Here is a 72,089-nt window from a genome sequence, read left to right as displayed (position 1 = left end):
CCGGTCACTAAATGGATTGTACTGCGGCTCTCACTAAACTCACAGTGAAAATGAAATAGGTTTAAGAAGACCTTACCGATATCTACAATTTTACAGGTTGATCGACTCACAATTTTCATTTTAAAGCTAGTTATCTCAAGGCCCGCTCATGGCCCGGTTGCAAGTATGCTGAACCGTAAAATTCAATATAATTACCGCGACAGCTGTCCTAGTAGCCAAATCTTTTAAAAAATACAAAATGCATTCTTAATGAAACAGTAAATTTTCAAAGTCTGTCCAATGGGGTCTTTATTTCCTACGCGTACCTAGGATGTGCGCTTAAATAATAAATAATGAAGTTACTGTTTCAGGAAAATAGTAAAAATGACATATGTAATGTTGAGATAATATGATAATCCTATCATTCTTTCACAATAAGCCACACTTTCCCTTAACTCGTATTGATTAAATTTTCATGATTAAGTTGAATTATTTATTTTTTCAAACTGTAGCAATTAACAGTTGGAACATAGAAAAGTTAATGCATCTTTAGAAACCCAGGGTAAAAACTTGAAACTCTTCTATGTACAGAAAGAAGGGATTCAGATATGATAAGATTACCTCGTGTACAATTGAAATTCTCATCTGATATTGGAGTTTCCCAGTTAGCTTTTCAGGAGAATGTGAATCAAAACGATATTCTTACAGAAATTTTACTATTTCTCATGATTATTATTATCAACCAATACTTGAAAACAATTCATATTTGGAATGAATATACTTTTTCTTGATCATTTGTGTATAGGGAAATTTGAAGTATTAGAAAACAGACGAATTTAATTCATTATAATAATTAATGCAGTGGGTCATTGGCATATGTATAGGAAGTTCCAGAAAAACTATTTTACCAAAATGACACTATTTCGAAATAGTTAGAATCCAAAAGTGCAGGTTGTGTAACAGTATGAATATTTTTGACTAGTGGAACTTGTAAAAAGATGAATCCATTTACATCAATAAGATAAAGAAAACAAGTAATGAAATCCTTTGAGACCCCGGATGTCATCGAGAATAACTCGCCTAGTAATGTTTCAAAACCTAGAGAAACAGAAATTTTTAACACGAATTTTTAATACAGCTTCTTTAAGTTTATTGACAAAGAGAATTTCCCAAATAGTACCACGCTACTATCTGTACCAGTCTCATAAAGCTGGCCTGTTTGCCGAAAGTTTCAAAAACATTTCTAAAACTACATATATATACAGTTTCAAAAAGATGAAGAAGATTTGTTTGCGGTAAACTGTTATTCATTTTTTAAGTTTCAACTGCATCACATAGTTTTCAAAATGTATGCAACAGAGTTGCTGTTGATTTTAACCGATTTCAACAACCAAAGAAAATTGAGTAACAATTTTTTAAAGTTGTTGAGAAGGCCATTCACATTACATGTCATCTGAACATATTAGGAAATATTTCGGTTTCATAAACTGCAGAAACTTGTGAATGCGCTCTTGAATCTGATGTTTTCCATATTTTCATTTTCTGCAAATCGTGATAACTTAAAAAAAATTCCCAATCATCAAAAATCATTATTACTGTTCTCTTCAGTTCAGTTCCAATGGGTTCCAATTCACTACATAGGTTAGTCTTTCACACTAATCGAACTATTCTTCAGCACCACGTGAACATAGAAACGTAAAATAGAGTAAAGAGTAATGCGTTGGATAGACGCCGCTTATTGATTTTTGAAATAAAAAATGTATTTGTCCTTTCGTAGATACAGTTTAAATTTTCTGCTCGCACTGCTTAACTATTCGAGCCCACTAAAACTAAATTTGACTTCCATTTGGGGTTGTTGGATTTGAGCAATTAATGGAATCTAAAGTTGTTGTCACCTATCGTACATACATGCTGCTAATGCTATCCAACTATTGAAAATCCGAAACACAATTAGTTTTGAACAAACAGGCACGAAATCGCCGATTTTGGGAATCAAAGATTGAGATATTTGTGAAAATAAATGGTTACAAGTCGAAACAGAAGTTTGTGTGTCGTCTAATAAATACAAATGAAATTACAATTGTCTTTTTAAATTTCTTTTTCAAGGGTTATGATTGTCATTTGATCCAACATCCACTCCCAGTATATTATTTCTGTTTCAGAATATTTTTGAAACTGATGTTTTTTTGACTCATAGTTTCTGCAAAGATTACTAATTTTAATACATCAAAAAAAAACATTTTGAAACTGAGACTAGTGAAAACTTTATTTATTTAAAACAATAACAAAGGAAATTAGAGCATTTCTATAAAAATAGGTCAAAAAAACAATAAATTGAGCTTGAAAACCGAGATAAATAAAAATAATATGTAACACGAATTATTTATAAGTTAATGAGCACAATATTATTATTTTACGATTACTATTTAAATTATAAAACGGTTTATTGATTTATCAAAACATTAAATTGTGCATACACTGTTACAATCAGTTCCTAAATACTGAAAACAAGAATAAAAGAACATTCTAGAAAATCCCCATATAGATCCTAATTTTTTTCTCTATTCTATTCTTATTCCCATCCCAATCTGACTGTACATATGTACATATATTTACTTATTTATTAAAAAAATAATGCTAAATATTTCCGTTTCATGGAACAAGGAAATGCTCAAAACATCTCAAACTAATGATATGATTGTACGGTAAGAGTGTAATTTCTCAGCATTTTAGTTTCCTGTTTTTTAGTATCATAATTTTATTATTAAGCGACTTTTGCTTCTATAAAAATAGAAACTGTTCCAGAAATTAAGTTTTTCAAAAACACAGTTCGGCAAAAAAAATCTCAATCAAAACCATAAAAACTGGAATAGGGTTCCCAAAATTCTGACAGAACTTCTATTTGATGAGAATGAATGTTAGTATTTAAGGATATATGACGCACTCTCCGAGTCGATCGAGCATCGATCAACAGACCATGTTCACCCGAAAAAAGTTGACCATCTCCGATTTGTCAATCCTTTTGATCAAAGATAGTATCAAGTGTTCTCAGCAGAATGGGGCACTTTTTGGCCAGGTCTGTCACCTGGGTACCAAGAAAAATAAAAAAATCGATACTTTTCGAAAAATTTTCCTGAAGTAGTTAGCTATGAAATCTCAACGAGAAATTAATGTAGACACTATTTGAAGCATTTTTTGTGTTCAGAAGAAAATTCCAGCTCAACACCTTCATAGTGAAAATTTTGAAAATTCATGATTTTTTTAGGTTTTTTTCATGAAATCGTTTTTATCTCGGTAGCGACACAAGAAGACAGCGTTTTTTATTTAAAATTCAAAATCTACATAAAATTTGGTATCGGAAACATGTTGTCCCTACTTGTAACTCGGGGACCAAAGAACGGTTTTTTGGGGAAGTATAAGAAAAACACGGGTTTTAATTTTCGAGGCCTTCCGGTAAATCATTTTTGATGTTCCAAAACAAAGATTTTTTGAATTTTTTTATTTAGTTATGTCATTTTATTACATTCCCAACACGATTTTCGATCATACCACAAAAAAATTTTCGAAAAAATTCAATTTTTTGAATTTTTGAAATTTTTTCTTGATATGAATCATTTGAACAGAAATATGAAGGATATCAGTATAAAATTAGGAGAACGTGACTGGAACATAATTTAAGTTTATGAAAAAACTGATTTCCACTATCGGGTCATCTGCAATTTACGTTTTCAAGATAAAATTAACCAAAATGTTCAACTAGGGTAATTGATGCAAAGGAACTTTGTACTTGCAACGTTTTTTGGCAAAGGACGGTGTTGAAAGTGACAATAAACATAAGAAAACTGCAAAAATTGATTGATATAGCAAAGTTTTCAACAAAAAAAATGAAAAAAACTCTTTTCGGACTTCCAAAAAAAGGTCAGAACATTAAACATGTATGAGTCTCTTTTTTTCATTTTTTTTTGAAAATTTTGCTATATCAATTAATTTTTGCAGTTTTCTTATGTTTACTGTTATTTTCAACACAGTCCTCTGTCAAATAAAGATGCAAGTATGACGTACCATAGCACCAACTTTCCTAGTTGAACATTTTGGTTAATTTTATCTTGAAAACGTAAATTGCAGATGACCCGATAGTGGAAATCAGTTTTTTCATAAACTTAAATTATGTTCCAGTCACGTTCTCCTAATTTTGTACTGATATCCTTCATATTTCTGTTCAAATGATTCATATCAAGAAAAAATTTCAAAAATTCAAAAAATTGAATTTTTTCGAAAATTTTTTTGTGGTATGATCGAAAATCGTGTTGGGAATGTAATAAAATGACATAACTAAATAAAAAAATTCAAAAAAATCTTTGTTTTGGAACATCAAAAATGATTTACCGGAAGGCCTCGAAAATTAAAACCCGTGTTTTTCTTATACTTCCCCAAAAAACCGTTCTTTGGTCCCCGAGTTACAAGTAGGGACAACATGTTTCCGATACCAAATTTTATGTAGATTTTGAATTTTAAATAAAAAACGCTGTCTTCTTGTGTCGCTACCGAGATAAAAACGATTTCATGAAAAAAACCTAAAAAAATCATGAATTTTCAAAATTTTCACTATGAAGGTGTTGAGCTGGAATTTTCTTCTGAACACAAAAAATGCTTCAAATAGTGTCTACATTAATTTCTCGTTGAGATTTCATAGCTAACTACTTCAGGAAAATTTTTCGAAAAGTATCGATTTTTTGATTTTTCTTGGTACCCAGGTGACAGACCTGGCCAAAAAGTACCCCATTCTGCTGAGAACACTTGATAGTGTCTTTGATCAAAAGGATTGACAAATCGGAGATGGTCAACTTTTTTCGGGTGAACATGGGTGATCGAACGAGTCAGAGAGTGCGTCATATTCAGTTTTTACACAATCTCATTTCGATTGGCTGTGTAACTGTTTCACAAACTTCAGAAATTTTGAAAATTCGGAACCGAGTGCTTGATAGAAACACCATTTTCAAATGTATCAACAGAATTTTGATGTAGAGTTTTTATTGTTCATCTTTTCTCCAGTTATTGTCATCAGACATAGTTTCCGTAGATGTATTTCATAAAATGTTTGAATAAACAAGTAAAAATAAATAATAAGAAATTTGCCAACTCAAATCCTTTCAAAAACTGATTTGGTATTAACTTTATGTTTGTGGTTTAAGTTGACACGGTTATTGAGCCCTTTCGTGACGACCTAAATCAGGTTTGTTTCTGGAAATAAAATTTACTCGTGCAACATTGGAACATCACTATCGATTCTTATAACTCATTTATACAATTCTTTTCAATGTTTTCTGTTAATTTTTAGTTGGGTACATACATGTACGCTCATCAGTAATCATATGTATTCTGTTGTCAGTTTGACACCTCTAAAATTCAACCTGCCAACTTAACGGCCCCATAATTCCGGGTCACACCGATTTTCCCAGCAAAATCCCCCGAAATTATAGTTCCAACTCTTCTAGGCATTTATCTCTGCTCCTCTACTTCATATTCCCTTTCTGTTCTACTTAAAAACGGTCGCACGGCCTCCCACAGAGACCCTCTCAAAGTACTGTTCGCAGTACTTTGAGAGGGTTTCTGTGGGAGGCCGTGCGGTCGATTCTACCGAATTCTACTAATTTATTGCCGCGCCTCATTATTTAAACGGCGCGCGCATTTATCTACAGTACCCCGTTCGTCGCGGAATTGGATGTGCAGGCGGCGCGCGGCATTTTTGCCCAATGCTGGCCTCTTCTCGCAACGGCACTTCCCTACGTTTTTTTTTCTCCTTCCCCTCTTTTCTCCCTCTCAAAAATATACATAAATCATGTTGCACCGAGACCATATGTACTTACCTGCACCTAATTTCTTCGTTTGACGGCGTAAAAACAACTTGACAGCTGCTTATTATTATGCAAATCGGTGCTAAATCCAAAACATCTCAAATCACAACCTTCCAAAAAACTGACTTCATTCAATCGTTAAACTCAGCGGTTTCTCAGCATTAGGTCCATTTACTTTTAGTTTCTGAATTGATGACACAGGTGAGATTAGCGAAAATGGACATCATAGTACCCATTCTAAGTGAAACTGTAAAATTTCAAGTCTGGCTAAGGGGTCTTCATTTTTCACTTCTCACTGGGACGTGCTCTCAAATAGTTGGAATTAAGTTACTGTTTCAGAAACCTAGTGAATACTACATCTGAAATATTGGGATAGTAATGAGATTGTTGTTTTCAAGTACAGTAATTTTGAAATTTAAAAAAAACAGATTATGCGAGTTCCAAGCTGCAGGGACCGGGCTGCCGACACCATCCGATTTTCTGTGCCGATCAAAAAAACCTGTTTCATATCTACAACAAGAAATCTATGTTGTTCTCAGGAAACTTAATCAGAGTATTGAATACATATAAAAAACTTTGCAATTTCATTAACCCGAGAATATATAACTTGTTTTAAATACTCCGGTAGTTTTTGGCATAATAAGCTTTCAAATAAAGTAAAATGCCTATTTTAATCTTGGCTATACGAAAATGAGTGACGTATCGCAATTACAATAAATAAACTTACGGTTTCAGGAAATTCATTTTTATAAACTTTTGATTTTTTTTTATTCATCTTTCTAGTCCTCTCTTTCCTACTCTTTTCTAGTTGGTCAACTAAATTCTGTGACATTTGATGGTTACTGTTCATATTGTCGACCTAAAGTTTGTTTGCAAAGTATTCAGGTTTGGATTCGATGGACTAGTACAGACACATTTTTTTATTAAAGACATAAAGAAACTGAAACTGTGTAGAAAATTCATTGTTCATAAGAGTTCGGTTCATATTACACTTCATTTTGGTTTTTGGGGCATTTTCTGCAAAAATTCGACTGAATTGATGATTTTTATTAGTTCTTTAGTGATTTAAAAAAAAATTTAGTGATAAAGAAGCACTTATTTCTTCATCTTCAGATTTACCATGACAGAATAAAAATACTGTTTCACTCAAAGGACTCATTACAAGTTTTGCTCAAATATTCATTGGTTTCATTAATAAAATGAATTTGAACAGTAATTTTCGATTATTCAAAATAGGATCGTATTAACAACTTTCGCTATCACATTGTGAATTCTCACTTGTTACAGTTTCAAAATCATTGTAAATATTTTGACCACATGTCTCGATCAATGGGTACTTAATAGATAGACACTGAAAATTTTCTGATACAAGTTTGTTTCATAACACAAGTGGTTTTTGAATATCCACTGTCATTATGTGAAACGATAAAAAATCATAAAAAAGAAAACCAAGTACAACCGAGTATAATTCGGAATGCTTTTGGATAACTACAGTTTCATGGTAATGAGTTGACCCTAGAGGAATGCTGGTAATATAAAATTCTAGCTTATGAAAATGAGATTTATGGTTCCTACATGTAGTATAGGTAAGGAAGAATGGACCGGGATAGTAAATCAATTAAAAACAACTTTTGTGCGCTATTTGTGAAAAAAAAAACATTTTCCTTCTTCTGGTTTTACACTTCGTCCAGATGAATTTTGCTTTGTTTTGAGTCTTATTGTTTCATAAAATTATATCAAATTAGCAACTTTCATAATTTTTGAAGACAAGCAAGTTATGAAACTGTATTTTTTCTGTTTCTAATAGTACCTATAGATTTTGTGATCTTCTTTCTAAAATTATCATTTGAAATAATTAAACAAAAGTTTATTCTCTTCTCAAAAATTTCAGCAAAAATTCATGAAAATAATTTCAAATATTTCGGGTCACAGAATATTCAATAACCCACGAGACTTCAAATATTCTTGTGATTCTTTAATTCGTCTTATATGCTCGGCTACTTCTTCATCCAATACGGTCCGTGGGACACCGAAGATTTCAGAGAATAGGCGAGGAACAGAAAAGCAGATGAGGTTTTTTTTAATCAAATCAAGGGTTTGATTGTGGAGATTATCTGAACAAAAAATTAAATTTTTTTTGGAATATGGTAATAGAACTCACTAATAGTGTTAACCTGCTCGAGGAGTCCCTGAATCCTGTCGAACAATCGTTCTTCCTGATCTCGAGTTGACAATTTATAATACAAGGTTCTGGAGATTAGAGCGTAATTTTCAATCAGCATAAACACATTATCGAATCCCGTCTTCACGACGTCTTTCATTAAAATCGGTTGGAGCATGATAAGCATCAAGAACACTCCGAGTTCGGCCTCGCTAAAGTGCATCAATTCAATTGCAGTCGCAAATGACTTCATTTTTATGCCCAACCCCCCGTAGAAGAGTTTGTGGAACTTCTCCCAGGCAATGATGCCACCATTCCTGAGAAGGAATCCGCAGTCAGTGAAAGCTGGTGCGGATCGAACAAGATAAATGGAGAATGCGTGTCTCTTCAGGAGAATGATTTTGTCTTCGGAGGATATGTCGTTGAGAATTGGAACGTTTCTGGTGAAGGGGATGAAGGATTTGATGTCGGAGTCGATTTCGTTGATAAAGTGTTGAAGAGTTTCCGTGTTGGTCTTCTGAAAAAAAGCGACTTTTGTTTGTATTAAGATACTGTTTCACAAGTATGTTGTCAAATTGAGGAGCTCAAAAAAAGTAGTGATACATTCTCATTTTTAATGTTAAAACTTCCAACTGAATTTTTTCATACCTTCAAATCTAGGTCTACTGACTTTAGTATAACGTTTAAACATCTTTTAGTCGATTATGGTTTGCGCTTGTTCTATTTTGGGATCAGACTTGCAACGGGCCGGGCCGGGCCGGTTTTTTTTTGAAAAATTTTTCTTAAAAACAATTTTTTGTAGGTTTCGAAGGTTTTTGAAAAATATACTTGAGGAAAAATATGAAAAATTTTCAGAAAATAAATTTTTGGACAAAAAATTGTAGTGAAAAAAATTCAAAAATTCAAATCCGGGCCGGCCGGGCCGGGCCAGGCCGGGCCGGCGGGCTTGCAAGTCTGTTTGGGATAGGTTGGTTAGTGGGCAAGCTAAACTTTGTCGAGGCAGTGAAGCAGTCAACCAGAAGGCAGCTGAACCGTTAGACATGAACCGCATATACTGTTTCGCTACCGTATCAAGTTGTAGAGTTTAGAAATCTATGAGCTACCGTATTAGCAGACCAAGGTTCGCAATTGTGTGTGAAGTGTTTGCGTATTTATCGACGGAAGTTTAAATTTTTTTTTACAAATTTCAGAATTTTCCAAAATGCAATTTCTGTCCACTACCAATGATGTCAAAACATAATTCACTCTGAAAAATTTAACGAATTTCGAGTAATTTTTGAAAATCGAAATAATAAACCTGTGCTCATTAAAAACTTCGCAATAACCAAAATTCGGATTCAAAATTGGATTAGGTACTAATTCTATTCAAATTATTCCCAATTTATTTCTTTTTTGTCAATCTCATTCGGAAAAATGTCAGTTTCCAGCGGATTTCTTTTTCAAAGATTGTCGTCGAATATAGCGCATGCAGACCGAAAAATTACGTGGGACGGCGGTCGCTCCCTCTGTGGGTGACCGTTTCAACAGTACTGTATAATAGAATTTCTTAACAAAAGATTATTATCTTATTGATATTTTTAATGGCCTAGATCACGCTGGTTAAGGATCGAGCTGAACATGCTAACGTAGACAAATTTGAGGCCATTGCCTCCCTTGACGTGTTTCAAAAATCCAGTGAGCCAGAAGACAGCTAGTCCGCTAAACCTGTGACAGCTCTGGGTATGGTATCATCACTAACATTTCTTGCTTCCAGAAAATACTGTATCTACAATGACAATCATAGCAATTTTTCCCACAGGGCCTATTCCCTAACCTTCCCAGGTCGCCCTTCTGCCAAAAATCAATAACTCACCAGTTCAACATCCTTGATCGTCATCATCATCATTCTCTCATTCGAGTAGCCATAAGTCGGCAAATGAAATTGATGAATATGTTGGGTGATCTGAAATTCTCATTCAAAATTTTTCTTAAACCATGTCTATTATAGTCAGCATACCCATGCGAATTCTAACTTTTCCTTTTGAGTAGGATTGAATGGTTGTTGGCCGTTGATGGCTGGTTCTAGAGGTTCTGAAATTTATTTTTTTGTGGAAACTTTTTTTGAAGGTTTACCCAGAGTACTCACGTTGAATGGGGTCGATTGGTTGCTGGCTGTTGTTGGCTGGTTGCAGAGATACGTTGTTGATGGCTGGGAGCAGAGATTCTGAAAATTCTTTTTTTGTGAAAACTTTTTTGAAGGCTTGTCCAGAATGCTCACGTTGAATGGTGTCGATTGGTTGTTGGCGGTTGTTGGCTGGTTTCGGAGGCTCTGAAATTTCTTTTTCGAAGAAAACTTTTTTTCCAGAATACTCACGAGACTGTTTATGCATTCCCACTTCTCTACACTTTTTGAGTCGACACGCTTTACAGTCGTTTCGAGTTTTCGGGGTGATCGCACATGGTGTCTTGTATCTGCATTGATACTCCTTGTCGTACGCACGGCAGAAGAATTTCTGAAATTTTATGTGTTTGATATTCAGAATCAGAGAAAAATCGATACCTTGCATCCTTCACAGGTCAAAACGCCATAGTGACATCCAGACGATTTGTCGCCGCAAATCAGACAATACCGTACTGGCTTTTCTACGGGTGGTTTCGGGGATACCACGGAATCGATAACGTTATCCAAAAGTTGTGCCGGGGATACCACGGAGTTGATAACTTTATCCGACAGTTGTAACGGGGATGCTACGGAGCTGATAACGTTATCCGACAGTTGTGCCTGGGATGCTACGGAGTTGATAACGAGGTCGAGCGGATCCATAGGGAGAAAAGTGCACAAGAAAAGAAAAGAAGGGATGACTGACTGACCTGGGCCAAAGAGAGGAGGAGGAGGGTGGGTCGAACGGAGAGATGGACGGTGAGAGAGCGCGCGTTAGATAGAGACGACGGGCGGTCGTGGTGTTGAGAGGCCATGATGACGTCATTTGTATGTATGTGAGAATTGCTTATGAGACTGTGCGCCTTTGGTTCTGTGGGAAACAATTTACCCTATAGCAAGGTTGTCAGAAATCGTGGCCGGCCGAGGTCGCGGCTTTTTAGAATAAAAACTGAAAACATGACTTGATATCCTTTTGACTTTTTGGTACCAATCTGACAACCAGAGTTCGACTCCACCGAAAAACATTTTAAATCTGTTCTAGATTACAAGTGTCTCTTCTCAGAACTGCCCCTTTCCGAAAAAGATCTACATCGAAGAAAACAAAAAGTTTGGGCACCAGTGGGGTTCGAACCCTGGTTGTCAGATTAGTATCAAAAAATAAATAAGCCAACAAAATTTTCTTCAAAAATGACCAAGTTTTGCAACATTGAAAAAAAAACCGCTGCTTTTTTATTGTTTCGACCGCGGCCGACCGCGGTGATGCTGTGGATTCTATGTTTGCAATTAAAAACGGCACATTTCTAGAGAAGATGTTACACATTAGTAGCACAGCAATGGGAGGAGTATGTCCGCGCTCCGTCGCACTATGGTTGGCACGGTGCCAAATTCAAATTTGACGTTTATTTGTCGTATCTTCCAATTTTAACCGCGACGCGCACGCAACGCGGCTCGTAAAAACTCAAATCTTTTAGTTGCGGACCTTACCATTGTGTGGGGTAGCCAACTAACACTGAAACAAGACGCAGAAGAGAAATTGGTCCTGTTTCAAGTTAATGATTACTGTCACCGTGTTGGAAAGTTTTTATTCATACTACTATTTCATTGATCACTTGACACATCCACTCCCTTCCGCCATATTATGTTCCCCTTTTTGCTCTATAAATTTTACTCAACTCCCTATCTCGTATTCGTGTCATATCTCTTTAATTCTGGTGTAGCATGAGTGGCATGGCCGTTGTATATTTGCATCTTATATTGATAAACAAAAAACGTTTCGCCCAAAAAATTACAATGTGAAACAGTACATTTATGTGGAGAGGACGGACGATCATGGTGTAGAGATGGTTTGAGAAAGTCTCGGGGGGAATGCAGTTTTTGTTGAAAAATGAATCATATTCCATTTCAACTCTGTAGATTCCTTTTCTTCCATTGAAATCGCTACACTTTCAACAGCAAGACGTTGTGGCTTCAAGAACAATGTAAAAAAATAATGACCCGTTTCAAGTTGATGATTATTGTCGGCGTGTTCGTAAAGTTGTAATAACGCTCATTTAAATTCAGTTAGAATTTCATCTGCGACTAACATCTGTAGATTCAGACTCTTGTCAGAAGTTTTCGATTCCATATTCTTTAGGATCTCGTCGCTCATTTTCAAAAAACGCAAATTTCCAATTCGCGAAAAACAATTCTGTTTCGAATTGATGATGAGCACCAAGGGCAGTATTTGCGAAAATCGGTTATTGATTTTTTTTTCAATTTATCTGCGAGCGACAAGCATGGTTTCAAACTATTGTCAGCGTGGTAGAAACAAAAAATACATATTTTTGAACACCGAAAAAACATTTTGAACGTGAATGAATACATAGATCCTGAAGAATATTGGGTTGAACACTACTGACAACAGTTTGAAGCTACAGATGTTAGTCGCAGATGGAATTATAATACGTTGGAATAGTATGATTAAACCTTTCGAAAACGCCGACAATAATAATCAACTTGAAACAGATTCTCCTTTCTTCTGAGCATCGTTTTCATGGTTAGTTCCTACAACTATGTTCCTTGTTCGAATGTAGCAATTTCAATAGCAGAAATGGAATCTACAGAGTTTTAATGGATAGTATATGATTCATTTTTCAACAAAAACTGGGGCTTGAAGAGTCGTTGAACATTGAAAAGAGGGTAACGAACACAAATTCTAGGTGCACATAGACACACTAGTTAAACTTTACCAAAAAATCATATCTATATGTCTGAGTCAGATGGATGACTATTTCAGAAACAGTTGAAAACGTTTGTCGCACCAATGAAGCAGAAAAAAATTTGTATCTTAAAATAACCAGTCGGTTCACGTCGCCTTTTTTGAATCCGATGTTATCAAAAAATCCTTAACGTCATCACTTTTAAGAAAACGGCCCATAACTTTTTATGACGTGTACCAATCCGGAAACGGACAACACGTTTGGAATCATCTACTTTTTTCTGAATCCGACGATATCAAAAATCCTTCACGTCCTGACATGGGTTCAAACCAACTAACTGTAGTCAACGTTGCTTAACTTGCCAGATCGAACGCTGCGACGCATCCACCTGATCCATGCGGCGGCCCAAGCGAAACGGCGACAGGGGCGAGGAAAGGAGAGACGACGCTTTGCCTACCGTCTCTCCCCTTTTTTTTGTCGATTCCCATATGCTTTATCTGTGTTTCTATCTTAGAAGACGTCATTTTGAGAATTTTGAAAAAAGAAAAAGATGGACACCATTTAGAGAAAATTTCTGATATTTTGGTCCAAACCTGATGAAAATCGGTTCTGTTGGAAGGGCGGTAGGATCGGCGACAGACAAACAAACATACAGCCGTTTGCGTTTGTTAATAGTAAAGATGTCAATCATAAATATCTTAATAATTTATCTCAGTGAATGATTTTTCAGCATATACAGGAAAATAATATTATTTGGAAACCGAAAAAATTATGGCATTGTTTCAAAAACATGAGAAAAATGAATACTTAAATGTGAAAAGAGCAGATTGAAAAGACACAAATAAAACAGTTGATTGAAAAAAAGTCCATCGAAGGTTGATTTCAACAACTATTTATTGTGTTTATTTTCCGACCATTACTAGTTTTACTGTTTCGTTAGCAACTTGAATTTTTATTGTGTTTCTTTATATAATGGATCAGCATATATGTACGGAAAATAATAACATTAACAAATCGAAAAATTTATGGAATTGTTTCAAAAACAAAAGAGAAAATCGAATACTCAATTATAAAATGAGCAAATTGAAAAAATAAAAATGAAACAGTTAACTGAAAGAAGTTAAGAAACAGTTAAAATTGAAAGTTTCAACAACGATTTTTGTGGGTGTTTTGTTTTCCGACCATCAATAACTTTACAGTTTCGTTAGCTATTTTAAATTCTACTCATATATTTCCCCGGTTGTGTACATTTTGCTCTAGCCTAGTGCATTATAAAAATGCGTAAACGTAGAAATGTTTTAAGCTATCATCACGGGTTTATCAATCTGTTTACCGCATACTTGTCATTTGACGGGCCGGGCCGAGGAAAAATTTTGCCGGTCGGCCCGGGTGGAATTTTTTTTAAAATTTTTGCATCCCAAAAATAATTTTCAAGTGCTTTTTTATCACTAAATTCACTGTAGAACTAATGAAAATAATCAATTTAGTCGAATTTTTGAAGAAAATGCCCCAAAAACCACCTTTTCAAAAATTAACGCTGAAAAAAAACATGTTTTTCGAAAAAAAGTCGCTCCACCCGGGCCGACCGGGCCGGGCCGGTGAAAATTTGGAAATCGGCCCGGCCCGGCACGTGACAAGTATGGTTTACCGCACACTGCAAAACGTTTTTCTTGTTTCAAGAACTCAAGTTCATCACTTCAAGTTTTTTGAGAACATTGAAAGTCTTCTTTTACCCAAAATTGAAAATTGTCAGATAACAGTAAACTTACTTTTAACTTGAACAATTGAAAGAAAAAACACAAAGAAGCCTCAGAAATGCTTGTACAAGTTAAACCTGTTATACAGATAAGATTAAAAAAACTGTTACTCAGTTTAAATGTCACTGAATGGGAAGAAATAGTTATAATTTCTTTTTATCAACTTTTATTTGCAAGTAGAAATATAGAGTGAGCCCAGTGGACTTCATGAATATTCTGTTGCACAAAACCAAGAAACTGCTTCTGTTTTGAGCATGTTTTATTGCTCTTGTGAAATCGGACTATTTTAAAATTGTAGATTGTAGTGCTTTTGTTGAAGGTTCACCAATAATCTATTGAGATGTCGCCGCAAAGAAAATGTATGAAAGTCTCAAACAATTTTGAAATTATAAATAAGAAACTATCTTTGAAAAGAATCTTCAGGGGCTTTTTTGAAATACAGTTTCTATGGTGGCATTTAATGTCTGCAGCCTTCAACCCTTTAGTTCGAAAGCTCTCTGATGTTTAATAAATAGTAATAAATAACAATATTTATGTTTTCATGACTCCACAAATTTTTAATGAAGTAATAATGAATCAGTATACAAAAGCGATGTTAATGAAAGATTACGTTTCATGGATATTAAAAAACGTATCTTGTGATCTACTCTTCAATGGTTCGCACTTTTCAATCGAACAACAACTTTTCCAGTCCGAAGAGCATTTTTAAAGGCCCTTTTAGAAAAATCAAATTGTTTATGTACGTTGCACAATTCGTTTACATCACTTCCTTTTTTCTTATTTCAAAAATCTAAGTTAACTGACTCCGGTGTTCCAAAAAACATTATTTGTTATAGTCTACTTTCCATTAATTTTTCAATTTTACTGATTAGACAGACATGGTGTCATTTTTATTTCAAAACTGAAGTTTGTGTGTATGAGAACACATGTGCCCGCTTCAAACTCTTGTTGAATATTCATTTGCAAAAGTTGGTCGATAAATCTGACGGTAAAGGACTCCCTTTAAAAAATTTGTTTTTTGATACCAATTTCATTTCGATTCAGAACACAAGCACACTTGACTTTTCATCTACTCTTCATTATGTTTCTTTCTTGTTTCTGAAGATGCTGCTTACTTTTTCCTTTCAATGCGCCGAGATCTTTGAGAATATGGCTCCGCCCACACAGATGTATGAAATACGGTGGCAACGACTGATCAATATTCAAACTTCAATTACCTGTTTCTCAATATTTTTGAAAGATTAGAAAGTGTCTGTTGAATTTACTATCAATCGAATATCCTGACGCTCTAAAGTAGATTTTTCAAAAAAAAGTAGGAACTTCAAAAGTTATAATACAAGTTTACATATTTTGACCATTTCAGCTTGTAACACAAGAACAGTATTAATTCAAAGTCTGCAATAAACAAAATCAATGAGACGAAAGTTTTAAAGTCTCTAAGGTGAAACATTATATTTTCAACCAAAATATAGACAACCGGTAGACTCTGGACTGATTCCAATTTTTTGGGAAGAATAATCAGTGTTTTTTACAAAAAACCTACTAAACAAGCCTCGTAGAACCAGTGAAGTTAAGTTTTCAGAACTGACATTGAACAGAACATAAAATATCTTCTATCAAAACTATAACTTGCGGTTTCTTTGGTTTCATATGAAATGAAGTTTTTAATTCATTATACTGCAAATTCCACCCACTCATTTTAATTTTTAATTTATATAATTTTGAAATATCACAATTTTTTTTAGAGAAAACGGAAACTAGAGAAAATGAGAGTTTTGTTTCAAAGAAAAAAACTTATTTTTGTTTCAAATTTAGGGTAAAATATATGAGCGCTTATCTATCGTATTGTTATGCTCTCTTCAGTTAAGTTCTTTATTAGTAATTTGTAGATACGCTTATGCTAATATTTAGAAAGATTTATTGGGTACGAATTGTTTTTTTGTCATTTTTCTGGTTGATAAAAAATATTTCCTCAGAATAACATTACCGACTTTACAAAAAATTCACAAACAAAAATTTCGAAAAGAACTCGCTCAAAGTTCTGTTTCGCTGAGAACATGTAAGTGGTTCGGGCAACATAAAATAATTGGAAATTGTGGTATGAAGGTAGCAGAATTTTTGCATACTCCAAACTGTACTTCTTTCTAAAAATCATCAGTCGTAATAATGTTTGCAGACTAATGTACCTTACGGATGGTGTGAAACAGAATATGTACATAGAAAACTTCAGAAAACAGCATGTGCTACTAAATAATCGTGTTTCACCATTTTTCTTCAGCGAGTCGTAATAAGATATTACAATCCTTCCTATAACGACGACGGAAAGCACGAACAGTTTGAAAAACTTTCTAAGATTTCTTGCTTAAGATGTTTTTTGATTACTGTTTGTATGATATCTCCTATCCTAGTAAATTATCATACCCTTGTTTAACTAGGAGTCCCCGCCCCCTGTTATTGTTTCTTATGTCTGCGTCTCAGAGTCCCTCGGGCAGAAGCCTGTCCGAGGGGACAGGGGGCACTTGGAACAAGAGAGACCTTTACTCTCCAAATTCTCCCCCATTCGTACTATTTCGCCCATATATATTTAAGTTTATATTCTTTCTTCTTTATAATAAATAGGTATAATATTGACTGTTTATTATCCGCTGCAAGTCAAGGAAGAGAGAAATTATTATATGGTGCATACGACCAAATTCTGAAAGCCCGCGTGGCAGGAACAACGAGGATCGCTTTTTTTGAGAAAGGTACGAGTTTATTTTGATAATATTCTTGTCCGTCCTTTCTTGACTAACTGATACTAACCACCAAATTCGCTCGAGTTTTACTCTAACGCTGAGTAAAATCTCAAAATTTTCGAATTTTTTCGCTCTCCAATCACTTCGGATCGCTAATTCGGTGAAGAACCATGAGTCTTCAATTATACTTCTTGAGTACCACGAGCCAATCGACCGCATTGTCGACATTCGTGAAGAAGTATCAGAATGAGCTCAGCAAACTGAAGAACGCGACGTTGCCAATCCCAAAACAAGACATTGGACAAATTGTAGAAGTGATCGACCTCCTGGATTCAAAAATCCAAACGCTTGAAGCAACCACGATCAAATTGTCAGAGCAAATCGAACAAATTGGAGATGAAGAAGATGCCAATGTGAAAAATTATGAAGAAAAACTCCCGCTATTGATTCAGCTCAACCAGGACGCCATTAATCTCAGGGATTCGTACCACGCAGTACTGAAAAGAATCCGATCAGAGAATGTCGAGCCTGTGGATAACAAGCAGAATATCAAGGAGTTTTCGCAAAGACGACTAAGCATGGAAATGGAACGTCAGGTTTCCAACCTCCCACCAGTCAAACTCCCAGTCTTCTCTGGGAAAAGATGGGAATTCCAAAAATTCTGGTCGCTCTACGAAGAGATAATCCACAAAGCGGAAATCTCAAATATCCTAAAATTCACTCATCTTCTCAATCATCTTCAAGGAGGAGCGAAAGAACTACTGGATCAATTCCAGATCACGCCAGAGAATTATGACATCGCCGTCAAACTTCTCAAAAACAAATACGCGGACACTGAGACTACCATTCTGGAACTGAATGAAAAAGTTCGCAAAGATTGTGCCAAAGACAGCAGCACCCGAGAGCAAAGACTCCTATTCGAAAGATTGATGGTCGCGATAAAGCAACTGGAACGCCTTCAAGAACCCGTAGACAATCGGATGATGAAGGAACTCATCATGGAAAAGTTCAACGACAAGATCAGAAGAGCCACCTTCAAGAAGAAAATTGCTTCTACGGAGGACTGGACAATCAGCAAAATGTTCACTGACATTGAAGAGAACATAACGCTAGAAGAAGATCTGGAACTATTGATGAAGGGCAAAAACGAGCCAAAGGAGAAAGCCGATAATCCAAAGAAGGACAGAAACCAGTCCAATAAGTCGGATCGCTCTGAAAAACAGAAGAAAACCAGATTGTGTCTGTTTTGTAAGGACTCCGAGCACCATTCCAGCAAATGCACAAAATTCGGTTCAATCAAGGATCGCAAAGATTTTTTGAATCGCGAAGGACGCTGTTTAAACTGTCATAGTAATGCACACAAAACTGCAGAATTTTACAGTACCAGGCCGTGCTACTTCTGTAAAGGTCGACATTCAAGTGTCCTTTGCACAAATCGAGGTGAATCATCTTCGCCATCTTCTGCTAACTCATTGAGAGATAGCAAACACAATCAGCAAGCCAAGACAAAGGTCAAGACGGCGACTACCAACGTGACTCACACCGAAGAAGTAGAAGAAGCTGTCCAGTGTGAGACGCAGACAACAGAGAGAGCGCCGACGACCACTTCAAAAGCCTTCGTGCCGACAATTCAAGCAAAAGCGAGAAACAAGGTGTCGGGAGAATGGACAACAATTTCGATGATGATTGATACGGGGGCCGACAGAAGTTTTATAAAAGAATCTGTGGCAAAAACCCTCAATCTCGAAACACCGGATGGACCCACTCTACGACTGAAAACCTTTGGATCGCCTACAGCGAAGGGACCAGAGAAGTACAAAGAAGCCTCCATAGTCGTCTTCACAGAAAAAGAGTCAGCTGAAATCGATGTTCTACTGAGATCATGTGTGGTAGGAAACATCCCGAAAGCTGAAATGTCAAGAGAAGACATACGATTCATCCAGCGCAACAAGATCGACGTCAATACGGACGCGTTCGAGGATGAAGTAGAACCTGATGTTTTGATCGGAATGGATCAGATGTCCACAATCTGGATTGGTGACACGATCACCTTACCATCCGGCATCCTACTTCTGAACACAAAGTTCGGATACACAACAATGGGACGCAAAAAGACATCGCGGGATCGCTCAAACGTCAACTCTGTCATGATCATCAACTCAATCCAAGAAGATGAGCCATTCGAATATCTCCAAAAACAAGACGTGCTCAAATGCAATGGAGACGAATTCGCTGGATCTTCTGCTGAAGAAAGAAAGGAAAAAGACAAACAAATCCTCCAGTTTTTTCGAGACACAGTTCAAAAACGGATCGAAGGATATTTTGTCAAACTCCCCCTCAAGACGAATAAGATCGCCACTCTTCCAGACAATTACCGTCTTACCTTGAAAAGATTAATAGGTATAGTGAAAACGACACCGCTGGAAGTGAAGAAAATGATCCAAGAAATTTTCGAGGATCAGGTCAAAAAGAACATTCTGGAGATTGTCACTGCTCAAACTCCAAAAGGAGAATGGACACACTATAGTCCGATTCAGCCAGTCCTGACTCCACACAAGGCCACCACAAAATGCCGTGTCGTCGTGGACGCATCCGCTCATTACAAAGGGAACGACTCCCTCAATGATGCAATCGAGCAAGGCCCGACATTGCTGCCGGACATTTTGGACATCCTGATTCGCTTCAGATCAGGAGAAACAGTCATCTTGGCAGATGTGGAGAAAGCTTTTCTTCAAGTCAGACTGAACGAAGAAGATAGAGATTTGACTCGGATTCTCTGGATCAAAGATATCAATCTACCAGCTACACCAGACAATGTCGAAGTCTATCGCTTCACTCGCGTTCTTTTTGGTCTAAACGCTAGTCCGTTCTTACTCGCAGCCACGATCATGCTCCATCTCGAAAATCATGCCAACTCCAAACTCGCTTCCAAGATTAATGAGAATCTCTATGTGGACAATCTCATATTCACATTCGATGGTTCGGCAAGAGAAGCGCTCGAGTTATACAAGGAGTTCAAAGCTATTTTCGCTGATGCAAACATGAATCTGCGTGAATTCATGGGAAACTCTGACGAGTTCAACGACAACATTCCAGAAGTCGACAAAGCTCAAAAGTCCGACTTGAATGCTAGGAATCCCATATGATCCAGACAAGGACACCATCCAATTGGAATGCTTCGTGTCTACTGATGAGAAGTACAGCAGACGTACCGTGTCCAGAAAAATCGGAAGCGACTTCGATCCTCAAGGACTAATGACCCCATTGATGCTCACATCGAAACTATTCCAACGTGTGCTATGGCAAGATGAGTTCGCTTACAAATGGGACACCCCATTGAACAAGAATCATGAGATCCAATGGAAAGAACTGCTGGACCAGACGGAAGGATTCATCAAGAAGTTGCCTCGCAACATCCTCGACCAATCAAACAAAAACAAGATTATTTGTTTTTGTGACGCCAGCCAAAACGCAACGGCTTACTGCTTCTACGCGCACAACAAATATGGAATGAACATTTTCCTTGGAAAATCCAAAGTCAAATCCTTGAAGGAAAAATGGACAATTCCAAAATTGGAACTGCACGCGCTAACCATGGGAACGCAAAGAATGCTGTCAGTGGTCCAATGTCTTCAAAAAGGAGACATCGGAGTATCGGAAGCTATCATCCTCACTGATAGTGAAATCGCTCTCAGCTGGATAAAATCAACACCAGGAAAGAAGGAAGTTGGAGTTCTCATTACCAACCGGCTCGAAAGCATCCGCCTCGCCAATCAGGAGATCGCTGAAACTGGAGTCAAAGTCAGATTCGGACACATTTGTTCAGAAGACAATCCAGCCGATCTTGGAACGCGTGGCATAACAAAGGATGAATTTTCAAACAGCTTCTGGTGGACAGGACCCAGCTTCTGTCAGAAAGATCCAAGTGTTTGGGACACTTACCAAACGTTCGAGATCAAGGAATCCGAAGAAGATAATGCGAGAATCAACATCTGCAACAGTCTCGAAGACAATGTCAATGCTGAAATCTTCGATTCGATCAGTGCGAGTTCGCTACTCCGAAAGAGACGTGTGATCGCGTACACAATGAGAGCCATCGCTAAATTCGCTAATCCTCTTTCACAAGACGTGAAAGAACGGCTGCGGACAACCATCGCTGAGCTCAAAGAAGTTCCAGAAGGAAATCCACCAATTTCCGCATCAGAACAAAGCGCAGCGGAAATACGGATCATTCGAGAGCATCAAGCTCAAATCAGCTTAAGGAAGAAACATTCCTGGAATGATCTGAATCTGGAACTTGATGACAACAAGATCATCATCTGTCGTGGAAGACTCAAACACATGGACAATGCGAAAATGGCAAGATTTCCAATATTGATCGAACCAAAAACCCAACTGGCAAAGCTGATCATACGAGAAGCTCATGGAAAATGGCACTGCAATGAACAGCAAACGATGACGGAGGTCAGGAAGAAATTCTGGATCCCAAATCTTCGCCAACAAGTGAAATCGCTCTTGTCAAAGTGTGTAGCCTGTCAAAGATACAATAAGCCGCCATTCAAATACCCAGACATGGTGGATCTGCCAGAGCACCGAGTGAAAGAAACAGCGCCTTTCCAACACACAGGACTCGATTATTTTGGTCCGATCTCCTACCGAAAAGAAGACAACACTGTCGCTTCGTGCTGGGGATGCCTATTCATCTGTGCCACAACAAGATTAGTCCACATCCAATTGATAGTTCGACCGGATACAAGCTGTTTTTTGAAAGCCTTTCAACGCTTTGTCAGCCTCTGTGGAAAACCAAATGCTATCGTCAGTGATAACGCTCCACATTTCATTTTAGCCGACAAGATCCTCCAAGACATTGCAGAAACCACAACAAAAAACTGCAATTTCAACAATGAGGTGAAGAAATTTCTTGGAGACGCAAAGATCGAGTGGAAATTTATCACGCCATACGCCCCCTGGCAAGGAGGAATGTATGAAAGAATGATGCGCTCAATCAAACAATCAATGTTCAAAGGCATTGGGCGGAGCATCTTATCTTTGGACGATATCCACACAACATTCACTGAGGTCGCTGCAGCTCTCAACTCCAGACCCCTCACATACGTTGGACAAAATCTGGACAGCGGATTTGTTCTGAGACCTATCGATTTTGTCTACCCGAACATTCAAGTCAACTATCCAATGGATTCCACATTGGAAATGAATGAGGACTACGCTCCACCAGGAGAAATTTCGCTCGCTAAAGATGAGGCTATCGCTGCCATCAAATCTGTCGCCAAAGTTGTCGAAACCGTCTGGCAAACGTGGAAAACAACTTATTTGGCTGAATTGAGAAGCACCCACAAGCTGCGAATGAACAACAAAAGAGGAAAATCCGAGACTCCAGCAGTTGGTCAGGTAATCCTCATCACAGACCCGGATCTTCCACGAAACTACTGGAAACTGGGAGAAATTGTCAAAGCTGATCCATCATCGGATGGTGTTCTCCGTGAAGTACACTTGAGAACCAGCAAAGGAAACATAATCAAACGCCCCATCAATTTGGTTGTCCCATTGGAGCTTGATGGTGAAGACACCCAACGGAAGAACGAAACCAACGGGGTTTCTCTTCCAGAAGAGCAAGTTCCAGATGCTCCTGAAATCCAAACAAAGGACATGGTCAAGAGGTATAACTTGAGAAAGCAGAAAAGAGTCAACTACAACGAAGACCAACACGAAGATCGCTTTCAAGTCGCTTCTGCAATCTCTACATTGGTGAACTTCCCATGGTCAAAGTTCATGATTATGGTGATTCTGTCAATCATCATTGGACCAACGATGGCTATCTCGCCGTTAGAATGCACGCCAACTGGGATTCGTGTCAATGTGGAATATGAAAGCTTCGAAATGTGCGTACAGAACTATTGCACATCAAGACCTCGAATGACCTGGAACAGCAACTACGCAGATGTTTGGATCCCACCTGCTCTGAAAATTACGGATCATCATGCAACTGCAAAAATACTGATGGCCAACGCGGTCACAGTATATGAACTGAATTGCCATGCTGTTTCTACATGTGACAGCATCGACTGTGTGATCTGCACAACAAATGTCCTCAATCCGGAGTGTCATCCGTACATGGCTCTCGGTGGATTTGCAATCATCCTCTATATCATTGCGATGATAGTGTACTGCATATTCAAGGTGAAAATATCCATGGGAGCACCACTGATCATGATCTACAAATTGCTCCAAATGATCATCTCGAAGTGCCGTGGATTCATTCCTCGCAAATCTTCCCGACGCGGAAAAATCAATTGGGAAATAATGGTGACTATCCTGATGTTCTCCTCAATGATCCACTCGAGCAACGCCTGTCAGGAAGTTAATCTTCTGTCTCAAGGAGAAAAGATTTGCACCAAAGAAGAACCAAAAACATGCAAATTGGTAACCCAAGAGCATCTGACCATTGGATCTTTCAACAAGGAAGCATGCCTCCGGATCGAGCAGAATGGAATGACCACAAAAGAAATCAGAATCAGATTTCTCGAGATCAGAATGGAATGCCTGAAAAACACAATCACCTTCACAAAGGACGCTCAAATTCATGTATGGAGTGCTAAACGCTGCGCCCATACAGGATCATGTGTAGCAGACAAGTGCCTCAACATTACACAAAATTCAATGGTACCAGAACTCGGTGAAGCCAACAATCACATTGGGAACACCTACTGTACCGAAAGCTGTGGAGGACTAGGTTGTTCATGTTTCTTCCCGTCTCCAGGATGTCTCTTCTACAGAATCTACGGAAAAGAAAAGAACAACGGAACGCTCGAGATCTCTCAATGTGCCGAATGGAGAGAAAGACTGGTCATCGAAATGTCGGTAACAAGATTGAATGGCGATCGTCATCAAAAAACAGAAACCATGACATTGCCAGTCAGTTTTCCTGGATCGCTTCAAGACATCAGTGTCACCGCCGCTTGGATTAACAAACCAGTATCGCCAATTCTGGAAAACTGGTTAATCAGAAACGACAAGTCACAAGTCGCCTTGTGGCAACCATATCGTTTGCCAAGCATCCAATGCAAAAGAAAAGAAGGGGACGAGACGTGCCAACTCAACGAAAGATGCACTTGTGAGCCAGCCGAAGATTCCATGGTTTGCACATGCGAAGAGGACGATCTGGAAACTCAGGGGGGGACTAGTGCTCACATTGGAAGACAATGTCACTACCTCTATCCTGATTTCATCCGACAAATGCTACATCAAAGCAAAACAAATCCAAGGATGCTACAATTGTGCATCTGGAGGACAAGCGGAGATCAAGTGCACCTCTTCTATGAAAGAAGTCATTGGAAACATTGTCTGCGACAAAGACATGTTTACCGTACCATGCTCGCCCAATGGAAAATCCACAAACATCACATTCTTTGCTCAATATGCCGGATTCAGAAAAGTGTGCTCAATCAACTGTGGAGGAAGATACACTGAGTACTTCAAGATCACAGGAACGCTGAAATTCACTGGATCCATGTGGACTTCTATCTACAGAATCATTGAAGGAAAAACAACATTGATGAACGAAATCGCCTGGCCAGATTTGAGCCATCTCGCTCAGTGGTACCTGCAGTTCATGAAATCCATGATGGCCATTATCATCACGGTTGCAGTGATTGTCGCCACTACAGGAACGCTCGTTATCTCAGTTTTTCTGATTGGATTCAAGAAGACTGCCAAATGGACGCTTTTCTTTTTCGCCATCCCGCTTATTCTATGTCGCATGATCTATTTTTTTGTCCTGCGCCGATGCCGACCATCCCGTCAAAAGACGGACAAACAACTTGTTTGAGGGTCGTGACATCGGCAACTCTACGTGTCCCATCCAAGATCGTTAAACAATTCAAATTGTTTTCAGCAATGGACATCCAAGAAATTCTCCGGGCAGCTTCTACCATCAAGAAGCATGCCAAAATCCTCGAGAAAATCGAGAACGAGAAAGCCGCGGACAAAGGAAAGGAAATCGAAATCCATCTCGCTCCCAAATGGGGTATCGACCCCACAAAATCCACTCTGGATGAGATGGAGCAGTTCATAGCCCAACTGAAAGAAGAAGGCGCAGAATTCCAGAAGGACTTGGAATCCGCAAAAGAGGAGGAAAAACTGGCACATCAAAAATATGTGACCCACTTGGATACGTCAAAAATGAAAAAGATAGAAAATTTGACAGTCAAACGAGCTGAGGAACTGAACAAAGAATCCGACGAGTTGGAGAAGCAAGTCAACATGGCCAACGCGGTCATCGGCGACATTGAAGCCATGATAGGCTTCAAGAACGACGTGCTCAAACTCGTGGAGAAGTGGACTCTTAACGCCACCTTCGAATTCCACCGCACGGGGAAAAAACCCGACGAATCCCATGCTCAGTTCCTCGCAAGAACTCAGGGCGGGGAAGTTCCCCAAGTGGAAAAGGATCCTAGGACCGAGAAAGCGATCAAGACGACTCAACGCCAAGAGAAAGATCTCAAGGATCGCACGGCAGACCCAATGGAGCACAAGCATACGCTCCAAAGCGTCGTGAGCAAGCCTACAAAAAGACCAGCACCGTCCCGGGAGATCAAAACGAATGAGATCAAACGCCAACGGAAGATCAGAAGAATCACCAGCTTCGGTGAAGATAAGCCAAATATGAAGTGCTCCTTTTGTGGTGGAGGGCACTTCAGCAATCAGTGCCCACAACACCCGTCAATCGCGGATCGCAAGGAAATCGTAAAGAGAGATCGCCTCTGTGAACATTGTCTTCTGGTGAAGACGAAAGAGCCGTGTGGATGTAAAGAAAGAACGTGCTATTACTGCGAGACAACAAACCATCATTCGGCACTCTGCTCTTTACCACAAACAATCATCGATTAGGATCGCTCCACACCAACATCTCTACTCCTCCAGATCGCACCACCATTCCCATATCTTCATCATCAACGACATCACTCGGATCGCATCTCAACTTGGATCGCTCCACAATCACACCATTCAATTCTCCACTTCAATTGGATCGCTCCATCATTCACTTCTCCACGCCATCCGGATCGATCCGCTATTCATAATTCTCCACCAATGGACTCGCTTCAACAATCACCTCAACTCCCACGACAAATAATAATGGAAACTAATTTAACCCTCTTTTCCTCCAATTCACTTGTCTGCCGGGAGTGTATGATATCTCCTATCCTAGTAAATTATCATACCCTTGTTTAACTAGGAGTCCCCGCCCCCTGTTATTGTTTCTTATGTCTGCGTCTCAGAGTCCCTCGGGCAGAAGCCTGTCCGAGGGGACAGGGGGCACTTGGAACAAGAGAGACCTTTACTCTCCAATTTCTCCCCCATTCGTACTATTTCGCCCATATATATTTAAGTTTATATTCTTTCTTCTTTATAATAAATAGTTATAATATTGACTGTTTATTATCCGCTGCAAGTCAAGGAAGAGAGAAATTATTATACTGTTTTAGTTTTTCTGATTACATCTCATAACACTGTGCGCTAGAGGAAATGTAATTACTGTCTTCACATGAAATGAACGAAGCTCCAGATTCAAATCGTGAGAGATACATTAATCCACTGTTCCAAAAACTTTTGAAAATTTTGACTCTCAATGTGCTCTGCTCAATAATAGACGATAAGTCCAATGCTATAAATATTAGACTCCAAAAAAGATCCTAAAAAACGTTTACTGAAAATATCTGTTTTAGGATGTGTATAATAGATTCTCACATTTATTCGTGTTTTCAATGTATTGTTTCCCCTGATTAGATGGAGTGTACTTTTTATTAACTTTGCAGCTAATTTTAGTTCAGAGAACTACAGTTCTATATTTTATATAACGCGTTCTCTGTAAGACACGAGCAACAGAGGTACTAGGGAAAGTTTGTTATATAAACATGTACTCTGGGTCTTGGGTAGCACATATACACAATATTGGCTCGCAGCTCCGGGTTACTGTTACAAAACTTTAATGTGAAAAAATATTCGATTCAAAAACCGAGGATACAAATATTATTTTCTGTTTCTGATTTGGAATGTGCCCTGTTATGAAAGCGCTGTTGTACTGTTATCGATTTTCATAGAACAAAAAAAATCACAATAACAGATTTCGAGGGGGTACTCGATTTTAGAACTCGGAAAGATAGAACTGCAACAAAATAAAACTGTAACAATATAGAACTGACAAAAATAAAACTGAACAAAATAGAACTGCTACAAAATAGAACTCTAGTTCGATTGGAGCGCGTTTGCATTCGTAACTTTTTAGAAGAATTATAACCAGTTTTCGAGGAGAAAAGTCGACTAAAAACACATTTTATGAAGATAAAGTATTTGTCTGTTTAATAGTCAACAAAAAACTGTATAAAATTATCTTCGATCGGCCCAATAAGCCTTTTCAAAACCAGTGGAAGAGTTCTATTTTGTAGCAGTTCTATTTTGTAGCAGTTCCATTTCGTTCTGTTCTATTTCGCGGAGTTCTATTTTGTAACAGTTCCATTGTGTTCAGTTCCATTTTGTAGCAGTTCTATTTTAGTCAGTTTTATATTGTTACAGTTTTATTTTGTCGCAGTTCTATTTTTCCGAGTTCTAAAATCGAGTACCCCCGATTTCGAGGTCTCCGTTTTTAAAATGACTCTGTGAAATAGCTGAAATACAATGTCGCAACACTCCTAAAAATTGTCAAATTTCGTTTTCAGAATACACAAAACAAAGTAGAGAAACAGCAATTTCCTAGTAGATCACTCTTGATTTCTTGAAACAAAAATCTATTTAAAATGGATTCAAGCAAAAAAGGAAAAGTTTACGGTTTCCCTATTTTGAGAAATGCATAACTTTTTCATCAATAGGGTTTACTTCGATGTTAGGATTCTACATATTATCTTCACTTCCACAAAACCTGAAAAAGAACTTCATATCGAATTTTTTCATGCCACCAAAAAATTACACATTTTTCCTGGAACATGTTCTAGGAGTATTGACTTGTTGAGTTTTCATGAGAGTTTATGTATTTCTAGAAACGTTTATTGACCGGATTGTAAGGTTTTTTGTTCTGAACTTATTATCGGTTTAAATATAAACTCTTACTATTCCGAACTATGCCAAGTTGTTCACAAAGCTTTCAATACATTTCAAATTAGAGAAATTAATTGTTATAAGTTTGAAATTCAGCCAAACATGAAGTAATAATCCCGTTTCAAATGATTCTCATTTATGTTATATTACTGATACAGTGATTTTTATGATAAAACTAGTTCACTGTTTATCGAAAGCCTACGAAAGCCTTGAACATTTCAACTTTCGAGAAATTTATTTGTGTTTCTTCGTTGGCTAACATTAAATGTGTAAATAATACGAGGTGTACAATAATTATTCGGAAACTGAACATTTAACATAAACCCTATCTGTTTCACGGACGTTTTATGTTAATTGTGTTTTCATTATGTTCAGTTATTGACTATTTTTTCAATAGCGTTTCAGGAATATCCCAGCATAACTCCGGATAAATATTCAAATTGAAAAACGTGCTCAACAATGAATATTAGTCAGTTTACTTTTCTCAAAGTTTTACCGTCTGTTTCCGAACGTCGACTAGTATTCTATTTGTATTTCACTGTGTTTCAGAATAGGCGTGTGATGTAATGCAGCTATCCGAGATGTCTAATAACAATTTGCTATCATAACTTTTTTTTATTGATTATCCCTTGATTAAGAATTCTGTTTCTGTAGGTCCATTTTGTTACCGCTCGACTGTGCAATGTAATTCCCTTGACATGCAATGTAATTCTAGCTGTACTCATATTCAATTGTTTTCAAAAAATAATGTTTTTTTCTCTTAATTTCAAATGTCTCGTTTCCTAGAGCTTCTTTTTTATTTTCAGGACCAAATATATTCAAAATAAAGTTATTAAAAACTGTTTCAGATAAATCCAAAATTTTCGTAAATTAAATACTTTTTTGATGGTATCGAGTTTTGGTCAAGATAGTTGTCAAAAACTTGTTGTTTCAAGAAATCAATAATAAATTTCCACCAGTTTTGAGACTATTTTAAAAGTTTTCCGAATAATCCAGTTACGTATAGGAATAAATGTTCGAGTGATGTTTTTAAAATCATATTCTGTTTTAGCACATTCAAGAAAAGGTATTGAAAGAATGCTATTGAAAAATTTTCCAAAAACTAGAATTAGAAAACACATTCAAAACAGTAAAGAAATGCATCTGTAAAGTGGGAAAAATAATTCAAAATAGGAGGAACGAGAACAGACTGTGAAGGGGGATCGCTCCAGAACCCCTTCTGAATTCTCAACCTTCACCTGATTCCTCGGGCTTACAGAGAGTGGAGTAGTGTTGATTATATGTGTATGGGTATATGGATTTATGTATGGAGATTATATAAGAGAATATGATAAGTGAGTAATAATAGGTAATGAATAATGGGAGTAATATATATAGGGCCTAAGGATCCTTGTGAGGCCCAGTCCTATTGAGATACAGTAGGAAAGGGACTCACCCCATGCTAGGTGACATGCATGGGCCAGGATCCAGCTAGACTCACTGAAGAGAGGCGACGCCCTTCTCTTGGTGAAAAGGGGCGGAGCCAGTCTTCTCCGACTCTTCCTCTTTGTGTTGAGACGCCTAGAGAAGAGAGGTTTAGAGAAAATGAAGAAGGCAGACATAGTCTGAGTTCTACCCTTTCACATCCCCCCCGGTTTAAAATGTGGCCGTCCCGGACACTAAGAGGAGAAGACGTAATTTCTTAAAAATTATTTACCTTAGGCCTTAAAAGTTAGTTATTTGGGGAAGATATCTGAAAGTACAATAGTAGAAGGGTACGGGTCCTGGGAGGGAAAAATAAACAGAGCATACAATACATGAATTAATAATATTAATAACGATATTGCTGCATCGGTGGGGTAGGGTGTGGGAAATATTGGGGCATGGTTGGATGAGGTATATATTGCATCGGGTGGGGAGGGGAAATAAACGATGGGTTTAGGCTAGGGTAAGGGATGGGACTAATTACCATTATCGGCGCATAGCCTGGCTGTGGAGTCCCTGCTCGTTGACTTTCGGCTCTCCAGCTTCCCGATTCCTGCTGCATTCCTCGGCCACCTCCTTGACGTTGTCCATTGTTGTTGCTGTTCCTCTTCCACTGCCTCCTGTCCTTCTTCTTCCCGTTCGCCTTCCAGCGGTTGACTTCGCGTTTCGGTAGTCGTCTGTTCCGGATTGGACTGTGTTGGCGCTTCGGACCCTTCCTCCTCGGGCTGAACTTCCGTTTTGACTTCTTCTGCTTTTCCTTCTCCGGGAACGATATCCTTGACCGGTCCATTCTGCAGAGAAAACAATTACGATTTTTCTTTCTAACAATTTCTCCTAGGTCTTCTTTCTCTCTTCTCTCTGGTATAATTGTTCAGTTCTCGAAGTCTTGTTAATCTCGACGATTGATTAGACTCTCTTTTCCGGTCTTTCAGACGCGTTTCGCTGACTCTCTACTCTCTACTCTCTACTCTCAAAAAAAAATTATGGAAGATCTTTCGAATTATTGATGTTGGATGTTTAGCATCTTTTCCACTTCCAACTGTCACTCGTATTTCTTATTTTTTCCCTGAACTAACACTGGTCTTTTAACGCGTATTTTTAAATTACGGTTTATTAGGTACTTTGGTGTTTTTACCATAGGGAAAGTAAAATTCTAATCTAAGAGTATAGTTTAGCATATCAGAAGATTAATTTAAGTTTAAAAATTTCTCTGCATGACGAAAGTTTAGGTTTCCTCTCTCGAATTTTATCATAACTATTTAAATAGTTTCCCACTAAATTTCATGATCCACTCATGGAAGTAGCTGTTCAATATCCCTATAAGACTCTCGAACTTCCATAGTTCGAAACGGTTCGGTGAATTTGGCCTTAATTCATCCAATTTTCTTTCTTTTGTCTGGGATTTCTTGCTGCTGTTCATTTCAAAATTATTCATAGTGGGTTTCTGGTCGAGTTCTCTATATCTCTCATTGGTATTTTTCCATAATACCTCTGTTACTCTCTCATGGGTTTTAGTATTTTTGATCCTTTCTGATTTCCAAACCATTACAACAGGATCCGCCAATGGAGATGGTGGTGGGCATGTTACTCCTTGGGATTCGATTACCCTAATTTGTTTTCCTAATTCACCTCTTCTCTCAAGTGGAACTCTATAATTTCTAGACGCTGGCATTTTCGCATCTTTGACAAAATCTATCCGATGTCGTATCGTTTCATTGTAACATCCTAAAACGCCATCCGGACCTACGAATGCCTTCGGGTGTCTATCAATTATATCTCTAAGTCTACTTTTCTGCTCTTCGGTAAAGATTGAATCTTTAAGATCAATTTCGTTTGATGGTTCGTAGTCAGGAGGTGTCGGTTTTGGCATGATAGGGAGTTTAGCTGTCCAGTCTGCTTCTGGTGGCGTATAGCTGTCTTCCCAAATCTGTTCGTAGATCGTTGCCGTGGCTAGAGCCTGCCCCGCAAATAATTTTATTGGGGTTGCGGATGGGTTAACTAATTGTAAAAACGTTTTCCCTTCCTGATCTGTTAAAACAACTGATCTGGCAATAGCGTAGATTTGCTCTGATTCCTTTTTGTTGTCCGAAATCATGAATTCAGTACCGAACTCCTTCCTATAGTTCACTAATTTGACTGGAATAATTGCCTCCGAAGTTTGATTAACCGTGCAATTATGACTAACCGCTACTTTAATCTCTTCCCTTTCAGGAGCTAATTCAACCTTGCAGACTAGAGAAATTTCCGTTCCAATTTGAACTTCCTTCTTTAACATGTCGAATGACACTGGATGTCCTAATTTGTTCATGTTCCGAATGAAATCTACTCCTAGAAGAATTTCTGAAGGACAGTCCTCCTCATGGGATACCAAAAGAGTTTGGTCTACCTCAATTTCTCCTATCTTTATGCTCTGCGATGTTGTTCCTAGGAATCTGATAACTGAACCATTAGCCGCTCGGGCTTGTTGTTCTTTTCCTACATCCAAGTCTTCTGACCTAATCTGGGAAACAGGAAGATAGCTGATACCTGCTCCCGTATCCAGTAATGCATGAACTATTTTTCCATTCATCTCTATCTTTATCACTGGTAAGTGTCCTCTATTTCTACGATGAAGAACGGAGTAAACTCCTGGGATGGGGTATTCATCATTGATATCCGCTGCCATGTAGACTCGCTGACCCCCCTCGTAATCTACGTGGTTAATTCCTCTTAACTGTCTAGTTGCCATTTCGATTAATCGATTTGCAGTCGCAGATGCTGCTCTTCTAGACCAGCGGAATTTGCAATAAACATAGAGGATTATCACTAAGATGACTACAAATAACACTGGGGCAATGATTACCAGAATAAACATCCAAACATTGAAAATCACATGTTTGATTGCTGAAAACACCTTCTTTCCCGTGCTATTCCACAATTCGTCTAAGGTGTTTGCTACCTTATCCTTATGGATTTTGACTTTTGTGGTTATATAGTCTTTCGCCTTAACAATGTTCTCTTCCAACAGACGGAAAGTAATATTATTTACCCTCCTACGATAGATTTTATTTAATTCTTCATTGGCCGCTGAAGATGTTCCTGGGCCAAGAAGATCATTTCCTATCACTGCCGGAGCTTGGAACCAAAATTGGCTGGCGGTCTTTTGGATTGGTCTATTGAGCGTTTGTACCCACATTTCGGTACCTTGCTCATTTTTCCAAGTTTCGCCTTCTACGTGAATCTTTCCAGTGATCATAGGACGCTTGCACTCTACTGAGCCTGAATCGGCTACTAAATCATCAGTACCCTCTAATAAGAACCAAATTTTCCCTTCGACCATCATTGGAACTAGGTCAAAACAGGTGTCATTAATCCTTCTATTCCAGTAAACTTCTTCTGGTTCAACAGGTCTACATTGTGAAATTAGTAAACCCTGGCCGGCTTTCCTAGCAGCGATGTCAGTTCTTCTGAATAACTGTCTAATAGCCGCTGTCGGATCGATAATTAGCAAAGTGAGAAACAGAATGGTTGATTCCTGTTGACTTGCGCAAGTTTGCATAAAAATATCTTTGGCTGGACTATGGAATGGATTACTATGAGGTTTCTCGAAATAAACGTTTCGGTTTTCTGGTGGTACTATGCCCTCATAATAGGGAATTGGTTTCTCAATTGCCGTGATGGTAGGTGGAATGACAACTGTTCTTCTAGTGGTGGTGGGTGCTTGAGTCGTGGTAGTAGTAGGTGTGCTTTTTGTCGTTGCTGCTGGTGGTACCGTCCTTGGTTTCATCGTTGTCGTCGTCGTTGTTGTCGTTGTCGTGGTTGTTGTGGTTGTGGTGGTTGACGTGGAAGGTGGTGGTGGTTGGTATGGAGTCTCGATGTATGGTTCGATGTATTCCATACTCTGTACCTTGTTTTCGTCAAACCGTGGTTCTTGATAACCCGCAGGAAGACTTCCTGGTTTTCGTTCACTTTTCCCAAGATCCAAATCCAGAAGTGAATCGAATACATTTACCAACTCCTCCCCCATCGCGATCAGCAGTTCTGCATCCTTCTCCGTTCTTTCCCCAAATAGCTTTTGAATTCTCGTGAATTCTCGATACCAATATTGACGAATCCGAATGCATTTTAATACTATCAATTGTGAACCTAGTGAGTTTCTACGTTCTTGATCGTATTTCTTAGCCCTATCCCTGAGTAACTCGTTTGTTACTCCAAACGCTTTTATATTAGCTAGGATAGCCGGATCTGTGATGGGATCCGTGTCAAATCGGGGTATCTTTTCTAGGGAATCTACTTTAAAATATTTGTAGATTAGTGGAGTCGCGAACTTTTCTCCGAGGCTAATGGATATGGTTGTGTTGTTTGGACCTCCTAATTTGAAATAGGCTACCCGTTTCTGTCGGTGGTGTTCTTGTTTCATCCGCACATAATCCGGGATCCCGAGATCCGAGGGTAATTCTGGGAATGATAACATCTTCCCGTCATCCGTAAAATATACATTACCCGCTAAACAACCTTTTGACTCTAACTGCGTAAATCGCATATCCTGAGAGATGGTGGAGAACATCTTAAGTTCGGGAACTGCTATATGTTTATCAGTAATAAACGCATCAACTGAGATCATTTTCTGGTATTTGCAGGCTCTGTATGGGGAACTCTCCGTCCATACTATGGTGGATTCAGCCGTTTTGCAATTTCCAGACGAGTACGAGCATTTTGAGGTATCTCCTAACGTTGAAATGGTAGCATCGCCGTCAAATGATGCAACCTCTCCGACAACTATTGTGAATTCGTCGTGCTCGACCTCTTTTCCTCCAAACCATGCCGTATAATTTTCGGCATTTTCACCAAGACTAGCTGAGCGGTATACTCCTTTCGGACCTTCCGTCATGTCCTTACCAGCGTCCTGTTTAGATCTAACTGCTTCACGACATTCTTGAGTTCGAACCTGTTGGAACGTATTCGAACCTCGATCAGTCATTTTAGCGGTGGAATAGATTCTAAAGATTGAAAAAGTGGACACTTTAAACCCTTGTCTATAGCAGGCGTGCGCAAATTGTCGCATTGGGTCCGTGCGGAGTTCAAATAAGTCCGCCCGGGTGGAAACAATGGACGTACGCGGGGATTCGCAAGGAAGAATAGAGGGTGGAACGGACGTGTTTCCTCCCTGTTGGAATCCACATATTTGTGGTTTGCCTGCCCATGCTGGTACAGCTAACATCATGGCTATTGTCAAATAAGCGAGAAGACGCTGGACTGCGCTTCTCTCTCCTCGAGGACTACGATATGATTCTTCTCGAGGCTCTTCTTGACAATTATGTTGTCTCTGCGGCCAATCCCACTCTTCTTCCCGTGATGGAGGTGGTGATGGAGAATAAGAGGAACGGGAGTCTAGTTCATCTGGTCTATCTTCCCTAGTACGCATCAGTTGCGTCATAGCTGCAATTAGCTCCTCTTCCTTTTCATCCTCGTCTAGGTCATGAAGCCTTTGGAATCTTTCCGCTCTGCGGATAACTTCCTCTAACGTTTTTGGTGTATTTTCCATCCTAAGGAGCTTCCTGCGGATGTGGCTGGCTGCGTGATGCATAAAATGATTCACGAGCAACCCATCCCGCACAGTCTCCGGTATGCCTTCGTAGGCATACTCACCTAACGTTTTCAGCTTTTGCGCGTATTCCGCAATTGACAGCTGACCTTGTTTAAGAGTCGTTATCTCTTGCTGGACGAGTTCGCGGTCTCCTGGGACTTCAAAAGCAGCGATAAGATTCTCAACTAGTTTATCCCAGGTGTTAGTTTGGTTTTGACTTAGCTGGATGAATCTACTCTTTGCTAGCCCCTCGAGAAAGAATGGCATGATCTTAGCGCCCGCCTCCTGTTTGATGTTAAGGCTATGCAAGGCACCTCGATATTCGACTAGCCATCAGCGCAGGGTCGATGTATTGCCTTCGCTAAATTTCGGGATGTGACCTGATACCGCTCTGAGCGCTTTCTGAGTGTCCGTTTCTGCCGGTATGGCTTGATTCGTCCACTTCAGATCCTCCGCTAACTCTTTCTTAGCCATTTCTGGTTCCGATTCTCTAGGTTCTTCCTTAATCACTATCTCGGAGTTTTGAGAACTCTGTGGTACTATTCCTGTTGATTGACTACTTGTAACCGGTTGGTTCTCAAAAAAAAAATTTAGGTTCAAGGCTCTTTGAAAGTTGATTACTCTTAAGGAAGTAACTTCTACGAAGGATTTGTAGGAGATAACGGAAAAAAAAATCTATGGCCCGGGACGTGTCTACTAGCGGGTTGGATGAAGACCTTGTGATTGACGCGCCGCTAGGGATGTTTCTACTGTCGGTGCCGATGTAGTTACGCTCCTTAGCAGTGGTTGGTTACTACTTCTTGAACGGAGGGAACTATTTTGGCGCGATAGCTGGTCTTGTGCAGAGTATATAGAGCAAAAAAGACAAATAAGTTTAACAAGTTTTGAATGAAACGTATGATTATGAAGATGAATTTGCGTGTGATGAGCGAGAGACTTAATGTTTTTCCGACGTTGATAGACCAACTAGGTGATGAAGATGAGAGTGAGAGAGAGAGAGAAACGTTGAGAGAGAGAGAGAGAGATTGAGAGAGTTGAGCAAGGTGCTCACAAGATTTGAGAGATTTTGATTTGATATTGATTTGATATTGATTTGATATTGATTTGATTTGATTGATTTGATTTGGATTGAGAAGTTTTCCTAAACTAATTCTAATTGTGACTAGCCCCACTAACCAATGGAAAAGAAACTAACTTCAACTTCTGTTGGACGATTCTCTTGGGTCGGTGAGATGGCTGGGCAGTTGTCGAGCGTTGAGCTGTATGAGCTGTGTGAGCTGGGTGCACGTGGGCGTTGATGGCAGGTCAGTGCCAAAAGCTTTAAATTCCAAGTTTTCTGGAAATTTATGGATTTGGGTGGTAAGGGTTCTATAAAGGAGAGGGATAAATGACCTTTCCCATAGACTGGTCACCCTTTTCTACTCCTTCCCTTCTACCGTAGTCCGTGGGCGTGGCTTACTCTCCTATGGTAAATTTGAAAGTCTTGCCCCCCAGTGTCTCATTGCTCCTCAATTTCATAGCGGCTGTCTGCCTTAATGCCAGATGTCGACGGCTGTCGCGTATACAATTGTGTACAATTTTCGTATAGCGCCTGACAACTATAAATAAATTATAATCTACGCCTCTCCGACCCGCCTGTTATTTCTTTCCGCTTCCCCCCTTTTCCCGTCATCTGCTATTCACAGTTGTTGCACACTCCGGGGAATTACACTCGAATTCCTCCTAATTTCGTTTCGCATCCTTTCGACGTCCTACTGTAGGTTTTGTTCGTGACGATGTATTATTTATGCCCCACGGGCTGCACTTTTGATCTTTCTACCGTAGTCCTTCTTCTTCTTCTAGTCAGCAACATGTCTCCGGATTCGCAACACTATTTCGTGCGTATGTAACCTAGTAGTTTCTGACTCTCCCAGAATCTACTCCTATCTAGAATCTATAATCAAACTGTTTTTTATCATTAATATAGCTTTGTAGCTGTCGCGCTTGTGGCGAAAAAGTAAGGGCAGATGAATTCTGCTAATCATATAGTCTGCCTAGGATTCATGGATTTCCTTTCTTGGTCAGACCCTTCAAAGAACATGGAGAAATTAACCATTTTATTTTATTCTTCAATTCTAAACATCCATGTTACTTTAGTGAGCCTGACGGCCGTGACAGGTTATCACTACATGGTATGCGGGCCCTTCTATCACTCTAGCGAAATGCTTTTCCTGCGAGTCTGAGTCAAGCCAGGCAGTAATTTCCTTCCAGGTCATACAAATTAATGTTTCCGTCATCCCTGTCTAGAGGTCTCCGGGTGCTATCAAGGAGAGTATTATGGTACTTCGGTGAGCAATAGCTTTATATAAAAATTGTCGATAACTTCGACGACGGAAATGCATCTCTAACCTTCCCATAACAATTTACTTTATTTCCTTTTATATAGCATGATAGCACTGTTCTTTGGTCTAACAATTCTAAGATTCTAGATTTCTATGACCCATTTTGTCACGGTCTGGATTGGTTAAGGATATATTGACCTCACTTTCAGCCTGAGATATATGTCATTTTTCCATTCTTAATGACTACACTCAGTAGATTACAGTAACTCCGAGACTTGGTTAGTTCATTTCGTTTTATGGAGCATAACCGGCAACGTCTGATTCTTATCTTCTTACTATATCTAGACGTGTCTCGTGGTGTGAATTTAACGTTAAAGATTGCTATGTTCACTCGTCTCTGAACCGATTGAATTAAGCCCTCTTACAATCCACACCTGTACTATAATGTTATGGTCTCAATGTTGTTCTCTGACTGGACTTTTCTTTGGTAGATTTGGAATTTCGGGTGGGAAGTTGGGTTTGTTTTAGTCACTAGTTAGGAACTTCTCAATCTTGATAAAATGCTTATTTTATCTACTTCCTAATACTCTTAAATTACCTAACGACCAGTTAACTATGTTAGTATAAGAAACGAGATTTTATGACAGATTTTGAATAGAGAGATTTTAAACGAGAGATTTAATAGAGAGATTTTAAAGAGAGATTTAAAAGAATGTACTTCAATATACTTCTTTCCCAATATAGTATGATTTTCCAATAAATACACACATAGTAACTATATTTCCTGATCTTAAACTGGAGCTACAGAAAATACTCCTAAGCCACTGTTTCAGGATTAAAAGGGAGTTGTGACGATTGATATCGTCCTTATCTAATTCGCATACCTGTGCCTCACCATAGCTGATGGACCTTTCTCGGAATATGTTTCGAACCATACTCCTAGAAAGTCGATGAGACCTACTTGAACATCGATTTGAACTCTGATAGCGACACGAGTTTCCGGTTGGTGTAGTAAAATATTAGTTCACAGTAGAAATAGTATGAATATTAGTATCTCTTTCAAATAGGAAGAGTAAAGAAAAGATTGGTGGGACCTCCATGTGAAGGGGGATCGCTCCAGAACCCCTTCTGAATTCTCAACCTTCACCTGATTCCTCGGGCTTACAGAGAGTGGAGTAGTGTTGATTATATGTGTATGGGTATATGGATTTAGGTATGGAGATTATATAAGAGAATATGATAAGTGAGTAATAATAGGTAATGAATAATGGGAGTAATATATATAGGGCCTAAGGATCCTTGTGAGGCCCAGTCCTATTGAGATACAGTAGGAAAGGGACTCACCCCATGCTAGGTGACATGCATGGGCCAGGATCCAGCTAGACTCACTGAAGAGAGGCGACGCCCTTCTCTTGGTGAAAAGGGGCGGAGCCAGTCTTCTCCGACTCTTCCTCTTTGTGTTGAGACGCCTAGAGAAGAGAGGTTTAGAGAAAATGAAGAAGGCAGACATAGTCTGAGTTCTACCCTTTCACAAGACTTTAAAAAATTTGAATAGCTTTTTTTGTTCATTTTTCTCCGTGACTCATTTTTCCCTGTCTCAAACTGTATTTGTAACTTTGAAGACTTTTATTTCTGCAATCACAGCTTACCAGTCATTGCTCATAGTCAGAGCTTTTCCTCAATAAAAAAGGATGATTAAAGCGTCAACTAATTTTTCTTGTGTATCAACACTTTTGAAATAAGAATGGTCACTTATGATAAGCTTGACACAGTTATCATAATTTTTCATTGAACATTCAGAACCGTGGCAGACAAAAATTTCAATCTTCCTCTACTACTCTGAAAGAAAGAAACAGATTTTGGCGGTTTCATTAAACAGAAAAGAATCATCAAATGTATAACTTTTCAATTATAACTGGTTGATTGTCTATTATCTGTTTACAGGTGTACTATTCAGGGCGGAATTTTTTTAACGGCAAAAATGGTCCACATTACGATTGACTCAATGAAAAAATATTCGAAATGAAAGGAGAAAAGAGAAACTGTTAAAAACGCGCATAAAATGTATTTGTTCTCTTTTGGTTTTACAATATACAGGAGTTCTGAAGCCATAATTTTTACTTCAGATTCCAATACTTCAGATGATTAAACTAAGAAACTTTTGAAATTGGAGTATAAATGAAATGCTTCAATTGTGTAGTCCTCTCGGACAAGTTTTCTGTTCAATTCCTCTAATCCAAATGCTACATTATTGGTTGTGATAATTACTCGAAAAGTCACATTTTTGAAACCGTAAGCTGCATCATTTTTAGTAATCAACGAACAAAACAAAATTTTTCTGAATAATTGCGTTGTTTTAAAACCGAACAATTTTCGATTTTACTAAAAATCATTTTTCATTTCTATTATTTTTATTCAAAGAAATCCAAATTAATCGAAATTAAACCAATTATTCAATTAACTCAATTAACTCAAAACTTATAGTTCTGCTTCTGTCCGAAGCTGTTCTCATTCCATGGCTGATTCGATGGCCCTGGAGTGGCCGTGAGCGGGTATGGGTCCGGTTGCCATGAGTGTAATGGTGGTAGATTATTGTATTGAGTATTCAGATCCATATTAAAAGAAATGGGTTCCATTTTAACACCGCTGGATGGTCCTGGAGTCATTGATGAGTTCCAAAACTGATATTGATTCTGAGAATCAGAAGTAGACGCTCCTCCGGAAGTGTAATTCATATCGAATCTAGAATTTTCGGGAGTGGGTTCCTTTTTAATTAACGGTCCTGGAGTCATCGATGAGCCCCAAAACTGATATGGATTCTGAGAATGAGAAGAGACTCCTGAATCCCTTCTAGAAGTTGGTGACTCAATTGACGACGCCACTGTGCTATTCATCGACGAAATCCCTGTCTCAAATTGTATTTGTAACTTTGAAGATTTTCATTTCTACAATCAGTACGGCTTATAGTCAGACCCCTTTTTCTCTAAAAAAACAGAGGAAGATTAAAGCGAAAACAATTTTTATTGTGAAGTCAACACTTTTGAAATAGAAAAGTCCGCATCAAATACTCAGTCGAAAAAGTTGTGTACACTTCACACGGTGATTGCGGACTAGTGTATACAGTAACCCGAAAATGATATAAAATAGTTTTTAAGTGCAGAAAACCACGTAATAATGAGAAAATGAAGTTTTTTTGTGAGAAAAAAAACATTATTGGCAAAAAATGTCTTTGAAAAGATGATAATAACACTAGTTCAGAGCAAACATATAGAAAATTAACATGGAATGACTCCCGACTGGCTCCACAAAATTTGTGATTTTTTGGCTCATTTGATAGATTCTGCGAAAAAAATGACCAATCTAATGAGCTTTTCCGGTGACTGGACCTAATTTTCGAGATTTTCAGATTTTTAGAAAATCAATTTTTTTCATTTTTTTTTCAAAATTTTTTTTTCATCATTTTTTTTCTCAATGTTCTTCCATCTGGCGAACAAAGCAAAACAAGTAAAAAGTAGAGAATTTCATAGGCTTTTTGATAGGCTATGAAAATTTTTTTGATCATGTTCCTACTTTGACCAGACCCCCGAAAACTGAGAGTCAAAAAAAATAATTTTTTCTGTGAAGTTGTTAGGCTGTTTTAAAATGCTTAAAAAAATAGAAAAACTCATGCAAACAAATTTTTCAAAAAAAAATTTGGGGGTAATCGCGAAAAAAAAAGAAATAAATTTTGTTGAAAATTTTGATTTTTCAAGATTTTGATGGGTTATATGTCATTTCTTCTGTTTAAGCTCTGAAAACGTTAGTATATTCAAAGAAATTAATAACCACAAACTTTTAAAACCTGTATCAAGAAGTTTGAATGTTCCCTGATCAGTTTCCAATTCATAGCAGAGGCTCATAAAATGCATTCTGTGGTGAAAATTTCAAAAGCTTGCAACGTGCTTTAAACTTGCAACGTGCTTTAATGAATGGTCCTGGAGTCATCGATGAGGCCCAAAACTGATATTGATTCTGAGAATGGGAAGAGACTCCTGAATCCCTTCTAGAAGTTGGTGACTCAATTGACGACGCCACAGTGCTATTCATCGACGAAATTCCAGAATCCAATGTTGAATCCTTTTCTGAATTCACCACAACATCTTCCTTATAATCTTCCTTATAATCCTCCTTATAATCCGGTCGAGCGAATGGATTCTTGTTTGTTTTTAATTTTCTGACAGCGTCGTTCTAAAACAAAAAATATTCTTTGAAATCTGAAAATTAAAAATAAATTTTACCTTGTAACCAGTGACCGCAACGAATTGTGTCTCCTTAAACACAAATGATTTTAGGAATTTCTTTTCGTTGGCTTGCATATAATAGACGGATAGTATGGGGGTGTAACGGCAGTGGCTGGTGACGAAGAGCTAAAAAAAAATACAAATTTAAGATTTCGTGAATTTAGGTACAGAATCGTATTCAGCACGTTGAGAGCTTTCATAAAAGTATAATCATGACGTAGTTTGGAAGAAATTGGGTCTCGCCACGAAATGCCACAGTAATTTTGTATTTTCGCGTCGAGACTCAGAATGCACGAAATATACTCATGATTATACTTCTCTGATTGGTCTTGACGCACTGATCACGAATACATAAATTTTAAACCGGTTGGATCCCACAACGAAAAGTTACAGTACCCCAAACATCTAAATTTTCGTGGCGAGACCCATAATTTCCAAAGTACTTCATCTTCTGTTTTTTGCACTGTTTCACATTGTCTAATCCAAATTTTGTCAGAAAAAAAAAAGAAAAAAAAAGTTTGCCGCAAAAAAATTCGAACACGGGTAGACCAAAGTCATAAACAAAATTGTTAACCACTACACCAAACCTTTGCCTGATGAGAACAGGTGGAAAGGGGAGTCAAGAAAAGAGGATGACTTACCGAAATATCTTTGTTTTGATCTGCCTTCGGTTTTTCTGGTTCTTCCTTATCCTTTCCTCTTGTATTATATCTTCTGACGCTCTGGATCCTAGCTCTTGTTAACTCGTTGGAGTTTCAGCCCAAAAATGTAATTTGCTGAGTATGGGAGACCGGATACGCTGTAGTGGAGAGTGGGGAAGATTTGGCGTCCGTTGGGGACGGTGACCATCTCGTTATCCAGTACATGAAACGCTTTCCACAGTTTTGAGTCGTGCAGAGTGACCTTAATGGAATCCGGGTTGACTGGCTCGAATGGGGTCTGGACGGGAGGCGCGGGTGGATTGTAGTCTGAAACATATTTGTACTTACTGGTTTGACGTAGCTTTTACAACTTCGCTCCACCGAAATCCCCAATGAAAAATGTTAGTTTTGGTGCTAATAAAGCCCCAAAATCCAGATAAACTCACTATTCATATATCCTGTCTGTGTCCAATACTGATTTGCGGCATACTGTAAGTAGTCCTGGTTACCGTGCTGCCCGTTGGCATCTGTCTGCTGATTTTGAGCCGCCACTGGGTAGTTGTGTGAGTTTTGGTAGTAGTTGGGGTACATTACTGAAAATTGTTATGTATAGTTGAGGAACGGCAAGACGTCATTAAAAAATTAATAAAGTGGAAAAGCTGATATCATCGACATGAAACAATCTTTTATTTTCAAAAAAAAATATATTGCCTGTGAACCCCTGACGTGCAACGCGTGCGCAAAAAGACTCGACGTAGCCAAACTAGAGTCAATAATTAGCGGGCAACAAGAAACCGGTAGATCAAAACAAAAAAGCATTTTGCTAGGGCGATATATTACTGTTGCAGGTCTATAAGTTTAGCAAATTTTTTCAGTGGAAAATAATGGGACTTTCGTTATTGGCGGTGAACTACAGAAAATCAGTTTATGGGACCAGAGTTGAGCAAAATGCGGGTTTTTTTGAAATGGCGGAAAGTTGTTAGCTCCGCCCACTTAAGTTAGGCATATGCGCTTTTAAAGATGTTTGGTCAGTGTAGAAATACGATTTGGTCTAATTTAGTGGTAAAAAGCTCTTAAGATGGTTATACTGGTGCTAAATTCCGTTTTTTCGGAAAAACTGAAACTGATAGCTTTGCTGCAAAAAATCTTAAAAATATCAGTAAATTCGAGTAGGCGGCGCACAAATTTTTCAAGCTGGCAACCTCTAGACGGAAGACGAAAAAAATCTTAAAATGACGGGGTCGGATGGCTGAATTCCGCTCAACCCTGTATGGGACACTCAGACACCGTGGCACAGGGTCATTTTTAATCCATGTGAATTCAAATTATTTTCCCGCGAAGCCGGAACTCTAGTGAAGCGCGTTTGCACACCAGTTGGTGAGTCGCCGCTCAGCCAAATCGCGTGCTTGTAGCGTGAACGGACAATAGGGAGTTGAATTTTTTGAATGAAGCTTGTTGTTCTTTCTTTTTCGGTTAAACCCCGCACAAAAAATATCGAAATCATCAAAAACATTTTGGCGCGGAGATGCTGCATATAGTTTTCTATGACACTGTGTCTTGACTAACTCTCAAAGATAGTCGAATTCAACTAAATACTACCTAGATTTACAACTAGCACAATACAAATTTACAATCGATAGACGGAAGTGAGAGAACAATAACCGACCAATATAAAGGGACTGCTCACGGTATAATGTCGCAAAAATGCGTGAGAATGACAGTGTGACTGCGTGCTCTCCGCGCGAAACGCAGTAAATATGAGAAGATACTTTGGAATAAGGGATTAGATGGGAACGCTTACAAGGTGATGTCACACTTATTCACACTGTCTTGTATGCAATATCGATCGATACATGAGAAACTTGGAACATGAAAGAGGAAAGGATTAAGATGATCGGGGTAATGGGAATATCATGACGTTTAATATAAACAAAAATAACGGTGTATGCATTATTGACTCTGCCATATATCTCGGATATAATTTTTATGAAACTGAAAGGTTTTTTTTCATTTCTCTAGTGAACACCTGCAATATTGCAAGGCAGAGTTGCGCGGAATTCCGACTTCCGGGAATTTTTCACTTCCGTCTTCCGACTTCCGGATAAGGAGTTTTACTTCCGACTTCCGTCATTCGAACACTGTGAAATTTAGGAAGAATAAATTTTGCAGAAATACATGAAAACATGATCAAATAGGATAGAAAATAAGCTTTTCTACAGCCAAAAACCAACTTTCCAATGATTTTAGCTAGTTTCATGATTTTTCTCTTGAAATCTGGAATATTTGCGAAAAAAAGCTACTCCCGACTTCCGGGCGTTTTTTCAATTCCGACTTCCGGATTAGAAATTTTACTTCCGACTTCCGACTTCTGTTTTAGAAAAAATCACTTCCGCACAACTCTGTTGCAAGGATAACAGAAACCGATGAGCCCCACAACCGTCAAACCATTAAGATAATTTTAAGTAACTTAAACAACTTTTATTTTAAAATTCATTTTAGTTTGGCATCATATTAGACCTTGCACCACAGCTCTGTTTACCTATTGTCGAATAACCCATCTGGGTTTTTGACATTATGTTGATTAGTTATAACTGCAATTTTTAGGCTTGTTACTGGCGGCGACCAGTTGGCTTATTTACTTATCGAGAGTTGCTTCTCTCACCAGTATTCTCACTGAACTTGGGTCAAACGCAGATTTTCTTGATGTTTCTTTATTAATTTTCATTCAAGAATGAAAAACGGGCAACAAATGGCCTTCTTAATTTTTTGCAATTGCCAGAAGTGTATTTGCTGAATCACTGCTTTGTTGTCCTACAGCGTCCCAGTTTACCTGTTTCGTTTTATGTTTTTATATTATATATTCTTTGCAAATATTAATCCCGTGCCCTTTAATGCTAATCATCGAATTTTGAAAAACTAACAAAACCCACTGTTTTGGCAGAATGTTATTGTTGGAATAGTTATTAGTTGACGGTGGCAAGGTACCCTCATAACCCTGTAGTTCTCCGAGTCCCCACAATAAATACGCAACGACACTCCGCCAAAAGCTCACGCGCCTACCGTAACCTCAGCGCGTCAGTTCACGTGGACACGTGTACTCCACGTGGCAACAAGTAGTTTCTGGAGTCGGTTGGCTTTCAGAGTTAGTTCTAGTTTTAGCGTTGGTTGTTTTGTAAGTTTATCGCTCTCTTTATTTATTTTCTTGCAATAAAGTAAATTTATTGTAAGAAACTGTGTATTTGGCGTCATATTGTATAAGGACCCTATCACCCCGTATTCGTACGCGGGCAACTTATTGTTTTTTAATGATCCGTAATTTATTTGACTACAATTAATTACTTTTGCTCAGAAAACCTATTAAACAAACATGAAACGGTGTTTTTGCGGTTTTGACTTATTATTTTCAACCATTTATTCAGCTTGAAAGAGGTTTTATGCAATTGCTTCCGATAAAACATTATGACGTATCCGGATAAGAAAAATAACTTCCGACTTCCGACTTCCGACTTCCGGATAAGGAATTGTACTTCCGACTTCCGACTTCCGGATAAGGAATTTTACTTCCGACTTCCGACATCCCATAACTGTGGAATTTCCGAAAAGTATATTTCGCAGAAATACTTGAAAAAATGGTCTAAAAGGAGAGAAAATTGGCTTTTCTTCATCCAAAACCTAATTTTCCACTGTTTTCCGTCAATTTTATGATCTTTTCTCTTGGAGTTTTTGAATATTCGCGAAAAAATCTAATTCCGACTTCCGACTTCCGACTTCCGACTTCCGACTTCCGGATAAGAAATTTTCACTTCCATGCAACTCTGGTCGAGACCTATTCTAACTAAAAAAATAGACGGGCATCATTAAGAGAAAATTTCTGAATTTTTGGTCCAAATTTGAAGAAAATCGGTTTAGTAAGAAGGGCGGTAGGATCGGCGACAGACAAACAAACATACATCCGTTTGCGTTTGTTAATAGTAAGGATGATGTTGAAAGTATACTTTGTAAAAAACCTTCCTCATGTACACATGCTGAAACAGTTTTTTTTTACTTTAGGTTTCTCTTTGAAGATTTCGAAGCTGAGGAAGAGGATCACTCAACGTTTTCATCTCGGAAAAATGAAAAGCGGCCTAGATTGTGGTCAAAAACGGTTTTATTGAATTGTTCTACTATTATCAGTTTACCAGCGTCCGGGCGCGAAAATCGCAGCATAAGGAAAACTTGGCCACCTTTCGTTTTGACTTCGAACGCTTTTCGGTGGGCGATGTGAGTCTATGCCTTTCCTTCATTCTTCGCCATTTTTTTCATGTTTTATTGTTATAACTATTTTAAAACCTTCACTTTGCGGATTTTTAAAATCTTGAAGGTTTTTTAAAAGAAAGCTTTGAATAACAGTTTAACCCCTCTGAACCAACGAATTATTGAATCTGTAGTCAGTCAACACAACCACATGAAACATACATTTATCTGCTTCAGAAATGTTTTATCGAGTGTCTGATCCGATGGTGATTGATTCATACACGTGATATTCTTGAACCACACATACGATTGAGGAACTTCAAGCTTATGTGAACAGCCGATTTCAAACAGATTTTGGATTGATTCACTAAAAAAATCTAACTGATATATAACCAAAATAAACCAATTGATTCTCAAATCCCACCTGGTGATAGAATTTCAAACTTTTGTCTGAAAATACTATTAATTTTTTCTATGTTTCAACTTTTATATTTATGACGACTGTCTGCATAATATAGACTTTCCAGTGTTCTTTGTTTTTTAAAACACAAAAGTTAGCTTTTGCCGTAACAAAACATTATCGTGTTTTATAAAACATACTTGTCAAATGAGGGGCCGGGCCTGAAAAGCTTTGGCCCGGGCCCGGCCCCTCAGGCCCCTCTTTTCAGGGATATGGGATTATTGAGAAAAATTTTCAAATTTTTTCCAAAAATTCAATTTTTCAGGGGGAAAAATTTCCCAATTTGCTCATTTTTTACACTTATTTAATGATGATTTAGTATATTTTTCGAAAGATTGACTAAATTTTTTTGCGAGACGCCTCTGGCAATAAAAAACTTGAAGTTGTACTATGGTCAAATCAAATTTTTCCCAGAATAATCTAGGTGTTTTCGTGAGTTCATTTTCATATCAAAAGAATATAAAAATTTGGTCGAAACCCCCTTGAGATCGAGCGGCGAAACAGTTTGGGCATTTCTGTAGCCGTGGAAGAAAACAATAAAAAATGGCGAAAGTAATTATATTATAAAACTTGAAAAAAAATTACTTGAAAATTTTCTTTCGATATGAAAATATACTCAGACACACATACATTATTCTATGAAAAAATCAGAATTGAACTTAGTCCACCGTTACCTAAATTCGAAAAAAAAATTTTTTTTTAATTGAAAAAAAAATACCCCCCAAAAGACGGGCCTGAGGAGCCGGGCCGGGCCGGAAGTTTTGAAAAAAAAGCCCGGCCCGGCCCTTGACAAGTATGTTATAAGATGTCAGTATTGCTGGAAAACTCGATTTTATGCAATATTTTAATAGAACGTCAACGCTTTAAAAAATTACAAGCACCTGTTTCAGTACAACCAGAAGACTTTTTTCGTTAATTTGTTGTGTTTCATTGCCCAAAACCATACTTGTCACGGGCCGGCCCGGCCCGGTCACCCTGGTCGGCCCGGCCCGGCTCGGCCCGGCCCGGCCCGGTCGGCCCGGGTGAAGCGACTTTTTTTCGAAAAACATGTTTTTTTCAGCGTTAATTTTTGAAAAAGTGGTTTAGCACTTTGATTGGAAATTAATCAACCAAAGCCTGTTTTATAAAAATTTATATCCTTATCTCATTTTTATCACCGGTACTTGCTCATTTTGAAATCTTACGAACGACTCCTCCGTATTTTTTCAAAATCACTTTGGTGGAAATTTACTCGTTTTATAGCGCTTTGAAAAATTTATTCAAAAACAAATTTCTTTCAATAGGCGCTGAGTTTTCTCTTTTTTTTAACTCGGTGGGAACACCTGTTTCGCAATCATGATAAAAGTTTTCAGGTGCCGTTTTAGATGTTAGATTGATTTTTTTTCTAATTTTCTAGTCCCAGTGAGTGTGGTTAAAAGAATCAACCTAAATGAAGAGCGTGATAGGATTTGATTTTGGATTACGGTAAAGAAGAATCATGCGTTATAAACCTGATTATTTTCAAGCTCACGATTAGGATATTTTGTTATTCTTTGTGATAAAGTTACTGTTTTGAAATTTTTTAAATTTGTTTTGCAAAATTTACCTGTACTACATATTAACGAATGGTATATCATTTTTTTAAATCACTACGGAATGAATTGCGAGCAACGGCATTAGAAAATAATTTTTTCCTATAATGCAGATGAGAAACAGTATTAAAAAAATATTGTCTGTTTCAGATAACACTTAAAAATGAAGCATTATTTTTCTGGTGTTGGTCATTTCAGTTCCCCGCTAATTTTTACTGTATATTCTCGACTTCTGCCAAAAGAAAAATTAAAACTATGCAGTCACAAAAAATCAGATTAGGTTTCATACCTTGAGACAGCTGATTAATTGTAATTGTGATTCTCTAACTTATTCGCCTTTTGATTGAATTTATAATTATTAGTCGAAAACTATGAAAAATTGTTCATATCGGGCCGGGCAGGAATTTTTTTTGTTTGGTCCGGCCCGTGACAAGGCTGAGTATAGCCTATTGTGTCCAACCAGAATTCTCAGTTTCATCCGTTTTTTAATGTGATTTTTGAATCCCAGAGAATAATTAAACGACGATATTGTCTTGTGTAAAACTAGTTCCCCAGAAAAAGGTAAGAAAAACAAAAAGGTCGACAACTACCAAAACATTGTTTCTTCATTACTATTTTCATTTTTGTCACTGTTTCGAAATGGTAAGCATATTTGGTTTATTTTCAGTTTATTCATTTCATAAATATGAAGATAGGAGAATTTTAAAAGGGGGATTTACAATTTTTCCTACTCACCACATTCCCAACTCCCGTTCCTTTTATCTTCTTTTCTGGGCCCTCTCTCTACACTTAAAACAACCACAAACAAATGTTTGAGTAAAACAGTCAATCAAACCAATCTCTGAATTGGATATTTTCTGTTTCATGAATGTTTAAAATACAATTTTTTATTGTTTTATTGTTTCTTCTTGACGGTTCAGTTCACTACAACTTTCTGCTACAAATGCTGTCTCTAGTCAAAGTTTCTCTGAAAAACAGGTATTACTATTCATTCTAGTTATCGGGTCATTGAACACAATAATTTGAAAGCGAAAAATATATTTAATTAATAACTTGTATCAAAGGAGAATTTTCTCTGTTTCAGTAACATTTTTATTTTGCAGCATGTCTTTCTGCTTCAGTCGTACCATTCTTACGATCCCGCAATCTTGAAACGTTCTGATAGTTTCTTCTAATAGAAAATGATATTTGTAGTTAGAAATTCACAAAAATGATCAGTTGAGTTTCTCTGCTATCTAGTAAGATACCTTTGGAAAATTTCTGTTTTAGAAGCATAAAAAAGCATCACTTTTCAAAAATTGATCAATCCGTTCGTAATTGCTAACAAAAATCTGTAATAATTTTGATGTCCGATTTATAACTTATTTACTAGAAAAAAAAAATATCGATTGGTTACGATACTCAAAAGCAGACTGTTTTGCAACTTTCGTACTTTTCATCTTTTGAACTACGACCTTTGAACAGTCCTTGTGCAATTCCGGCGTCACATTTTCTCCATTTTTTTGAAAAACAACGTTTATTCTTCTAAAAACATTCAGAAAAAAACAAGAGGTTATAAAAATTAAAATTCTTTCTTTTTCGAGGTAAGTCTGAAAATCGGCCTCGGAGAAGTCATTCACAACAAAGGGGTCAAAAAATGCGTTGCAAAGAAAAATCTGGTCTCGCGCACGTGAAACTGTATTGCCAAGAGAATGTTCTCATTTTTCTTTGCTAATTTTTAATTTAATTTATCAGAAATTTCAAATGAAAAAAAAACAGGATACAGTATAATCATTCACAGTAGATTAATGCTGAAATTGCTTATCTTTCCCAGCCACCAATATAGAATGGCAGTGTGAAACAGGAATGTTTCTCGAAATCAAAATTTGGTTTTAATGTTTTATGATGCTTCTCATATCGTTCACATTTTCCAAATTAATTTTAAAACACAGAAATTTCAAAAAAATTTCAAGCATGATGAGATACATATATTACTGTGTCACGTTTTCTGTAATACCATGTATTTTTGTTGGGGTCAATGGTGTCCATGCAAATATCAGATGTTAAAAATTGGTGAGGATTAAAAATTAAGAGAAATTAAAACTTGTTCAACATTTTAAACAAGTCATAATGCGGGTTTCCTTCTTGAACACAATTAAAAACTGTAGATTTTTTATTTTCTACTAAGATCTAGCTCACATATATTGTAAAGAATATAGTAAACTACTGATGACAAATACTGGTTAATGACCGCATAGAAACAGTAAAATTGTTATTCAGAAATGTTCTAAAACGCCGTTTTCCATGATTTCAGCAGAACATTTTGTTCGGACGTAGCTTTTTCTGTTTCAAAGGTTTTTCCAGCTACCGTAAAAACTGTATTAGAGCGACATGTCGCTTTTTTTTTCGAACAGGTTTTTGTTGTCGTTCTATTAAAGGCTGTCGTTCTACTAGAGGCTGTCGCTCTATTTTTCGAACGAAGTTCTAAAAGTCAGTCAGGTTCGATTTATGCGAATAAAAGTGAAATCGGAAGAAAAAACATGAAAAATTAATGAAAAAACAACGAAAATACCCAAAAACAGTGTGTCGGTCTATTAGAGGGTGTCGGTCTGTTAGAGGGTGTCGGTCTATTAGAGGCTGTCGCTCTATTTTTCGAAGCTTAATTTTGCTGTCGTTCTATTAGAGGTGTCGTTCTGTTAAAGGTGTCGCTCTAATACAGTTTCTACGGTATTTCTGTTTCAAAGTGTTATTTTTATCCCTCAAACAGACTACTACCACTAACGTTCTAATTAAGAGTTGTTTTGAAAAGGCGAAAAGCGGAAGACAGAATTCTGCTTTACCCATATCATATGCTAGGTTTGAATTTACCACTTTGAATTTTTCATTGGTTTATTTATTATAACATGTTTCCAATTGTTTTTTAATTATGTTTTTAACCCCCATTTTTTCATTACTTTTGAAACATTGATATCCGTTTTTTTTTCTCTTCATCTTTTCAATCAGCTCATAAAACTAAAAATATTCTGTTTCAAAAGGTGCAAAAATTGATTGACAATGGCTCTGCTTCAATATCTTTTTATCTAAAATTACAATCTGTTACCGTTGTTATTGCCTTTTACATGGATACATATTTATTTATCATAAAAATCTTTTGATAGTGATGCTATTTGAAGAACTCTCAGAATCGTAAATTTCATGTTTTCCAAACTTTAGCCTATTTATACTGTCTTAAAAGCTTATTTATGGTTACTATAAGTTCTAAGTACGTTTTGTTGCAGTAGTTTCTGAAGAAAAACAAGATGAACATAACAACTTTTGACCACTACCCCTTATTCTGTAATACCCCTGTTAACTTTCATTACTGGTTGTCGAATAAGTGGCAGAGTTTTCCGGAATCCGGATTCCGAAATTCCGGGTTTTTTTGTCATTCCGGTTCCGGATTCCGGATTCCGGAAATCGAAAAATGTCTTTCCGTACAACTCTGATGAGTGGCATGCACTTCGTCAAATTAATTTTCGTAAAATAAAATTCACACTGTTTCTTTGCTTCATTGTATTTTTTTCTGTTTTTAAACGTTCTTGTGCTGATTGACTTCTCTCACAAATTCGCAAATTTGTTCTGTTTCCATTTTTTAACACAATGCTGCACTCTGCTAGAAGTTTTCATTTTGCACTGTTACGTGTCAAAATCAATAGTCAAATCAAATCAAAAATTGTTGGTGAATTGGGAAAACTTCAAGTGTAGCAGACTCCAACACAGTGAAAAGTGTTTGAACTGAAAAAGAAAAACATCAGCAAACTACCGGTTGAGAAATAATAATGACTGCTATAATTACACATGTATGTGATGCTACCGGAGCAATCTCTCACAACTAAAACAAACAAATTATAGAAATTTTGAAACTTGAACGTAGTTTCAGTAGTTTTAGTTTGCATATTTTCATAAAACGTCATTGGAAAATATAAGCAGTGTTTCACTATACTCATCTAAAGAACCATTTAGTGCTAGTAGTGATTTGTTCGTGTCAATAGAATCAGAAACAAAAATATGGTCAAAAAGGAAAAATGAAAGTAAAGGAGACACCCGACTTTTTCCAAAATTTCTTAGAATTTCGAAATCTTTTCTTCGCACAGAAGGTGCTGAATATGTATTGGCAGCCTTATTTGTGTAGGCACTCACTAGGGAATGACTTACACAAAGTATGGAGATACACAACATGACCTATATCGCTGGAAAGCTGACGTTTCCCTGATTCCGAATCTATATTCAGTTTTTGCAGTGGCCCTCTCAGTTTTGAGAAGTTTTTATACCTTGCTATAACATTTTCTACTGTTTTTCTAACTTTTAACGAAAAAATTTTCAAAAAAATTTCCGACTGCCCACCACGGACTTGGTCACAGAAAAGTGGAATTTCTTGAAAAAAATAATTTTTCTTAAAACGTCGCAGGAAGTCAATATAGACTCGAAAAGCTCCAAAAACCGAATTCTGACACATTTTGATGACCATGGGACCCAAAAACGAGGATTACAAAAAAATAAAAAAGGAAGGAAAAAAGGGAAGGAGTCGAACCACAGAGTGTCCACCTACTACTCCAACTGTAACCCCCTCGACCATTCAACCGCTGATTTAGCTATCTTCCGAATGGATTTACGCGTTAGGGCAACACGCGGGTTGACAACTTGAGTTTGAGCACTAAAATTTACCCAAACTTTGGAGCCGGATTTCTCAAAACTGAGAGGGCCACTGCAAAAACTAAATATAGATTCGGAATCAGGGAAATGTCAGCTTTCCAGCGATATAGGTCATGTTGTGTATCTCCATACTTTGTGTAAGTCATTCCCTAGTCAGTATGAGAATTTTTGCAACCTACATCAATTTAGTACCAGAATTAATATGTATATCTAGAACTATCCGATTTCAAAGTGTCCAGAAACCTTTAAAAACATGACAGTTTTAGTGAAGAATAAAAGAAAAATTAGCTACAGTTTTCATGAATCTCTAAAGCTTTTCCAATTAAAAATTTCGTCCACCAAAGATTGAAAATATCTGCGTGAAACATATTCTGTCACTTTCAAAAGTGTATGGCCGTTGGAGTTCTCTAGTTCGCAAGTGTACCACGATTCGTTACCTGACTAAGAACTTCAGAACTTGTTACAAACAAAAATGTTTAGTCAACGTTCTGTTTCATAAAGAAACTATAAGAAAGAACAAAATTGTTCTATGGTGCTGCGATGCTTTTTTTTAAATTAAAAAGTACACTCATTACGGTAGCTATCATTATCATCGGATTATTATCATTAGTGACAAAAAGATGTTCACTTTTTCTGAAATAGAGAGTTATGTTCAATGAAGTGACCAAATTGTTGTTTTTGCGTTGATGTTGGATTTACTGGAGTAAAAGTTTCTGATTCATTATTGTTTTTTTTTCGAAACTGTAAGCCGACTAACTAGTGATGAAGTCCAAGAAGTACTTGGGAAGTGTATATAATATCCATACGACTGACTTTAGCATAATAATGAGAGATAATTGTGTTTGATAGTTTTTTTCCACGTTAACTTTGAAATGTTCATAATCTGCGTGTTTCAATCCGTCGAAAAATTTGTCAGCGTTCCTGTTCCACAGTATTTAGATATTTCAGCACGGGCTAACTACTACTACTACTTTCTACTTTCCTTCAGAATCAAAAAATTGAGTCTTTATTACTAAACACAACTACTTGAAACGGATGTTATATTGTTTCACATAAGCTATAATCAAAATGTCCAGTTTGAGAAACATTCATCAGAGCGAATTATATGCGAAATCAGTTGAAAAAAGGCGAAATTTTCGATTCTGATCTCAAAGTAACCGAAAATTTCAAAATTTTAATATTGTTTCTCATTTTTAATTTATTGGAGCATGCTTAAGGTCACCGGTGTGTACTTCACTAACATGTTTTCGTTGCATCACTCTCTTTTGAAGCACCACTTTTGCAGTTTCATTCAAAATAAATATTCTAGTTTATTTCATTTCTCGCTTGTTTCTTTTTGAAATTTCGTAAAACTTTAAGATTTCCAACAATATACAACAACAATGTACATTCCATTATTTGATTCATGTGAGTTTCGTTTTAATGCCCAGTTAGAAACAGTGGAAATTACTAGCATCGGGAAAATCTAGCAGATTGTCAATGTATTATTAAAATAAAGTCGTATTTTATTGCAAAATAGGGAAGAACTTTCTGAAATCGATGTGTTATCAGAATATTTTGAAAAATTAGTTATTTATAACTGCTGTAAAACAGGAGAAAAACGAAAAAAGTCTAAAGAAAAATTTGGAGATAATAATGTCCAATAACTAAAAATTACAGTTTTCTCAATTTTTAAATAACCCACAACCTCTAGTTCGGAGATCGCTCAGACGTTCGAAATTATGAATTTTTCCCTTCCCCGCCTTTTCATCACTTTTCTGAAACAAGAAACTTAACGGTTTCAAAGATGTGAAAATTTGGTAATCCAAACTATGTGTCTCGATGTCAGATGTATGTCAAGAAAAAGTTCGAATATCAAGTTTAATCAAAAACTTATATTCGGAGGTTTTTCTAGCTAACTTTCCTCGGAAATATACCAGAAACATCTGAAAAGTACTAATTTGTGATAGAATATCAAGTTTTTCTCTGAATTTAAGCCCCTTCTGTTTCCGAAAAATGGCTTTTGTGCATCTCTGATTCTCGATGAAAGATTTATTTTCTCAAAAAATCTACATATTTCTGCTTCAAAATGTTTATTTCTTCTTAGGAAGAGTGTATTTTCGTTGTTCTGTTCTGTATCACTTTTGTTTTCAGTTTTCAAAATTATTAGTCATCTCAACCGAGGAAGTTTCAGAAATATAATTTTCATGTTTCAGAACATTCATAAAGCTTGAAATTGATTAATTCTATACTTTGTCGCTATCTGTTGTTCGAAGCATTATTTCATTTTTCTTTCATTTTTCAATAATTTTTAACCTCACACTATTAAAAAATTTTCTATCTATACATACATTGCAAAGAATATCACTATCACTATCATTAAAAGTTGCAATAATTATGTCACTGAAACAGAACTAAAATGGGAAACATACTTGGCGTATACCATCTGTCCGTTGTATTGAAAGAATGTGAAACGGATTATGAAGAAATCAGGTGGAAACTAACTATAGAAATGGTCGAATACTGTATGTAGACTTACTGACTTGAGGTCTCCAACGTGTTAGGAAATGCTCAGATTGAAACAGATAAGTTTTAAACTAGAGAACTAACAGTTTGAACATTTAAAAAAATAGGAACTGGGATAATACTGGGGGATGAAATATTTGCAATGTTCAAATACTCTAACCAACAAATTCTTAGAACTTTGAACCCTGAATACTCTTTTTGGATTTTTTTTTGTATATTTACAAAAAATTCCATTTCAAGATTGTCTTATTAGATACAGTAAATTTTGGAGATGATAATAATGTAGATAACACGACAACTAAGTATTTAAGAGGGCGTTTGGGAGGAAGATGCATATTTGAAACGACGGAATGGTTAATAAAATTACTGGTATTATCCTGTTTGGATTTTAAATAACAGTGAAACAGACATAACAACATTTTTTGTTTTTAATGCCAGAGTAGAGAATGAGAACGGGAAAAACCATTTTTGAAAAGTACTGTATTTCAAAAAAGTTGTATTTTGTGTTTCAACTGAAAGACAAAAAAACGCTGAAATTTTCGATCAATGACATTTTGATGCCGTCTTGCGCATAAAAATAAAAATTTTGCTCCGGCAAAAACTAATCATCATTGAGAATGATAGATGAAATATTGGGATTTTATTATTAGAAAAAGAAAAGAACCAGAAAATTATATCTGTTATTCTTATTTCAATAAAACGTACAATTATAATTTAATTTAGAAAATTGATAAAATTTCAAAAAAAAAATCAAGATATGCAGAAGTTTACTGAAAACCGTACCATTGGATCATGGTGATTTCCCGGTAAACCACGAAAAAAGAAGGTAGATGTAGATTTTAGAAGGTACCTGAAAATAAAACAGATGAGCGGCAATTAAGAGATGTTACCGAATCTGGAATTAAAATATGGCAACTGAAAATGTGTTTAAAATATGTAACATTCTAACAATAAAGTCATCAAAATACAAGAAACTTGAAACCCCAAAAGTGACTGTAACAGAAAATTCTTCTCTAGGTCCTGTACGACATTTGTTTTCAGTTGTCAAACTTATTGGTGATGTCATCCGAAGAAGTTTCAGATATATAATTGTCATGTTTCAGAACATTCTTAGAGCTTGAAAATAATTAATTCTAGACTTTGCTGGTTCACTGTTGTGCTGAAGCTTAGTTTCATTTTTGTGACTCTTTAATAATTTTTTAACCTCACATGATTGAGAATTACTCAAGCTATCAATCTTTTATAAAAACGCTTAATAAAAACGCTTAACTTTTATAAAAACTACTAAACGGAGTTCGATGATGAAAGTGGCTTGAGAACTCCAACACGGTTAGAAATGGTTAGATTGAAACAGATAAGAGAACCAGCAGTTTAAAAATTTTTGAAAGCTTAGAACTGGGATAATATTGTGGGTATTCGATAAACAATGTTCAAAAACACTAGCCAACAAATTCTTGGAACTTTGAAGCATAAAAACAAAATTCGTGAAAAAAAATTAATGGTACATATTATCCTGTTTGGATATAAAAGTAGTGAAACAGACATCATTCCATTATTTGTTTTTGGTGCCAGTATACAGCTTGAGACCGGGAAAAAAACTTTTTTGAAAAGTACTTCAAAAAAATTGAAGTTTCAGTAGAAAGCCAAAAGAAAACGTGAACATTTTTTATCAATATTAATGTTGTCCGCGCGACAAAATAAAATTTCTGTTTCGATAGATGAAATATTAGAAAAAGAAAAGTACCAGAAAACTATATCATTTATCCTGATGCCAATAAAACGTATTGTAAAAGGCATGAATGCACCTGCTCATCCTTTTAACATTTCAGTCTGTTTTAGGTATACATTTTGTTTATGATTGCAATCATTTATTTCCCGGTATAGCAAGGAGAAGGACTTGCCGTCCTTCACCCGCACCAGTATAGAAACTAAAAATGTAAAGGGGGAAAAGGGTCTCTCGGCCGGCCGCGTGGTTGTTTACGCCTCGCTGAGCCGAGAGCAAGACGTCATCTCAGTCGAGAGAGAACCCGAGGAAAAGAGAGTAGAGACAGGTCAGAGACTGGCCTGTGACATCCTCCCCTCTTTGGAAAGAAGGTTTCGTCCTCGAAACTCTATGTAAGAGATCAAGTTAGAGACCACTTTCCGAAGGGTTCCCCTAAGGCTCTCCCCTCCTCTCGAGAACTGCTTCGTCCCGAAGCGTCAACCAACTTGAATTTTTTTAAAGTGGTTGGAAACTTGGGGTAAAAACAGTTCAAAAGAGCCTAAAACAGTGAAACAGACTATAAAACAACATAAAATACACAAAAATAAACAATCGTCATCGGGGTCTCAAATACAAAAATCAGATTCTCATAGCGTCTTATTGCCCTAATCTTATCTAGTGACCGAAGTTTTGTCAAACTGGCGGCGTTAGGAAGTTGCGGTAACATACAATAATAAACTATGATGTTTTGAGGCGAGTATCTACAAGAAGAAAATCAAACATTCTAAAAAATAAAAATTTTAAGCTGTGTCCTACAATTCAATTAAAATTTGGGGGACAATCTTCTCAATTATTGGTTCTATTCAAATCAGACTCATTTTAGCTGTTGAATTTTTTGAACAGTCAATTACTTAATAACCATGCGCTTCCGCGCATGTGCTCATCCGCTCATTATCCTACACTCACTCTAGTGACTTTTTGTCTCAACTAGGGGTGGGAAATTTCTCAAAATGGTATTAAAAAAATTATAATTATATTGACTTTCCTTTCCGGCATTGAAGATTCCCATAACAGCTTTTCACATCAGGCCAATCCTTTTCCAGTGATTGAACCAAAACAATCCGAATCAAAATCCGCGATCGATTGAAATCGAGAACATCGCAACTGCATTGCCCTGAGACTGACGACGATGAATATTAGAGTAATATAATAGAAGTTATAGAATGAATAGTAGAAATGGGTAGGTAGTGGGGTTCAAATGGGGGTGGTGGGTTCCATGGGTGTAGCGGTGTAGTGGTAGCACTTCAGGACAGATTTGAATCCTGCGACGACCTGAGTTCGCAGATGATAAAGTTGAATAATAGGGCGCCAACTTTATCACCCTACTCGAGGTGGGACCTCCATGTAAAAGGCATGAATGCACCTGCTCATCCTTTTAACATTTCAGTCTGTTTTAGGTATACATTTTGTTTATGATTGCAATCATTTATTTCCCGGTATAGCAAGGAGAAGGACTTGCCGTCCTTCACCCGCACCAGTATAGAAACTAAAAATGTAAAGGGGGAAAAGGGTCTCTCGGCCGGCCGCGTGGTTGTTTACGCCTCGCTGAGCCGAGAGCAAGACGTCATCTCAGTCGAGAGAGAACCCGAGGAAAAGAGAGTAGAGACAGGTCAGAGACTGGCCTGTGACAGTATAATTATAATTTATAATAATTTAGAAAATTGATGAAATTGAAAAAATATTTTTAGGAAAGACATGCAGAAAGTCTACTAAAAACCGGACCAATGGTACATGGTGTTTTCTCGGCAAAAGGAGGAGGAAGATGAAATGTTTGGAAGGTGTAAATAGTTCCTGAAAAAAAAAGCGGCAATTGAAAGATGTCACCGAATCTGGAATTTAAGAATGGCAACTGAAAATTTGTTAAAAACATGTCACATTCTAACAATGAAGTTATTAAAAAACCTAAAACTTGAAATCAGAAGTGACTGTTACAGAAAATGAAAAACTTTTGGGCGCATCAGAGCAACGTCCATCCCAAATGTTACATAAAGTCCCCAAACTTAAACAGATAGATCATCAGTAAATCTTCAAGGAACCTATTCATCTCAAAAAAGCAATGATTTCAGAGAAAGTTATTATGAGAGACACCCATGGAGTAAATATATCGTATATCTATTGTGGTCACTGATGATGTGAAGTTGGTGAAACAATGAAACGTTTTCTATTTTTTCTATTTTCTAGTACCACAATTCTGATAATATCGAGTTTGATGTCCCCAAACTTATTGACGACTTGAAACAGTCAGGTATTTTTTCTACAAGGAGACACATTGAGAATCCTTCCACCATGTTGTCCATTGTGGGAGAACAAAGGACGCTTGTTTAGTATGGTCATTGTTATTTTTTCACGATAATAACATTTATTTAAATACTCCACAGCTGCTTATAGGTTAAATTCTCTCATAAAATTTTTCAGTTACAGATGAGATATCACACATCATTTGTCTTGTTGGTAATTTTGCACATAGAAACGGTCCTCATATTTGGAAAATACGCTTTCTGTCATAAATGTATCCGTTTTGAATTCATTTTTTGTCAGTTTGGAAGAAACGAAGGCTAATGTATATGAAGAAGAAAAAACTATAAATCTGAAACAGACAAAAAACAAGAAGAATTTAGTTTCATGCTATTTTGATTACTGCTTCCAAACGGATACATGAGAGCTGATAGATGTTTACTATAGTTATGCTCCATACTGGAAACGAATCCCATATATGTTTTTCAAAGTTTCAGCCAAGTTTTAATGGTTTCTCTTACATGAAAATAGTATTCCGGAGCGCGTGGGAAGAAAATAAAATTGTATTTTTATAATTTTCAAGAAAAATTGTTCGAATGGATTATATAAAACAAGTGAGTGCTAAGAAAAAATCAAAGGTAATAGCAAAACGCGAAACTAATTTTGAAACATCAAAAGATAAATGAATGCACATAGATTAGACCAATTCAAATTGGAAACCAAAAACTAACTTTTCATCAAATTTCAGTCTCGGAGTACAGTGAAACTTTCACTGATTTTACAGACATTAATGGGTGGGACGCGTTTTCCCAAGTTTCACAAAAATCGGGCTGCATTTCTAGCTGTTTTATGACTATGTTTTCGAAACGTCCCAATTTGTCCCCTCTCGAGTGCTTACAAAAAAACACCTGGGTAAGATTTAAAACAACTAATTGTCCTATTGAAGTTGTTTACTTCGTGTCGACATAAGTTGCTCCAATTTGTTTTAATCTATGCGCCTAAGACGTTATATATATATTAAAGCAATAACTTTTCGAACGTCTTTCTTTCAAAATTTTTTTTTTCCAGAGAAGAAAAAAAATAAATAAAAAAAGAATATAGTTTCATCCCAAACATAGAACAGTGCACCAGTGATATCCATATCTTCGTTCCACTTCACGACTGTCGCAATGGCTCCGTCGGTTCTAATGTAATCACGGCCAGTTCTTGGGTCGGTGTACCTGCAAAATCACTTGTCCTATATTTCGAAATGACCTAAAAGTTATGCAATTGAAAAAAGGTACCTGATGTGTTGTGAGCGTCTTTTTTCATCGCACGCGAGTCCATCGTCGTGATCTTTGATATCGTGGAAAAAGAAGGCTTTCCACGACATGAGTTCATCAGATGCCACCCAGTAATTGGCAAGAATCTTCAACTCATCACGGAAGATGCTCCTTTTTTGGATAGCTTTGCCGACCTCCAAGAATCTGCAATTCATCAAACAAGTGTGATTGCATGTGATCTACGTGCACACATTTGGGAGGTAGACACAGTGGAAGTTTGGGAGCTGAAAATAGAATATTTATAGAAACTTTCTTGTTTTTAATCTAGCAAGCCTGCGTTATATCTTTTTTCACAAAATAGTTATATATATATTACCCAATTTTTGAATCGTAATGAAACTAATCAAGTCCACCGGTGGCATCGAAGGTCGAACAGTCTCAAGGAATAATTCCCTTGGATTTTCCTCGATAAATCCGTGTCGAAATGAACAGTTGTTGGACGGAACAAGTCGCGCAGGTAGACAAACAACTGGAGGGTTGCCTTCCAGACGTACGGCTCCCTGCTGACTTGAACAATCCAGTGAGGTGATTGTTAGCTGAAAATTAATCAAGTGTATGTATTTGGATAATCGAAATGGGATATTGTGAACGAAAAGTTCACTAGGGAAGTCCTTCTCATTCAAACGACTCAAGAATTTGGAACCAGATAATTTCGAGTTCGTAGATTCCAAATGTGAAATAAAATTCTTCAAAATCCTTCCGTGAGCAAAGTTATAAGCAGTCAAGGTTTCCCTATGTGTACTCAAGTTAATCACAATTTCGATCAAGCTATTTTTCAAACCTTTAAGTCATCAATTTTCAATCAAACTAACATTCTCTCTGTCAAAATTACACGAAAACCTCAAAATTTGCAGTACTTTGAACGAAAAAAGGGTTTTGATTTTGCTTTTTTTCACGAATTTTGAAGAAGAATGTGTGAAAACCAGAGAAATTTATTCTAACATGTTGATAATGCGTCTCTAATTAAGGGACGCTTCTATTACAGTTTTTACGGTACTTTAATTTTTGTATTCCCATCAAGATTCGAAAAATATCTACTACGACCCCAAAATACCAAAAATCTGGTGCTTACCTACTCACAAATTCGTCGAAAATCAAATTAATTCCAAAAAAATCAATAATATATGTTGTTCGACATCCATTCCGGTAGGATATCTGAAAAATATTGTTTGAAATATTTGCAACTGATTGTAAAATCATTTTTGAACAATTTTTTTATCAGAAAAATCGGATTTAAGAAACTGAAACTATTTTTGGTTTTACACCCGGAAAATTGCCAAATTTCTTTCCAAATGGCCAAAACTCTTAATTTTATGAAGATTTTGCTCCGAAAATCAATAATGTAACCCAAGTACTACATTTTTGAAGCAATTCTACGCATGTCCTTCGATTTTCTTGTGTAATAATTACCTTATGAAAATAAAAATAAAATATGTATCAACTAGAATTCAATAATAATCAAGAAGAAAGGGGGACGCGTATTTCCGGGAACGCGTCATGAGGTTAGTTGTGAATAGAATAAAAGGGGGAAATAGATATTCAGCACCATTCTCTCTTTCTTTTCCCTCTCCACTTTGCATAGACTATTTCGGTGGAGCAGACTCAACACTCTCGTTTGATGGGGAAGCCACCTGCCGCTCTGTTCGGCTTACATGAAATTGATAAAAATAAAGTTGTCAAACTTTTTATCGAATTTCAGACAAAAATCAATGTAATATTCGGCATCAGGGCGTTGAGACGGTTCGAATGAGTATAATCATGACTAGGTATGCGGCATTTTGAAATTGCATCTACCCTATGCGTCTTGAAAGTTGCAGAGCTTTCTTCAAAAAGTCAAATCATGGAGAATTTATTTCTTCGAGCAAGTTGAAATTATTGTACGCATAAAAGGGTGAAAATCAATAAAAAAGGTGAAACTGAAAAACATTAGAGATTTTCGAATCATTTCAAAAGTCCAAAATTATTGAGACCTTTCAAAAAGGAATTTCTCAAATTTTACTTACCCGTGCGCCTATAAATATACTAGGTTACTGTAGTTTTTGCCTCGAGACTCAACGATGCGTCGAACGTAATATTCTGAAAATCTGACTGTTTTAAATATTGGGTCAACACATGCTTTTTCAGTACCTTTCAGTTTTTGACAATTATTTATCTCAAAAAATTACTGTTTTCAGAATTTGTCAACTTCATACCGTTTCTGTAATTTTGTTTCAACCGCTATTTGTCTTCCTGATAAATAGTAATAGATTTGAGTATTTTGGAGTTTTCAGATTATGGTCATGCCGAAGCATATTCATCTGTCTTTTGGTAGAATTACAAAAAATACTTGAAATTAACAATTTATTTCCAACCACAAAGCAAACAGTTTAGAGATACGTTTGATGAAAAAAAAAATGAAAAAAAAAATCCTTCCAATAAAAGTTTTTTGCAGCTAGTGACACGAGCAGATTCCAATTTTTTACGTTGCAAACAAGTTCTACAGTGATTGTAGGTGAGGAGACACGCGAGACGACATAGACCAGCTTTATGGAAGTTCCAAGTATTGAATCAGCTTCTCTGAAATCAGATTATTGATAATAGTGATAATCTCAATTAACCCACCTTTCGAGTATGTGCCGTTGCAACCAACAATCACAAAATTGGGTTGGAACAGAATCCCAATAACCTCACAGGGCTCTTTGATAACGTTTCTCATCGTTTGGATGAAAAGGGCGCCGAATTTCTGGTCCTTTGCAGCATCATCGCCGGTACTTGCAAAATAACGAGGTTGTTCATCGTCAGCAAGGGCTATTCCGTAGATGGAAAGGAGAAGACCGAGATTACACAACAAATTCCGCATAAAACACAGAAAGGAGCTCTGAATAGAAGAGAACATGACTTAACTTTCATCTAGCACTGTTTGATGGTGCTCACCTCCTCACGAAATCCTCGAAAATCAAAATAATTTCAAAAAAATCAAGAATAATCGTTGATCGACATCCATTCCGGTAGGATATCTGAAAAATAAGGTTTAAAATATTTGAGACTGTTTGTATAATCATTTTAAAACAGTTTTTCCATCAGAAAACCCATAAAAATTTCTAAAATTACAAAAATGACTATTACCAAGGTTCGAATTTAAAAAACTGAACTTTTTTCAATTAAACACCAAGAAAATTACAAAATTTAGCTTCAAAAGCCCAAAATTCATCAATTTTTTGATGATTTAGCTAACTCACTCAAAAGGCATGTCACCTCATCTAGCACTTTTCAATTTCTGTACTCACCAATAACACATTTGAGGGGAGTTGTGACTAGAATTACACTAGAATACACATAAAGTACCTATCTCTCTTTCTTTTCCCTCTCCACTTTCCACAAACTATCTTGTTTAATGATGAAGACACACCTGCCGCTCCGTTTGGCTTATATGAAATTGATAAAAAACAAAGTTTTAAAGATTTTGATTAAATTTTAGACAAAAATCAATGTGATATTCGGAATCAGTGCGTCGAGACGGTTCGATTGAGTATAATCACTACTAGGTATGCGGCAATTTGAAATTTCACATATCCTATGCGCTTTTAAAGTTGCAGAGCTTCCATTTATCAATGAATCAGTAATTAAAAAAAAGTTTACTGATTCAAAATGTGCTAATTTACCAATTCAGTCTATTCTTGCAATAATCGCGAGAAATTTTGCTCCTTAACAATGCTCTCTTTCAGTCAAAATTCAAAAGCAACACTTGCTGCTTCAAAACTTCCAAAAAGCTTGAAAACAATAAAATTTATCATTGGGATTTTGTTTATCCAATGTTTAATGGTATTCGATACAGTGGCTGTCACACAAAATTGAGATTACCTTGACATTATACAGTTTTGTGAAAAATTCTACCGGTGTCAACTGCACTTTTCAGCAACACAATTTTTTAGATGAATATTCAGAGCCTCTGTAAGTAACTGATGACTTGTATCGACCTCTACAATATCAAGATGTCTGTTTCAAAACTATCTGTTTCAAAAAATGCATAAAATTTTGTTTTCATAAGAGTTGTCAGTTTCTTCTTTTGAAATCCAAATTTGACAATGAAAACTCTCAGTGACTTTTACAAAAGATTTACTATTATTCCATGATTCAGATTTTTGTTTTCAATGAACTTGAAAATATAAAAACGATAAATATACGATATATCTATCATGAACAATTTTTTTTTACATAGTCCGCACCAGAATACAGACTATCAATGTCTATCAATAGAATGTAGACTATCAGACTTTGTCAATTTAGTACTAAAACTGACTATCTGAAAAATAGAAATGTTCTCCATAACTGAATGTTTTAATTAAACACAAAGATTTCTTAAGTAAAAAATTTGATTTTCGGAATTAGGTTGTATGGTGTAGGATCTGGAGCACGAGAAAAGAGCGTTCTATGATTTTATGTGCTTTGTTGAAATTGTAAATTAGACTTTTATAGTAATTTGCTGTTGATATGTCCAAACAAATAAAAACAACTTGAAACAAGTTATTATATGAAACTAAACTATAATATTTTTCAGTGTTTTTCCCTGTTTCCGAATTAGGAAATGAATGCTTTCACTTTTCCAACTACATTATCAATTCTCTAACATTTTTCAAACAAAATCCTGTTCGATCTCCGTTCAGACTGTGCCGAGGTCCAACACGGAAACTAAGCCTCTAAAAAACTCTAAAAAACCTGTGGACGTTTCAAAAATGAGAACAAAATAAACAGTGTGGTATTGAAAGAAAACAATATACGATTAATACTGTGCTGTTTCTGACAGGTGTTTTGATTGTCATTTCAATAGAGTCAGGGTTAACCAGATTTCAAAATAATATTTAACTATTCCCTTTAAAAATCTCTCATTTTCTCTGAGTCTCTTAATTTTGCACACCATTTTCTTTGTTTCGATATAGCGTGGGTGTAAGAATCGTGCCGTACTGATAACGGTATAAAAAACATTACTGTTCTCTGAACATTTCAACTTTAGTTCAGTTAGTTCCTCTCATTCACCATTACATGTAAAATTTTTTGGAAGTGTGTACTTCAGGTGGATTTGAACCTACTCCCACAACCAATCGTGTTTCGAAACTTCTAAAAAGAATGCAAGTAAAATGTGTTGTTATTATTATTATTATGATTGTTTTTCGGAAACTATTATCTCCCGTCTGGAATTTCAGAATATGTAATTTGGATACAGAAAATTCCTGTTTCGTAAGTTTTTCATGAATGGTTTTTACTAATACCATGGCTTCGAAACTCCACGACTGTCCCTCATCTAAAAATTTTTAGCTATTAATTTTCTGATCATATTTACTAGAATAAGTTCTGAAACTTGCATAGATATACAGGCATTTGAAATTCTAATCTCATTGAAAAATGTAGAATTTGTACTCGAAAATATATTTCCTTATTGTCAGTCACATCACAATCAAACAAAGAAGATGTATCTGAAACTGTATATCATTTGTAGTTCACTTCACGTTTTCCAGATTCTCATTGAAAACTTTTCTGCATCAAAATGTGATTTTCTGGAAGTATGCAATAATATGTCAGTACTATGCTAGTATTATGAAAAAATGAATATAAAATTAAGATATAATTTGCTCAAACAAACAGAACTAGGTCACGTTCCTTTTAATAAACCGTTTTTGATTCAATGAAATATTATGTGTTTGATTAGAAAAAATAACTTTCGCTGTGTTCGATGGTTTTTCATCTTTCCAACATGTGCGAATCAACCAAAAAACAATTAAAGAACAGCTTTATGAATCAGTTGAACTATCAAGTGTTTGTTTTCAAACTCTGTTTCTCTTTAGCAGTTTGGGAAACAGGAATTTACAATAAATTGTGGACTATGTTTTTGCTGTTATTAAAATTCTGTTTCAGACCATTTTTATTTTCAGTGTGTGAGTGTTATTTTTAGTAATTTGTGTGTATTTACCTGAAAATCAGATAACATTTTCAAAATGTCCAGTTACAACATTTTCGATAAATTTAGATTTTATTGCCTCGATTTAATTTATTGCATCGAAAAGACAAACAAAGAAATACAAAAGACTTGAAAAGGTAATTTCTAGAATTAATATTTCTGATTGAATTCATAACTTCAATAGTTGAACTATTCTCTGATGTCCAAAAGAGCTGTATCTGTATCGTTTCATCGGTGTCTCATTTTCACTCTGTACCAAAATCGCCACAAGAATTCTCTATTTTTTCTAAAAATAAAAAGTGAGTTTTGAAGAACAGTACTTTTTGTCATGTTTCCTAAATATTTCGATTTGATTTCAACACCTAAAGTTTAGTTTTCCGTCTTCAAATATCAAGATTCTTTAATAATTTTTTAAAGTTAGACACTTGAGGATTGATCGATATAGAGATTGGTCGATATTTCAAGAAACTATTTTCTGCTTCGTAACTTTCAAAATTGTACTGATTTCCACTTTGTCAATTCAATTTTTGCAAATCAATGTCTGTCCCCGATACAACTTCATTAGAAATGTTTACTAGAAATTTTTCCAAACTGGTTTATACATACCTCAAATTGAGTTTCAAGAATAATTGTTTTCTGATAACGAACCACTGAAACTGTGCTTTGAATTCTCGAATTAAAAAAAAAGTTTCCATTTGTAATTTTTTCTTCTTCAAGGGTTTTCAGCTATAAGGACAAACCAGAGTTGTCATTGAAAATGCCATGGTGGCGGGAAAACTGTTTCATGAATGGCATTAAAAAAATTTGACCGACTTCGTTTCAATCAAGATTTTAGTCAATCGTGAAAGTAATGTTTATGTACGTATCTCAAAAATTTTTCTCTACGTAGTATCGAATATTTAGTTAAAGATTGTGCTTCATTTTCTGATCAACCTACTTTTTGAGTGATCATCTACATATCTTTGAGAACTCTCCTTTTTTTTAATCAGTAAAGACAAATAATCTGTGAGTCCGGCATATGCGATAATAACAAAATCACTGCCCGAAAGTTCCTGTTTCAATTGGTCTAGTTTCTCTCAATATCGAAAATATTATCGATCATATTTTTCTAGCTCGTACAGAAACTAACAAGACATTCACCATAACTAATGTGTTGATTTCAATATGAAAGATTATGTTTCAAGAGTATTTCAATTATGGTGGGTTTCTTGTTGGGTAGTCTATCTACGGTTGGTATTCAATTATTAACACTTGTTTCCATTATATGTATGAATGATTTGTTGTTGTTTCTAATAGTATTGCTGATCAAAACTTCAGAGTAACCTTGGATCATCATCCAAATAAAAACAATGCATTAAACATAGGCTGTAGAAACGGGAAGTCATTGACAAACTGTGACAAAATTTCAAATTGTTCAGCTATCCTGGTCGGACTTTGAGAAAAAGTGAAATTGAAAGCTTCTGGAGTTGAATCAGAAGACTCGCTGAAAAACAGAATGTTGGGGAGACATAGACAGAATTCAACTTTTTTAGATTTATGTTTTAAAATTATTCACTAGCAATTTCAAATTGAGGTTATGCAACACATCAAAGTTCAGAAACAGTCATATTTATCAGAAAAAATTGAAAATTTTGCCTACTGAAAAATCTTGAGCGTTAGATTTTTCTTCTGTTACAAAATATTAATCTATAATTTTTCACTAAATAAAACGCGTTTTTAAATCGGCGATGAAGGATCAAATTTTTTATCAAAGTTAAAAAAACAACTACACTATTCGGGTTTTCAGAAAAAATACTATACGATTTCCCCGCAACTATCAGAGTTTTTATCGGTTTTACAAAAAACATAAATGTTCTTAATTTTTTCAAAGTTGTTTATTTTTCCATGTTATATTGAAATAGGTCATTTTACTGATGAGCGTTTGAAATGACTTTTCTAGTTTCAGGATAATCACTTTTTAGTGCTTTTAGTTTTTTTCCGTTTATTGGTTCAGTGTTCCTATTTCAGTGCATGAAAGCCAGTTTCAAAAATGTCTTAGTTTCTTGGAGGTATTATTTAGTTTCGATATCCAAGCTGCCATATGTTTCAATTTTCATTCTCTTAAATCAATTTGAACCTGTTCTTTGCTTGTTTACTGTTTCAGAAAGGTTTCAAGACGGTTTTCATCACAGCAATATTCATTATCTGGATTAACTTGTTAACTTTTCACTTACAATTAATAAATCGCAATTTGCTACGAATACCCAAAACATATTTTGAATGTTTTCACTGTTTCACAACGTCCTGATTGCATTCTCACTTTCATGTGTTTTTTGTTTGTTTTTTGATTTGTCCTCTATCTTAAATCAGTATTCCAAAAATTACCGTTTTTCAAATTTTCAGTTTCAGAAGGTTAATTATTTCATTTATTTAATTATTAACGCAGTTCATCGCATGACATCATAATTATCACCATTCTGTCATAACATAATATTGATACCGGTTTCTGCACCATTTTCAATAATTTCAGTTTCAGAACGATCTAATTGTTACTTCGGTATTTATTTACATTTAGTTGTCATTTAGTAATAAAATTTTTAAAAAATGAAAAAAGAAATAACTTTTCTTTCAAAAAAAAATTACATTTTCAGTATAAATTGAAGTGCTGAAGTTCCAATGTTCCAAACAGTAGGTAGGGTACAGAATAAGACAATTCGAAACATTGCTGTAAATTGGTTGAGGATATTTAAACCAAATGACTTTATATGCATTTTGTTCTTTCAAATACAATTAGAACTGTAGATATTTTAGATCTGATGAAGTTCTACCTCTCACTTTGAATGTAAATAAGTATTTTTAGGAAAGAGGAATAAGAAATAAGAATTCTCAAAAAATGATCAGAATTGTTAACATTACAATAACCACTCAGAAATTTAAACAAATACTGTTTTCCAATGGTTCCAATAACCAATTTTATTCCGTTAGAATAATTTCTTTACTCTATTATCTCATTTTTAACAAAATTACTGTAGTTTTACAGCTTCTTTCACTTCAATTATTTTTCGGATGGTTTTGTTCAGCGATTCCTGTTTCAAAGTAACATCTTCATGTCATACACACTACTATCCTTATTGCGTCTTAGTTGTCTCGACGAACTGCATTTTTCATCGATATATTTTTTATAGCGTTTCAAAAAATGTTTAATTATGGTGTAATCCCATAAAAAATTGTACTGTTTCAAAACGGGCAAAATACGGTCTAGCAATCGTGTTCTACCAATCATTTCTTTTATAATTTTTTGCATCGCAATGATACAAGTCGGCACTTTCACTTTTTGAAATAAATATAGTTTCTGCTTCAAAATTTTCTTTTTATCTTAGATTTCACGCTATTACCGCTGTCCTCGATATTTATCAATAAAAATCAATCAGATTTTTAAATTCATGCAAGAAGCGAACATGTATCTTATGTTTCTAAACTTATGGGAAGCTTGAAAAACACTAATTTTATCATTCGTTCATTTATCTTACTCTTTCTAATAATTAGCCATTTTTTCCATTTTTGTAATTTCGAGAAACACATGACTAGTTGAAACACTGTTTTATAGGTTCCATTCAATTATATATTAGTTTCTTTTGAAAGTCATGTTTCTCTGCGTATCTCACTTTCACGTGAACATTTTTGTAGGAGATTCAACACTGTAAAAATATTTTTTGTGCATTCCCTTACCACGCGGTACTCCCTGGCTAACTTTTTCGATTTTTCTGTTTCAAAATAATCATTTTCAGATTTTCAAACTTTAATCGCTGCTGGATTTAACACCGACGTTTCTGCTCGTTTGGACCCTTAATTTTCGCGAACCTTGCAAGCTTATAATCAAATATAAATTTTCTGTCTCAAAAAGTTTATAAACGTAAATGAATGAGTAATTTTGAACATTCTCCATTATAGCCACACTCCGAAACACAGAAAAATTTAACATGTGGAGAACGGTGAAAAATGAAAAACTATTCTCATGAAAAAAATGCTGCTATAAAATTTTTTATGTTGCAGTGTGTTTCAAGCATACATTCGTACTTGGCTCAAAATTGGTGTTCAACTTGTTATGTTGCTTGTGGAATCGCTTAATCGGTTTGCACCCAGTTTGTATCACACCTTGCTTATCAACTAACTTTTTTTAAAAATAAATTGCTGCTTATCAGACAAACTACCGTTAAATTTAGATTAGTGTTTTTCCTTATGAATAAATGTTCATTAACTCACGCATATTCTGTATTAACTCTGAACCTGCTAACATGTTGTAGTCAAATAATCGAAAACATTTTTTTTTTGGGGAATTGTTAACACCAAAGCGTTGACATGTCAGAAAGGTAAGAACAAAGCGAATAATTACCTCTGAATCACAGAAATCTGAGAAATGACAAATGGGAAACAGAGTATGTTTGGCTAGAGGTTCCAAATATATAGCCGGTAATCACAGGCTCCAGTATTTTGGACTTCAGAGATAATTAGTATCCAACCAACAAGTTTTCAACAATGATGTTTCTAAAAGAGAAATAAATATGGTTTTTCCAAAGAAACTAATCAATTTTAGTTCATGAAGAAAAATGTTTGTATTTTGTTACTTAGTGAAGATAGATTTTTCGAAACATAAAAAAAAACACAGCTTCGTTTCCCCGTATTGAATAATACCGTAAAGTAAAGAGAAACTT

General features: G+C 36.4%; 5 protein-coding genes across 5 annotated transcripts; all 5 read right to left on the bottom strand.

Annotated features, from left to right (window-relative positions):
• Positions 1–7,760: 7,760 nt before the first annotated feature.
• Positions 7,761–10,798, bottom strand: GCK72_012400 (uncharacterized protein; the record flags this gene model as incomplete). Its single annotated transcript, XM_053729082.1, has 7 exons — positions 7,761–7,948; positions 7,996–8,512; positions 9,848–9,937; positions 9,992–10,065; positions 10,121–10,303; positions 10,349–10,487; positions 10,535–10,798. 7 exons carry the CDS (start codon positions 10,796–10,798, stop codon positions 7,761–7,763), a joined length of 1,455 nt encoding a protein of 484 aa, XP_053583854.1.
• Positions 10,799–40,257: 29,459 nt separating this feature from the next.
• On the bottom strand, positions 40,258–40,680 carry GCK72_012399 (uncharacterized protein; the record flags this gene model as incomplete). The annotated part of the gene is made up of 1 exon (XM_053729081.1): positions 40,258–40,680. The coding sequence occupies one exon, from the start codon at positions 40,678–40,680 to the stop codon at positions 40,258–40,260; it is 423 nt and encodes a 140-aa protein (XP_053583853.1).
• A 988-nt stretch (positions 40,681–41,668) lies between these two features.
• GCK72_012398 (uncharacterized protein) lies at positions 41,669–43,298 on the bottom strand (the record flags this gene model as incomplete). The annotated part of the gene is made up of 5 exons (XM_053729080.1): positions 41,669–42,013; positions 42,064–42,192; positions 42,708–42,788; positions 42,970–43,034; positions 43,154–43,298. The coding sequence occupies 5 exons, from the start codon at positions 43,296–43,298 to the stop codon at positions 41,669–41,671; spliced, it is 765 nt and encodes a 254-aa protein (XP_053583852.1).
• A 17,796-nt stretch (positions 43,299–61,094) lies between these two features.
• GCK72_012397 (uncharacterized protein) lies at positions 61,095–61,621 on the bottom strand (the record flags this gene model as incomplete). Its single annotated transcript, XM_053729079.1, has 3 exons — positions 61,095–61,142; positions 61,259–61,364; positions 61,428–61,621. 3 exons carry the CDS (start codon positions 61,619–61,621, stop codon positions 61,095–61,097), a joined length of 348 nt encoding a protein of 115 aa, XP_053583851.1.
• A 2,369-nt stretch (positions 61,622–63,990) lies between these two features.
• Positions 63,991–64,305, bottom strand: GCK72_012396 (uncharacterized protein; the record flags this gene model as incomplete). Its single annotated transcript, XM_053729078.1, has 1 exon — positions 63,991–64,305. One exon carries the CDS (start codon positions 64,303–64,305, stop codon positions 63,991–63,993), a length of 315 nt encoding a protein of 104 aa, XP_053583850.1.
• Between the last annotated feature and the right edge of the window lie 7,784 nt (positions 64,306–72,089).

Source organism: Caenorhabditis remanei, chromosome IV (genome assembly GCF_010183535.1).
Source record: "Caenorhabditis remanei strain PX506 chromosome IV, whole genome shotgun sequence".
Classification (NCBI taxonomy): Eukaryota; Metazoa; Nematoda; class Chromadorea; order Rhabditida; family Rhabditidae; genus Caenorhabditis; species Caenorhabditis remanei.
This window is presented reverse-complemented; position numbering and strand designations above follow the sequence as displayed.